The following is a 72,089-nucleotide window of genomic DNA, read 5'->3' on the forward strand; positions in this document are numbered from 1 at the left end:
TGCCACCTGTCGCAATAAGCTTACATGATACTAGTAATATCGATAAGTCGAAATGTAAGCATAATGGATAAGGCACTTGCCCCGCAATCGGGAGGTCGAAGGTTCGAACCCTGTCAGAGGCGGGTCTTGATACTTGTTAGAGAGACCGGTTTGTGAGCCACCAGCTAGTTAAATAATGGTTACCGATTGCCTATCTGCCTGGTGCCTGGCATTAAAAATTAGGGATCGGGAAGTAATGCTGTTCAATGTATGTAGGTTTCTCATAAACCAAAGTGGCTGGCCCTTTCAGTAGGGGTGACACTATAATAAACAAACACCTTACTTTACTTTACTTAAAACAGCAACTTCAGTAACAAAGAGCCGTGTCCCCTAAGGATTCATAACAGATGTCATTCAAATCGGAGAAAAATATATACAACAGCTATTTGAAGTTTGAAAAAAAAAACTTCTTTTACAGATAAAATGAAAGAAAATATGACATTTTTAAATTTAAGGAACAAGTTTTATATTTGTAAATTTGTGTGGAAAAAGGCTTGGGAATGCTTGTTTTTTTTCGGACGAAAATAAGAATGAAGCCGGCTTCCCAGGTAAAATATGATTAATAACATACCTATTTTTAATCAAAGCATTCAGTATAATAAATTGTTCGATTAAAATCATCTTTATTGTGGCAAAACAATTCGTAATATAATGATGATTTTATGTAGGTTTTCTTATTATTGAGCGTTCTTTTGTCACACGTAAAAAGCGCATGCGTATTAAAATCAAAACATCCGGTAAAACATCAGGGCAACCAATAGCATCGTAAAAAGGTCTATTCTATTCTACTCTATTCTATTCGCATATCTTGAAAAATCGAACATAATGGTATTGTATTTGCATGTGTTAACGATAATGAGTTATATTCATGGAATTATTCAGTAGTGATGCTTGTTGCTGTTTTTTGTTTTAAATTGAGTCTTCCAGCACCCTTGTCTTCTACCAAGACAAATTACGAATTTATAAAACTTCGAAATATTGCGTGTCTTAAGGTAGATTTCTGAAAGTACTGTGGAACGGCCTTTTACTTTGATAACTGCAAAAGCACTTTTCTTCTTGTTTCGTTGTTTGATGAATTATTATAAATTATGTTATCCTTGATACAAGGTACACATATCATTTCATCGAAGTTAATGAAAACTATATATAAAATAGGAATGAATCTTCATTTCATTTGCAAATATATTTGGTTTATATAATTATTATTAGCACATTTAATACTTTAAATACGACTGTCCATTTCATTGTGGAGCATCTTCCTATTCAATGAACGAGTGTTTGTGAATGCATCACAACAAGGAAGAAAAAAACACATTGCGAAACATCTTTATTTTGGGGGATTATATGGTTTTCCCCTTCTTTTGCTAGAAACGTATAAGGTGAGTCACCGCTTTTAAACAAGAAGTATTTTGCTGTACATACACTTCCTGTTCTATTTTATAGAAAATAGTTGCAGATATTTATTTCTCTTATCAATTGCATTAATCGTTTAAATAAAAGAGATGCACAAAAATGCGTTCTACGGATATTCTGTGTTTGGTACGACCTATCTTACACAGTGAGCATTTTATACCTCGGCAAACTTTTATAAATATGTGAATAATGCGCGTTTTAGAGTAATGCCTATACTTATAACAGTAAACTCTATATTGTTAATGTGAAAAAGAATATGTTAACATGATATGAAAAAAACATATTCTCATATAAATAATATAACGTAAAGAGTCTCTCTCCCTCTCTCTCTCTCACTCTCTTTCATTTTCCTTCTAGAGCAACACTGAAATGTGGTTTTGAACATGGCTTGTACCAGGCAGAGACTGACAATTAAGAAATTTGTCTAGCAAGAAAGTAAATAGCTACCTTGCTAGTGAGAAATTTACTCGTCGGATATTTTGTAAAAAAAGGTCATCCAATACTCTTCGGACAGTTACTCGCCCGCTGTCCAAAAACTAATTTTACATTGCAATTGTCCGACACATTAGACCGCATACATACTTATAGGTCATCTCTACAACCGGTAAGGTTGAATACTTGTGTTCCTGAGTATAATATAAAGTTTAATATAAAGCTGACTTAGAATTTGCTGTCACGCTTGACCTCTGACAGCCCAGGCTCCTGAATATTCCTTTCGATGGTCCAACGCCGCATACACACTTCTTCTCAACTTGAATCATTCAAATTAAAAGTAATAAACGGTCGTCTCTCTGCAATTTGCATTACATTATCTTTTAATAACTTTTCTAAAGAAAATATGAGATGCATGATACAGCCTATCTGTAACAAATCTGAGATAAATTACTTCAAATACACCAAAACCTAATGTCCTAAACAATATCGTTTATTCAGGTAAGATTTTTATAATGATAGTTACATGAATGGAGCAGTCGCCCGATATATTCATATGCTTCTTCTCAATCTCTCGAAGTCCATTGCTCAATAGTACAACAACAATATATTGACAAAAATCTCTCTTCCGATGGTTGTAGTAAACGTGATTTTTGTCAGTGTAAAATTATTGCATAGCAAATAAACAAGTTTGACCAATAAGGATTTAAACCACTTATATCTCAACCTATTTAAACTGCGTGTATCACAGGAACACTATATTTACCGTCCTGGTAACCGTAGATGACACTGAGTATAAAGTAACCTTTTTAAACAAGATTTAGTGTTCATATTAAGAAATATTTGCTATGTATAACAATTCAAGCATAGACGACGGCGACAAAGCCGCAGAGATGAAAAGTGGATATGACCTGCCGGTGTATGGACTTGCTAATGGAACATTTTATTATATTCATATTCCAGCGCTAATTTGTATTTTCAGCAGTCTTTGTTGTGTTATTATTGTTCTGACATTGTCATTTCGACACAGGAGCTACAGGACATTTTTTTCCTGGACGAAGAGCGAGCGTTTCATTGTATATCTTGCAATCTGTGACGGTGGGTTTAATATATTTCACAGCGTTGATCATCTCCATTACGTCATAGTCAAGGACCATGTACACCCAAAGGAACTTTGTGAGTTTTACGGATTCACTCTCGCTGAATTTATAACGGCACAAAATTTGATCGTGAATATAGTTGCTATCAACGCTTTTATGTTGATGTATTTCCATAAAAATCTTAACTTTGGCAAACGAGATTGGAAATTGTTGACCTGGACTTTCGGTGTACCGTTTGTAGGGGCAACAGCAGCCGCAATCAGTGGGCAGTTTGGACCGGGTGGATCTTTGTAAGTGACTTTGATTTTAATAGAAATTCAATCAATTGCTTGATAGTTTTATGTTTTCAGTAATGATTCCTTCAGGCAACATGTCTTTTTAAATTTGACACGACAATGTGATTAATAACTGACTAACAGAAAATTGTTTAATTCAGAGAAAAAAAAAAGAACGATGACATGTAAGCTCATAAAGGATAACGTTAAATATAATTTCACTGCTTTGCGTTCTCAGCATGCCTAACCGGGCAATGTAAAGGCTTACTGATTTGATTTGCAGATCAATCAAATGAGAGTCTCATTGATTTGTTTTTCAAATAAATCAAATGTATAACCCTATCATAGGTAGTAGTATACAAGAGATAATATGAATCGCCGGATTAATACCTTTATGATTTTGCTGTCATTGCATATCATGTCTATTGAAATATTTAAGTATTTATTTATGTTGATTCTGCTTTTCAGTCAGAACGTTGGCTTTCATTTGTTTCAAATCAGTATGTAAACATAAGACATTTTTCCCATTTCAGTTGTTACTTTGACGGCGTGAAAGGGGGGACGGCATACATATTTTTCACAACGGTACCTCTGCTCATTATCATTGTTATGAATAGCGTTATGTACGTTCTCACTTGGAGACGTATCAGACAAGAGACTTCAAGTCTATGTGAGACGTACAAAAACGTCCACATGGTCAACAAATCAAAACGAGCAGCAAAGACAATGACGATGTTTGTCGTAGCCTTCTTTATTCAGTGGTTTTCACTAGCAGTGTTTGGAGTGTGGGTTCTGATCGATCCGAACGTTCCACAACCTATGATTCATATCATTACAATATTTTCCAACATTGGTGGATGTTTGAATCTCTGTGTCTACATCATCATGAGGCGAAGGTCCAGGGCTGACAAACATGAAGATAGCAAGGAGAAAATAATCGATTCAAATGAGCTGAAAAGCAAATCTGACTCGGGGCATGTGACAAAGTCATCAGAATTAAGTCAAAGTAACGTATAACGGTACACAGCTACCATTTTATCATAAAACACGCTGTTAACACACCTTTATCTATGCGAATTCCCTTGCAAAGCGTATTACGTCCCCATAAGCATAATTCGAAACAGAAGACAACAACGTGATCAAACAACGCTGACATTCTCGGGTTTAGCATGAACATTTATTGACGTTGTTGGATAACAAATTATTATTTTCCTTTTTTTACTGTCATTTGACTAAATGTCTGGGTTGTTATTGTTTGTCTAACATATGTGCATATTTATTTTGTGTTAACATCAGCGGGATTCATCGGGATACATTAACACCCACCAATTTCTTGCTATTCTGCAGACGTTACAACTTAAAAGCATGCGTTATCTCAACAGACTTGTCTAATTGCGATATTGACGAAAGAGGCTAGACATAATTACTATTTTTATTTTTGTTTTCTGTTTTGTAGCTGTTGATTTTATAAATCCATTTGACAATTTTAAAAATTGTATTAACTATCACAACAGCAGTCTTTAGGTGCCGTGTGACGGCGGTAAAACGTCTCCAAATAAAAATATATTTGCATTCAGTACAATTGTTATAATTTTTACCCTCCGGAATTGTGGAATCCATTTAACATCTGAGGCAAGTTGGTGCTAGGGAGCGTAATAACCTCTCAACAACAGCATGAATTAAACCGAGTCTTTTATTTTGCATAAATGTTTAAAAATAATCTTCTTATAAATTTTATTTCAAATTAAATTTGTGGACTATGAACTTTGAAGATTCATCTTTGCATTATATTCCTTAAATTTGAGAATGTTGTTCCGGTCAATCGCTAAATACCATCTTTGCCACATTATCTCCAGATATTTTTTGTGAGAGTTGAAAATGAAAGAATTCGCTGAATTATATTTAATGCAGTTGTTCGTTTTTCATGGACTGTCGAATATTCCAATGTTCTTAGAAATGACATGGCAATTAATTTCGATGATGGAATTGTATTGGGAAGGGAAGACGCAATCATAGGTCATACGGTGGTTTTCGAGCTTTGATGGTAGAGGCGCTTCCGAGTATTATTTCATCACGGGCGGACACCTGGGTAGCACCATCGTCCTTCCATAAACCAGCTGAATGGCGTCGTCAAATGAAAAAATCAACGACCCGAGTGAGTTTCGAACCCACATCGGTGAAGGGCAAGTGATTCGAAATCAGCGACTGTAGCCACTCGGCCATGGAGGCCCTGAAACTTTGTTATTAAAATTGTACAATGCACTGAGTGTTATTTCAGCTACGATCTGACTTAAAATAATATTGTGAGTATTCAGCTTTTGATAGGAATGTAAATATTCAATAACAAGGTCCATTGTTTGAAATAAACTTTAAAATGATTAAAGAATTTAAATAAACATATTTTGATAAAAGTGCTGAGCTGTAACATAACGGAAGACTTTTATACCAGTTTGTACATGGTGTTATTTAATCATTCCCGTGTGAAAGGTATTAATGAAAGTAAAACTATTACAGAAGCTTAATCAGATGACAAAACCATTGTGCTGACGAATTGTATCAATAAGGATTTGACTCATTCATTCTCGGAAACTACCAATTCACTTTATATAATAACTAAAGGAAGTGCATTATTGTTGATAAAGTGTCAATGAACTTTCAACGGTTAAATTCAGCTGTTGAAGAGAAACAGAAAGAAACATATTCCCAGGAAACCGCACATACAATAAATTCAACCTTTCAAAGCAGACCACAACACAAACAATCTATACTGTTGAAAGCTTGAACGTAGAATACCTCCATTTCATAATGATTAAGACAAAATATACCTGAACAATTTTGGTATTCGGTCATTCTGTGCTCAGCTTTCAGTCAGTCAGGAGCGAATGCTCCATAGGCATTGCTAAAGCAAAAACTATATACACGGCATGGTATAACCAGCTGGTTCAAAAACTGCAAAATGGGGAAAATGTCATTTAAGGTGCCAATGTGGAACATGCCAAACATACATGTTGCAATACTTAAACCAGTAAAGGAATTTATTCATAAAAATAATAATATAACTACTCGTTGAATCTGAATATTCTAGTGGCAAACGAATATATTTTACAAACATTAATCAAAGAAGCCCGTCAAGTGTTTATGTGCGTAACTGTGATTTCTAGTGAATGGCATCATGTTGACATATTTTTACACAACCTTGGATGTCTCCTATTCAAATCATTTTTTTTTCAGTTTTATATACCGATTTCAGGACGCCAATTTTTAAAATATTTCTCCCGTTTTTCGCACTTCCTTAAACGTTATATGAAATAATTAATATTAGCCTCCATCCTCTTGACGATCACATTTCAGGACGCCAATGTTTTCGAAAACTTCTCCAGGTAGTAAATATAAATGCATTTACTTATAAATAACATAAGGCTTGATTCATGTCTTTATCGAAGAAATGTGTACATATCTGTTTTGTATTTAATAAAACAATACAATTGACATCAAGAAATGCGCGTACAAATTTTCCCGTCAGAATAAACTCTGTGAGCATATCAAGTTATTGTCCATAAGTATTAACCTGGAACTCATTAATCTTCGCCAATTTTATCTGGCGTTTTCGTTAGTTTACGTGATATCAGTATCCTGAAAATATATATATTACTAAAATAACCTATATACTAAAGTTAAAACTTAAAGCGGATCCAAATAATTACAGACCTATATACTTTATACTATTTCAAAGGTATTTGAGAGACATGTCACTACACACTTATTCGCGTATCTCAACAATATTACTTGATACACACATCGCAATCAGGACTTCTGGTCAAACTGCGCATACCCTAGTTAAACTCGTAGATAATTGCCTAACAAATATGAATAATGGAGCGATTATTGGCGCTATGATATTTGATTTAAGAAAGGCATTTGATCTAGTTGATCGAGAAATCAAAGTACTAACATATAAGTCATAATTCATTCTTATTTTTTCAAATTATATTCAAATGAACTGGTTTAGCGTATAATTGCTAATGATGAAATGTCAAACGAAGGTTTAGTTCTAGCAGGTATTGCTCAATTACCTATACGTTTCTTACTTAATATAAATGACTTCTTACCGCTTTTTCCGAATAACTATGATAAAGATAATCTGCTAATGACGCAACGACACAAACCCTTAATAAAGACCACACTGTACTGTTGTCGAAACAAATCTACAAAATAATACATACGGATTCAATAAATGATGCAGTGAAAATAATATGGTATGGTGGTTAAAATTCAGCGGTTATAAAAGATACTGTACAGAAAACGTCGCTAAAACACAAACGTTTGATAAATAATGATGAAATACTACCACATCTAAAAATGAACACGAATATTGATAACTACTGTATATGGTGATAAAATTCTACCACATCTAAAAAAGGAACACAAAAATTATATAGTTATAATTATAACCAATGACACAGTGGCGTTATAGTAAAGTCACTCACACGTTACTATGGATTCGAGTTCACTTCAGGCCATGTAACGTAATTTTATAGAAATTGCTTTTATTCAACATATTGCTTGTTTTTAATTATTTTCTCATGGAGCATTAGTTTATGATTTCCTAATTTCGTCTACTTGCGGCAAATGCTTGAATTGTCAGGCGAATTAAAGGACACTTGACCGGTCCTGGATTAAGTACAGCTCGTAATTTGTCTTTTGATCTACGATGTTTTAGAGATTTCTATTTGACATTTTCTACAATGATTAATTTGAATACATATACTTAAATGCTGAAATATTTTTCTTGTTATTAGTGCTCAACGTAACATAAGATGACTGTATTTTCTTTCACCTGAAAGTTTACTTATATAGATAATTCAGGTGTTGTTTGAGTTTACAGCAGGTAAAAATGATTAAAATATAAAACTTTCTTGCCAGCCATTACTATTTAATAGTATACTAAGTGGTTTGGATATGATAATATATATATTAATCGATAGAGATACAAGCACTTGTGCTTTTAGTGCGTATAAACTGGTATAAATCATACTGGGACTTCTTGTAAATCATTTCAGAATCGCTAGCTTGATTCATTAATTTGCAAAATGTGATTTGAGCCGCGCCATGAGAAAACCAACATAGTGCATTTGCGACCAGCATGGATCCAGACCAGCCTGCGCATCAACGCAGTCTGGTCAGGATCCATGCTGTTCGCTTTCAAACCCTATTGCAATTAGAGAAACCGTTAGCGAACAGCATGGATCCTGACCAGACTGCGCGAATGCGCAGGCTGGTCTGGATCCATGCTGGTCGCAAATGCACTATGTTGGATTTCTCATGGTGCGGCTCAAATGTGATTTATATCCGTCTTAAAGATGTAACCAATTTGGTATCAAGGCAATACCTCATATTAAATGAAGCCACCAGTCACTTTGTCCTCATTGCTAATGCTTTCACTTTGAGGATGCTTTTAGTGTATCTTCCGAGGGCATGACACAGGTCCCCTTCACAGCCCATTTTAACACATTTTGAATATTTTGACGAGAAAGTCTCAATAGCAACCATAAAAACGTTGTCTGCAAATACTAGGGTATTGCTCTAGTAGTATCAAAATGTCCGCAGCAGCTGCATCATGGACCCATGAATTGTTCTAAAACGTAGAATTAATAGTATGCTGTTATTCAAGCGAGATTTCGGAGTACGTTTTAAACGTTGCAACTGCTTGTACGCATATGCCTGGTCAGGAACTTTGTTCATTGTAATTGACTAATATTACAGTCATAGACTATATGATCTTTCAAACTTGTAAAAATGGTAAGAGGTCATTGATGCAATCGTATGCAGTTTAAATACATAAAAAGTGATACAAGTATTTCAAATCACATATGTAAAAATGTTTGTGCAAATTGTCTTAACCAGGAAATCGTTTAGGTTGATGGTTTAACAACTATTAAACTGACGTAACTGAGTTAATTTTTGTATACAACAAGATACCAGTTTGTTACTGGCATAGTCTAATGAATTAAGACTACTTCTAAAGCCGCTTGTCGATATGTAAGTCAAATAGGGTCTTGCAGAAGTATATTTAACTGCATTTGACGGAAGCAATGATTGTCTTATTAGAATGTCAATAAAATAAACATATTTGATACATTAACGTAAAGCTACAATACTTATAAACCACATTTAATTTTAAATCGTGACTTAAGCAGTTTCGTTTCAAATTTGCAATGTCTTACAAAATAATGAAACCACTTTCTAAGTTATGAAAAAAAATATTGATATGAGTCCTGTAAGTTGGTTTTTCTTTGATAATAGTTTAAACTATGTATAGCCTGACAACATTTTTACTTCAGTTGCTACTTCGACGGTGTCAAAGGCGTGACGGCAAACATCTGTTTCACAACCGTACCATTGCTCATTATTATCGTTATGAACAGCATCATGTATGTTCTGACGTGGACGCGTATCAAAGAGCAGACGAGAAACATTAGAGGTTCATTGAGGGAAAACAGAGCACCATCTACTGTCAGTAGCAGCTCCCAGCGGGCAGCCAAGACAATGTCAATGTTTGTCGTCGCGTTCTTCATTCAATGGTGGTCCCTGGCGTTATTTGGCGTCTGGGCGCTCGTGGATTCTGACGTTCCCCAGGTGATTCACCATTTCGTTACGACTTTCACGAACATTGGTGGTTGCTTGAATCTCGGGATTTACTTGATCATGAGACACAGATTTCAACAATCAGAGACGAGTTCGACTCAGAGACAAACAAATGTGTCTGCATCTGAACCAAATAACCAGGCGGAGAATAGTCTGTAACTTATCTGTTTTATATACTTGATATTGATAAAGTGTTGTAATAAAGTTTTAATGGGTACTAATTCATTGATACGGATAATAATATTTGACTTGAAGGAACAGACTATTAATAATGGACAGTTTACTTATCTCTATTTGATTAATACATTCCGTATATTCCTGTGATATTTTCTTTTTTTTTGCATTCTCATTACATAACTATTCTTATATTAATTTCTCACTAACGTCTAAAATATACATATATTTCACACCTTACGTACTGCAAATAACCATTCACATTTAAATTGTAGTTTATATTCCTCAAGTACTGTACAATTATGGGACACAGAACACTCTTAAGATCTCTAAAATGGTGATCGAAATTTTTTGTCTGTTGAACAATCTACAACTCTATTTTTCCTGTTATTAGTTGTAATGTGTGAAACTCTTGAATATATTATCTTGATTAGAATATTTTTATTGATGTAAAACGTCATTTAGTCCTAAAAATTAACGCTCTGAAGCAAAATAGACTATTCAGATACGGTGACAAATAATGCTACTTTTCGTCAAGAAAGTCCGGTTTAAAATTTGCAATACAGTCGCCGTTGGATGGTGGTTTGTTTGTTTATGCCTACGATCTCAAAGACTGTTACAGGCATAATTCAACTTTTTGTGTTTAATTCAATATTTTTCTCATGTTAATTCATTATATCTTTATACATGTTTTATAACCCTTAGACAATATCCCTGTTTACTAACACACGATAATTGTATTAACTTCCGACAAATGTGTTATTTATTTATTTATTCATTTGGGTTTTACGGCGCACCAACACAGTATAGGTTATATGGCGCCAAACAGGACTACAAATTTTGGTTCCACATCTCATTTACATTGAAATAAGAACATGAGGTATGGAATCAAAATTTGCATACCTGCTGGAATCACAGAGTTACTGCAAAACCAAGTGTTAAGACCCTATTAGTCGCCTCTTACAAATGTGTGGTTGTGATCTTGGACTCCTACTGAAACATTAATTATTTCTTTTATAATAACAATGTTCATGTCGATGCCAATGCGCTAATACGACGGTGCATACAACTTGGCATTTTGCATAACCACGTTCATTACTCTCGTTAATTAAATAATGTACAGTCATATTTATCAATACATGTTGCTTTAATGGTTTATCCTAGGTCGTGATATCATGCTTAGTTTTCTTTTAATTATTATTAATTTAAGGTTTCTTAGCGCGTTTTTATCATTATCTTTTAGCACATCTTTTATCGTATATTTTACATGTAATCTACAAATAATGATCTTTTCCCTAAATGGTGTTTAATTATAGTATTTAAGGCATATAGGCGTGAGTGTGGTCTCGAGGCGCTTTAGTAATATGGCATAGCTGTTTTTCGCATTGATATTCGTTAAGAATCAGTAGACAATATGATCTGATAGTGAGACTGTGTTTGTTGTATTTATCTAAATAATTTAATTGATGAATGCTAAATAAGCAATAACAGTACAACATCTTCCTGTTCGTGTTCATTGTATGTAAGGATCATGAGTTTGTGAGTGTATCAAAACAAGGAAGAGAAAACATAGTTTTAATCAGTGAAACGTCTACTTCTTGTCTACGTCTTGACAATTAGGGGATTTGATAGGCTTCCCTTTTTATGCATTAGACGTGCATAAAAGCATCAGCATAAACATCTTGTTCTACTTTCAGAAAATGGTTGAAATATTTTAGTCGATATATATGTGATTATATGAACTGGGTTCCTGTTTAATATCCAGTTTCGGAAAAGGCTTACAGCTAGGATTGACCCCATATGCCAAAAGTTTTACTGTTTTTATACATTATTCTAGGCTTGTGGGAACTGGATTGCAGAGTTTGAAAAATGACTTATTTTAAATTTAGAACTAGTTTGTTTGGTTTAAGAGGTAAGACCAGAAATGTTGTGACACGGTCGGTTGTTTCAAACATAGAATACTGTATAAAATGCACTAAACGTTTTGGGTGCAGGATGCTTGACCAGACAATTTTGATAATAACAGATACATTAAGCTTAAGAAGAAACGGTTTGACATACTCGTATGTGTCACCTCACACCTACGTACAAATATAACAATGATATACTTGATAGAAATATCCTGTTCCCTTCTCGTTGTTTTTATGAACGTGATTTTTATCAGCGTAAACATTTTGGGGAGAATAGTAAATAAAGAAGTTAAAAATAAGCAATTATCCGAGTTACATCTGAAACAATTTAATGTATACGCATCACAGGTAAAGGTAAAAGGTAATTTATATTTACCGTCGCTTTGCGAGACAATGAACATAAGCTCTGTAGAGCTTTTTAGCGACCCTTATTTTAGAAAAACAGTTAAAACCAATTTAACCTTACCCCAGCAATTTGCTGGTACCAATTTACAGCTGAGTCGACTGATGCAATCGTGATAAAGTGCCTTGCCCAAGGACACACCGCAATGGGAGTAGCCAGGAATCGAACCCAGGGTCTTCACCTTCAGTAGGAAAGCGTCTTAACCTTCTCGACCAATTCATCACAGACAAAGTAATAATCATTCTGCGGGTAACCGTAAATAATTTAGAATAAAAGACATTGCTACAAGACTTGGCGTTCATATGAAATATAATTATGCAATATGTAACAACCCCAGCATAAACAACGGTATCACTAAAGATTATACAAACGTATTTGATATGTATTCAGAAGTTAGAGCTTAGAACATATTCAGATTATTGGATGAAAACAATGGAGATAATGTCCCTTGAACTTATTTTCAGAATATTTAAAGTTATTACTCAACAACGATATTTACTCTGATATTAGTTTAGATGTAATTTCATTTATATGTTATTTGTACATGACCCGCGGGTGCTCTCACAAGAAAGCACTGTGCGCATGCGCAAAGAAAGAGAAATCCACCAGACATTTTGACAGCGATTTTGTAAACAAAAATTCCAAGTCATTGTAAATACATTAATTGCTTGCCGATTTTTACAAGGTTTTCGGAAGTTGTAGAATTTGAATGTTTCTAACCGATTGAGAACTTGATTTTAAGGGATAAATTGTTTTATTGATTTTAATACGAAACGGCGAGGTTGTCTATGCGGTGATTTTATCTCGCCAACTCATACTTAAAAATGTATTTCTTATTAACTATGACTTTAGATATTCATGTTTAGAGTAAAACATATATATCTAAGACTTAAGACGATAAACATTTTTTTCTGAGGTAAGATGGATAAGGCCGTTTGAGTCCAAACAATGTAATCAGCCGAGTCCCGGCCGACTGTCAATATCAGACACCAACTGCACAAAATTTGCCATCTTTTATCCTCGTAATGTGAGGAAAAAACATATATTTTACGTCTAAATTATTTAAACTAAAACGATGTATGCCTCAAAGTTACAGGTTCAAGGTATGTTCTTAAAAGTGCTGAAAGTACCAAAATTCAGACAGATGAATGTGGAAGCTCTTTCATACTAGTATATTACTTATACAGTTATAGATATAAGAGGATAAATGAAGTGAAGGTGTTGTTTAATCTGTTTTTTAGTTGTTCGTGTTGCACGGATTGCACTGAAGGACCACCAACATGGTGCCGGCGCTGGAAACCGACTGAATCATCAACAGAAATATAGTCCTTACCTCCCGATAATGAACTGACATTCGAACTATGAAATATGTCAAATTTCCGGCATTGGAAAAGTGACACTCGTACCCACATTCCGTCGAACGGATTACAAATTGCAAAGATAAAACTAAAATGGAATCATTCAAACCTCTTGCACATCTGGATATAGTTTCAGGAAACATATTTGAAAACTTTAAAGGGCAAGGAATGCCTGACATTATGTTAATTTTATATGTAAGCAATCCCCAAGCCTATCATAATGCTAAAAGATTTTTTAATTTTTAAAATCGGACCACTATTGAAAAAGTTTGAAATTTAAGAAAATGACTGATGTTTGTTTATGACGTTATTTACACACTGCCAAATTTTTTATTTAAAAAGTGACATTTAAATAGATTTATTTCATATGTTTTTGAGTGTGACATGTAAAACATTATAACTGAAAAAAGTAGAGATATTTTTTACAGAAAAAATTACCAGTTTGTTTTCTTTTTGTTGCCATGAAAACAAAATGGTCGTCAGTTTTACGTAAGAACAATATTGCCTTTCCCATTAAAAAATTTAAGCGCCAGATGAAAATCTACCTGTTGGCAAGTGGTACCTCTGAGAAAGACCAGAAAATAAAGACAAGCGTTATTTTACACTATGCAGGTCCAGATATTATAAAGATATATGACCAATTCTCATTGGACAATTTTGACAAAAACCTTTATCACAAACACCAAAGAGATTAAAGGACATAATCATCAGATTGTTTCGCCATGATATTTAATTTCAGTTTGTAAAGGTCTGACTTAGTTGTAGCGGGCACTTTAAGTACATGTAGACCTAAAATCGAAGAAACTAAAAGACCTAACATAATGAATGTGAATCAACTTTGAAGTTTCCCAGATAAAAGAATTGAAGAAATTCAGAATGCAACACATAAGGATACACAGAAAACTAAGGGAAGTGATACTAAATGGTTGGCCAGAAATAGACAAAATTGAAGTTGAACTGAGAAAATACTTTCCGCTGCGAAATACATTATCAATTGAAAATGGTGTAATTTTAAAAGGGGAAGCTCTACTCATTCCTTAACCACCTCAAGCGTTTACACTCGGCTCATGTGGAATTAAAAGTATGCTTAGGAGGGCAAAAAACAACATATTTTGGTTCGACAGAAAATTAAACAGTGAAGCATGTGAGGAGCTTAAGTGAAGAAATCAAAGGCAACCTCTAAAGCAGCACTCTGACGGAAAAGGTCCTTGGGATAAAGTTGCCGAAGATCTGTTTAAAATTGGAAAGAAATCATACTTTAATAGTGGTCATTGATTATTTTACAAATTACATCGAAATAGATCAACTAAGCACAACAACATCAAAACAAGTCATTGAAAAACTTAAAAACAGTTCAGTCGATTTTTAATACCCTGGAAAATCACGGCGACTGCGATTACTGTGAAAATAGCCAAACAAATGCTTAGTGAATGTGTCAAATCTGACACAGATTCATACGAAGCTCAACCTGAACTCATTGCAACAAAAATGTTTTACACAGAATTGGCCAGTGGCTAAAGCTTTCCTTTCATAAGTTAAATCCCACTGCTATCACTGTTTTTCTATTCCAACTTGGTTTTCTTTATTACTGTAAAATTTTTATTTTAAATCTGCTTCATGCAAAAATTATTAAAAGAGAATATTTTTGTAGAATAATGAGAATAATGAACATGTGTAACACAGACCAGGAAGTAATCAAAGCGGATTGAAAGGAATTTTTTGTTCAAAAACTTTATTCTATGATTTTCTAGAAGCATATCGATACGTCTGATAGTGGGTATATAACCCGTCCAAAGTGGTAAACCCGTCCAAAGCTGAATAAATAATATTTAAAAGAAAACCGTCCTTGACCCTGTATTTATTATTTCTCGATTTTCGAAACTAAAGTGTGTCGATGAGGATGGGTTCTGTTTGGAATTTGGCTTGCTGAAAATATTTCTTATTTTCGGAATCCGTGTACGCGCTTTGCATACATATGAGGTTTAAAATGTTCAAAAATAGTGCCATTGATGGATGTTATACATTTCGTCGTTTTACATGTCGTTTGTGTAGTAATTTACATACTTATACTTATTGACTTCCTAGCCTATTTAACGCTTGTTTACTCCAACTTAAAGAAAAAAAAAAGATATCTTTCTTAAAAATGATGCCCTCGTAAGATTGTAAGTATCAAATAACATGAATAATATAATACAGGTTTTAAAAACCTGTGTCTGGTGTATATAAAGAATCATGAATGTAGGACAAAATTCAAAATTTCCTGATAAAAAAAAAACAACAAGATATAAAAACACTCACAAGAGAGAATGTTTTTAAAGTAATTTTCTATGACTATTGGTATAATTGACAATACTACAACGTAAAGAAAAAAAAAAGATATCTTTCTTAAAAATGATGCCCTCGTAAGATTGTAAGTATCAAATAACATGAATAATATAATACAGGTTTGAATAACCTGTGTCTGGTGTATATAAAGAATCATGAATCTAGGACAAAATTCAAAATTTCCTGATAAAAAAAACAACAAAATATAAAAATTGTATTAAATAAAAAATATAAAATGTAATAATTACCCTTTAAAAATCAAACTTACGGTTGTATTTTGTCCGCCTTGGTTGAATTCGCTGGTGGCTATTGTCCGAGGGAATTCGCCCGTATTCCAAAAACATATATACATATAATAATGTAAATAAGGGAAAATGACAGAAACGTTTTGTGCTGTGGAAACCTGTTCAGATGTAAAAATTGAGCTGACAAAAATACATATTACGTTCCTAGAGGTGGCTTTATTAGAAAGTCCAGGAATTGCCGCATTTAATTTCTGCTGGTGTCAACTGGTGCTTCTGTGTGTCGTGAGATGGTCTATGGTCAGTTGCGCAGTCTAGCCAGATTAAGGGTACTGGTGCTGTAGAAGACACTGGAACTATTATCATAGTGTTTGTCAGACCATTTAAATGTATAGGTCCTACTTAATTTACCTAATATTTGACATTTGTTATTGTTTAGACAATATACTATGATTCATATACCATGTTGTTGACCTATGATTGGATATAAAATTCTATTATATTCTATTTTATTCTATTCTATTCTATTCATACATAAGAGCACGAACATAATGCGATTGTATTTGCACGTCTCAACGATAATGATCAATATTCGTGCATTAATTCAGAAGTGATACTTTTAAAAAAAAGAGAGTATTCCAGCACCCTTGTCTTCTACCAAGACAAATTACGAATTGATAAAACTCCGAAATTCTGCGTGTCTTAAGGTAGTTTTCTGAGGATACTGTGGAGACAACTACAAAAGCAATTTTCTTCTTGTTTCATTGTTTAATAAATTATGGTATTCGAAAAGGAAGATACGAATATCATTTCATCGAAGATAATGAAGAAATATATTAAATGGGAATGTATACCTTTATTTAATTTACTAATAAATTTGGTATATATTATTATTAATCACATTTAATACTTTTAAAGAATCATAATACGACTGTCCATTGCATTGTGGAGCATCATCGTATTTAATGAACGAGGGTTACAACAAGGAAGAAAAACCACATTTATGTAGAGAGAAACATCATTAAAGGTTTTTCCCCATCTTTTGCCAGAAGCGTGTGGAAGGTGAGGCACCGCTTTTATACAAGAAGTATTTTGCTCTACATACACTTCCTGTTCTATTTATAGAAAATGGCTGCAGGTATTTAAACGTATATCTATATATTTATGGATTATATTAATATTTTAAATAAAAATTGGTGTACAGAAATGCGTTCTACGGTGTGTTTTGTATGACCTATCTCACACAGTGAGCAAATTCGTGTGAACATTTTATACTTTGGCAAACTTTAATATATACGTGAATAATGTTAAGAACGCATTTTAGAGTAATACATGTAGTTATAACAGTAAACTCTTTATTGTTAATATGAAAAGGACATGTTAACATGATAAAAAGAAACATATTCGCATAGAAATCATATAATGGAAAGAGATACTCTCTCTCTCTCTCTCCCCCCCTCTCTCTCTCTTTTCCTTTAGCATAGTATCAAATTTAAGAAACTCGCCGATTTATGGCGAACTTGTCAGCATCGAGCAACCTCGCTAGAGCAATATTGAAATGTGGTTTAGAACATGACTTGTACCAGGCAAAGACTGACAATTCAGAAATTTGTCTAGTAAGAAAGTAAATAGCTACCTTGCTGGTGAGGTGTTTACTCGTTAGATATTTTGTAACGAAAGGTCATCCAATACTCCTCGGACAGCTACTCGACCGCTGTCCAAAAACAAATTTTACATTTCAATTGTCCGATATTTTAAGACCGCGTACATAACTATATGCCGACAGCGAAGGTCATCTCTAAAACCGGTATGGTGATTCATCCACTTGTGTTTCTTTTGCAAACTTTCTGTATATCTTCACTGACTTCTTAAGTATAATATAAAATTGAATATAAAGTTGATTAAGAATTTGCTGTTACACTTGACATCTGACAACCCAGGCTCAAAAATAGTCGTTTCGACTTTCTCTCAACTTAAATCATTCAAGTTAAAAGTAATAAACGGTCGTCTTTCGGCAATTTAGATTACATTATCTTTTAAAAACTTTCGAAGAAACTATGAGATAGTTGATAAAACTTATCTGTATCAAATCTGAGATAGATTACTATAAATACACAAAACCAATGCCCTAAAAATATCGTTTTATTAGGTAAAATAGTGATTATGATAGTTACATGAATGGAGCAGTCGCCCGAGATATTCATATGCTTCACCTCAGTATCTTGAAGCCCGTTGCTAACAAGTATAACAACAATTTATTTACAAAAATCTCTCTCCCGATGGCTGTTATGAACGTGATTTTTGCCAGTAACATTTTTACATAGCAAATAAACATGTTTGACCAATAAGGATTTAACCCACTTATATCCCAACCTATTTAAACTGAGCGTATCACAGGAAAACTATATTTACCGACCTGGTAACCGTGGATGACATTGAACATAAAGTAAAAAAAAAAAATAAACAAGGTTAAGTGCTCATATTAAGAAATATTTGTAATGTATAATAATTCAAGCGTAGACGATGGCGACAAAAGCGCCGAGATGAAAAGTGGATATGACCTTCCGGTGTACGGACTTGCTAATGGAATATTTTATTATATCCATATTCCAGCGCTAATTTGCATTTTCAGCAGTCTTTGTTGTGTTATTATTGTTCTGACATTGTCATTTCGACACAGGAGCTACAGGACATTTTTTTCCTGGACGAAGAGCGAGCGTTTTATTGTATATCTGGCAATCTGTGACGGTGGGTTTAATATATTTCACAGCGTTGATCATCTCCATTACGTCATAGTCAAGGACCATGTACACCCAAAGGAACTTTGTGAATTTTACGCCTTCACTCTCACTGAATTTATAACGGCACAAAATTTGATGGTGAATATAGTTGCTATCAACGCTTTCATGTTGATGTATTTCCATAAAAATCTTAACTTTGGCAAACGAGATTGGAAATTATTGACCTGGACTTTCGGTGTACCGTTTGTAGGGGCAACAGCCGCCGCAATCAGTGGACAGTTTGGACCGAGTGGATCTTTGTAAGTTACTTTGATTTTAATTGAACTGCAATAAATCGCTTGATAGTTTTATATTTTCAGTAATGATTCCTTCAGGCAACATGTCTTTTAAATTTGACATGACAGTTTGATTAATAACTGACTAACAGAAAATTGTTTAATTCAGCACTAGAAAGAAGGACGACATTTAAACTCATTTAAGGATGACGCAATTTAAAACATAATTTTACTGCTTTGCGTTCTCGACATCTCATGCCTAACCGGACACTGTATAGGCTTACTGATTTGAATTTGAGATTAATCAAATAAGATTAATCTCATTGATTTGTTTTTCAAATGAGAAACCGTATCATGGGTAGTAGTATTTAAGAGATAATACAAACCGTAGGATTAATACTTTTACCTGTCTCAAAACAAGGACATCAGATGATTTCACGTATGAAAAATTGAGACACATAATGATTTTACAATCATTACATATCATGTCTTTTGAAATCTTTAAGTATTTATTTATGTTGATTCTGCTCTTCAGCCAGAAGGTTGGCTTTCAGGTTAATAAACAACCATTTTCGTCGAAGTACAGTTATACCAGTTTAATTTGCAAACCAGTTCACGTACTCATATATATAAACATAAGACATTTTTTCCATTTCAGTTGCCATTTTGACGTTGTGAAAGGGGGAACGGCATATATATTTTTCACAACGGTACCTTTGCTCATTATCATTGCTATGAATAGCGTCATGTACGTTCTCACTTGGAAACGTATCAGACAAGAGACTTCAAGTCTATGTGAGACGTACAAAAGCGTCCACATGATCAACAAATCAAAACGAGCAGCAAAGACAATGACGATGTTTGTCGTAGCCTTCTTTATTCAGTGGTTTTCGCTGGCAGTGTTTGGAGTGTGGGTTCTGATCGATCCGAATGTTCCACAAGCTATGATTCATACCGTTACCATATTTTCCAACATTGGTGGATGTTTGAATCTCTGTGTCTACATCATCATGAGGCGAAGGTCCAGGGCTGAAAAACACGAAGATAGGAAGGAGAAAATAATCGATTCAAATGAGTTAAAAAGCAAATCTTCTGACTCAGGGCATGTGACAAAGTCAACAGAATTAAGTCAAAGTAACGTATAGCAATACTGCTGTTTGATTATTTTCAGAGGATGAACGTGAATTAATAGAGAGATGCTCGAGCGAACGCGTTGTTAACACACCTTTTTACATATGCGAATTCCCTTGCAAAGAGTAATCGTATTACGTCCCTAAAACGCATAATTCGAAACAGAAGACATCAACGTGATCAAACAACGCTGACATTCTCGGGCTTATCATGAACAGTTATTGACGTTGATGGATAACAAATTATATGAGCCGTGCCATGGGAAAACCAACATAGTGGGTATGCGACCAGCATGGATCCAGACCAGCCTGCGCATCCACGCAGTCTGGTCAGGATCCATGCTGTTCGCTAACAGTTTCTCCAATTCCAATAGGCTTTAAAAGCGAACAGCATGGATCCTGACCAGACTGCGCGGATGCGCAGGCTGGTCTGGATCCATGCTGGTCGCATACCCACTATGTTGGTTTTCTCATGGCACGGCTCATATGTTAGCTTTTATATTGTCTCATTTACATATTTGTTTCGTATTAACATCAGCAGAATTCATCGGGATACATCTGCATCAACCAGTACTTCTGTATTATGGAGACGTTATAGCATGAAAACATGCGTTATCTCTACAGAGCTGTCTAAGTCTAGATGCGATATTGATAGAAGTGACACATTTTGAGAGAATTATTCTTTTTATTTTGTTCTTTCATACGAGGGTTGATCCAAAAGTAATGTCACTGGAGCCATAAAAATGGGTATAGTTAAACGAAAACAACAAAAACTCCTACTTGAGTACCTTGATCTATTTGCATTTTATTTTGAAAACATTATAAAAATTTGCCGCTTAATTATCGAAATATCGACATGCACAGAAAGCATGGTATTGAAGATCGCAGCACGTCAATGGCATTATTGACATCAGAAATTGATATGTTTGTTGACAAGCAATAACGGCTAATTTGTATAATAATACAACGTTGAATAATGCGCAATGGACGAAGTGACATTATTTCTGGATGAACCCTCGTAGCTACGGGTAAATTTGGTTGATTTTACTAATACATTTAAATATTTTATAGATTGTCAATTTATATATTATCCCAACTGCAGTCTTTAAGTGCCGATATTGCATGCAGTATGTCCTTCGGGATCATGGAATCCATTGAACATCTGGGTCAAGCCGGTGTTAGGGAGCGTAGATGTTGCTCCTTTTATAACCTCTCAACAACAGCCTCAATCAAATCGAGTCTTTCATTTTGCATTAATATTTCCAAATTGAATTTGTGGACTGAAATAGTTCATGTTTACGTTATGTAATGATTGTTTCTATAGGAAATCTCTTCTTCGTAAATATTTTAGAATGTTGTTCCAGTCAACAGCTAAACACCATCTTTGCCTCATAATTTCCCAAGAAAGTGTTCCTGTGAGAAAAGAACATGGAAGAGTTCGCTAACTTATGTTTTATTCAGTGGTTCTTTTCATGGAATGTCGAATATTGAAATGAAATGTCCTTCAGAAATGACAAGGCAATTAATTTCGGTGATGAAATTCTTTTTTTTGGGATGAGGAGACACAATTATATGTCATATGGTAACTTTCAGGCTTTGATTGTAGAGGAAGACCCTATGTGCCCTTCCATGTATTATTTCATCACGAGCGGACATCTGGGAAGCACCACCGACCTTCCGTAAATAAGCTGGATGGCTTCCTCACATGAAGAATACAACGCCCCCAGTGAGTTTCTAGGGGCAGGTGATTTGAAGTCGGAGACTTGGCCACGGAGGCCCCGAAATTTTGTTATAGAAATTATGCACTGTTCTGTGTGTTATTTCAATTACTATCTGTCACAGTCCGACTTAAATGAACATAGTGAGTATTCTTACTCATTTTGTTCAATTTTTGATAAATACATAAACATTCAATAACAAGGTCGCTTGGAATAAGATTTCAAATGATTAAATGATTAAAATGAATTTATTTTGATAAAAAAGTACTGACCTCTAACATAAGAGTAAACTTTTATACCAGTTTGTAGATGATGTTATTTTAATCATTCCCGTGAGAAAGGCAGTAATCAAACACATTTTAATTGTAAAACAAGATCGCAGAAACTTAATCAGATATCAAAACCATTGTGTTGATGAATTACGTCAATAAGGATTTGACTCATTCATTCTCGGAAACGGGGGCCTCTGTGGCCGAGTGGTTAAGATCGCTGACTTCAAATCGATGCAGGTTCGAACCTCACTCGGGGCTTTGAATTCTTCATGTGAGAAAGCCATCCAGCTGGCTTACGGAATGTCGGTGATTCTACCCAGGGCCCGCTAGTGATGAAATAATGCACGGAGGGGCACCATCAAAGCTGGAAAGTCGCCATATGACCTATAATTTCGTCGGTGCGACGTTAAACCCAACAAAAAAAATCTTTCTCGGAATCCAATTCATTTCATATGATAAATAAAGAAAGTTCACTATTGTTGAGTTTGTGTCAATGAACTTTCAACGGTTAAATTCGGCTGTTGAATAGAAACAGAAAGACACATACTCTCAGGAAACGTCTCATACAATAAATTCGACCTTTTAAAGCAGAACACATCCCCAACAACCCAACAAACATGGAGCACCCATACCGTTGAAAGCTTGAGCGCAGAAATACCCACATTTCATAATGATTTAGTTTAAATTTCATTCTTTTATACATTTATGTATTCCCGAAGTACAAGTCTTCTTCAATCTCTATGGGTTTTTATACAAACAAAAGGGCTGAACATGATTGTTAATTTTCATACAAATCAAGTTGGTGCTTTTTAGACGGCACTCATGAAGGCAACTGACGGTGGATTGACAGATAAATACCATTACAAAGAAAGAAATTTTACTTAAGTAGTAATGTAACAAGTCCCGATTGTGATTAAAAAACATTTATTTTAGACAAAAAAATACTTGAACATTTTTGGTATTTGGCTATTCTGTGTCCAACCTTCGATAAGTCGGAGACGAATGCTCCATAGGCATTGCTTAAGCAAAAAATTATGAATATTTGTATTACACACTATTGACGGTATGGTAAAAATTAGCTGGTTTAAAGTGGGAACAGTATCATTTAAGGTGCCATTTTGAACATGCAAAACATCCATGTTGCAATACTTGAACCGGAAAAGGAATTTATTTATAATAATAATAATAAAATATACTTTATATATATACTCCTTAGGTCTGAATATTCAAGTGGCAAACGAATATATTTTAGACACACTAATAATAATAATAAAAGTGTTTATGTGCTTAACTATAATTTCAAGTGAATGGCAACAGGTTAGCATATTTTTACATAACCTTGAATGTTATCTATTCAAATCAGTATTTTTTAGTTTTGTATACCGATTTCAGGACGCCAATTTGTAAAAGTTTCTTCCGTTTTTCGCATTTTCTAAAATTTTATATGAAATAATTAACTTTAGCCTCCAACCTCGTGACGATCACATTTCAGGACGCCGATGCTTTCGAAAGCTTCTTCCGGTAGTAAATATAAATGCATTTACTTATAATTTACATAAGGCTTGATTCATGTCTTCATCGAAGAAATGTGTACATGTCTGTTAACAAACTTCGTAAGTTCGTGATGTGGTTTACAAACTCCGTAAGATCTTGGGTCACGGTAATTAAAAGAGGTTACGACCCAACTGTTTTGAGACATAACGCATGTTTAGTGTTCAACCCGTTTACAGTTGGACACTACGCTTCCCTCTTTGATTGCGTCTGACGGAAGAGGGGGAGGACTCTATGATAAGCAGTTTTTAAATCCTACCAGGACTGAACTGTTTTGATATTTGTCTTCTGGCCTGTTTCGTCGGGCCCTTAAGGGTGTTTTTCTTGTTGCTCTGTCTTCTGAAAAGGCATTGAGTACATACGGTTTTGGTTCTTAAGGTTTGTTTTTTATATATTTATACACGAGCATTTTTGTGTTTTACATGCCATGCCTTTTTGTTTCCATTACGTGTGTAAGAGATTCACCTGGAGGGGATTACTTTTATTTACACTGTCCCATGTCCTTGGAACATAGTGGGGGTAAGAGTGAGGCTAGGTGCACCATAAACCGGTTTAAGCTCCCCAGTGGTGTTTTTGCCACTGACCGTTCCAAGGCGGTGCCCTACTGTGTTCCTTTGTTTGTTCGTTTCGTCTTATGTGTTGGCTTTGTGTGCGTGTGTGTTGTTCGTTTTGTCCTTATGTGTTGGCTTTGTGTGTGTGGGGGGGGGGGGGGTGTATGTGTATGTGGTGCGCGCGTCTGCGTGCTGGGGGTTTCGTTTTGAGGAGGCTGCGTTTTTGGTGCGTGGCGTTCCGTGCTTGATATTTTTCTTTGTTTTTTTGTATTTAATAAAACAACATAACTTCCTCCAACAAATGCACGTGTATTTTTCCCCGCCAGAATAAACTCAGGATACTGATATCACGAAAACTAAAAAACACGCCCGATATTATTGGCGAAGATTAATAAGTTCCAGGTTGATACTTATGGACATCATTTTAGACTGATTTTAGTCAAATATGTTAAATAAAGTTAATAATAATGATAATGATAATGATAATAATAATTATTATTATTATCATTATTATTAGGGGATGAAAATCCCCGAGACGGTAACGTCCGTATATAGATATTCGTCTTTGTTGTCTGCATATACTGAGGCAATTTTTTCGATGTTTTCCGGTTCCGGTTTATGTACAAGCCGCAGACTGGTTGTCTGCATGAACATCCGAGCACCCCGAATCAGTCACAGAAATTCGTAAACCGTGCCAACATGATTCTTTTACTTCTTTTTCGTAATGAAAACTGTAAATGCAAATGAAAAACACATTTAAAACAGTAAGGAAGTGTAAAAGCCGTCAAGTTTCTGCGTGGAGTGCAAACAAAATAAAAAACATCCTAAAGCCAGTGCGAGAACGCGGTGAACGACGTCACCGTCACGGCTTCCCGTAAATTTTGCAAAGTATGATATTCGCTGTAAGAGGTATGATGACACTAAATGTAAACTTCACTGTTCAGGTTATAATGCAGTAATTCGGTCCAAAATGTGCTTCCGTGGTGTAGTCGAAAGAAGTTCCTAATAAATAGATCCTAATTTTTCCATTTTCGCGCATTTGCGCGTAAATCGGGGCCAAATGGGCATTATTTCACTCGTGGAATGAATTTTACATAAAATAGGACACGTTTCATGCTATTACTCGCATGTTTTCGAGTTGTTTACTTGAAAACGAAAGTAGGGTGTTTATTCTGCGGACCGCTTTCTGCGGCAATATGAGGGTACCTGACTTCAGTTGACTTGCATTTCACTGCATACTATTCAACACCCCTTTTTCTTTTCGTTTTCTGGAAGCAAATGTATGGATATCTTGTGGAAAATAGGTCTACGACGGAGTGAAAATCTAGAAACTGTAACAAAATTGGTCTGAAGTAGCTGAATTTTATATGAAACAAAGAACAATTTCTTTTATTGGGATATAGCCTTCAGAACGAAGTTTCACTTTCTTTTGAGTGTATATTTCTTCGTAAGTAGAAAGTTAAAAAGATAAATCCCCATGCTAGGCGGTGCCTTAATTCATATTATTATAACACAGTGACTCAGTTACGTAGTGGTAAAGTCTCCCACACGTAACCATGTATTCGAATTCACTTCAGGCCATTTTTTAAATTCAACGTAATGTAATTTTATCGAAACTGCTTTTATTCATACTTATATTTAAAGTAGAATGCGCCACTTACCGATTTTCAACGGACTGTTTTCACAATTTAAAGTTGATGATATTTCCGACAGACTGATATTTTTAGTTCTCTGTTATCCTCCATTTTGCTGCTGTAAATTTTCAAACATGACCACTCACGTCGTTTTTTTTAGCAGAGCGCAAAATGACGTACTTGACAGGATTTATAACTAGCGTTTTCATATACAACAAAACACGACAACAAAACACGGCAAATGTTCTTCATTTCGAATTAATTTGTCAAATTTAATCCCACGTCACATCGGCTTATGAACGTAAATCATGTAAAACTGATGTCGAGTTTCACCAAGAAATTTGCGGTAAAACGCCTGTATATAAGAAACTGCCAGATAGTTATTGGATTCAAAATCACAATAAAATGATAAAATGAAGATGTTATTATATGACCTTCTTCAAACAGATGAATGTTTTCGATAAAAAGTTCTTTAAATGACAAACAATTGTGAAAATTGTGAAAATTTCAAAACTGTCTGTTGAAAATCAGTAGGTGGTACATTCTACCTTAACATATTGCTTGTTTTTAATTGTTTTCTCATGTAGCATTAGTTTATGTTTAGTTTATAACAGGCATATACATATATTTCACATCTTAAATACTGCACTTAATTATTCTCATAATTATGCATGTAAACTTCAAAGAAAAGACTCGCCATACGATAATTAAACAATATTTTCTTTTAACATTGAAGGTGTTAGTATGCTCTCGAGGCTTTATAATATTACGTCATTTCTGTACTAACTATAATGATAAAGATTTACAAAAGATGTTGGATCAGATGTCAATATGGTGTTATGGTGTAAAAATAGTAAAATGATTGTGAATTGTGATAAATCAAAGATTGTACATTTTAGGACAAATAGTATGCTAAAATCAAATCACATTTTCGAGTTTAATGATGATGTCCTAGAATATGTACACAGCTACAGATATTAAGGGGTTGTGATAAATGAATATTTGCACTATTATGAAATTGCAAAATCTGTGGCAATGTCTGCATCAAGAGCTCTAGGATTGGTTATTTCTAAAAGTAAAGCTTTTCTCAACATTTACAAAGCTATTTGATACAATGGTTTGGCCAATCATTAGTTACAGTGCTCCAGTTTGTGTGTGTGGGGGGGGGGGGGGGGGGGGGAAAGCGGGGGATAGGTCTTTACTTGTATCAGTGCTTTACAGAAAAGGGTTATGTGTTATTTTTACGCGTGGGACAATTCACTCCAAACTGTAGTTAGCGGGGAAATGGGATGGAAACCACTGAAAGCTAGACTTTGTGGTTCTGTTTTCAGACAATATATTTTTATTAATTTTTTTTGATGTCTCCTACAAATCTGTATAGCTTAGCTTTGTGTTACATGTACTGTACATATTATATATGTTCATGTATACACTAAGATGAGACTTAAATAAAATGTTTGAATTGAATTGAATTGAACTGTTTTTCACATTGATTATTCGTTAAAAATCAGGTGACATCATGGTAAGATGGCGAGATTGTTTGTTGTATTCATTGATAAATGCTAAATAAGCAATTACAATACAACTTATCATCTTCCTGTGTATTGTATGTAAGGATCGTGACTTTGTGAATGTATCAAAACAAGGGAGAGAAAGCACTGTTTTAAACAGCCAAAACAGTGAAACGTCTACTTCTTGTCTACCTTTTGACAAGAAGGGGATTCAATAGACTTCCTTTTGTATGCACTAGAAGTGCGTAAAAGCATCTGCATAGACATCTTGTTCTACTTTCAAAAAATGCTTAAACGATTTTAGCCGATATATATGTAATTATATGAACTGGGGTCCTGTGTAATATCCAGTTTCGAAAAAGGCTTATACCTAGGGATGATCCCCCTATACCAAATGTTTTACTGTTTTTTATACACTATTCTATGCTTGTGGAAACTGTGTCTCAGAGTTTTTGTAATGATTCCCCCCCCCCCCCCGAAATTTATAACCATTTTATTTTTGGTTTAAGAGGTAAGATCACGGTCGGTTGTCTCAAACAAAATGCACTAAGCGTTTTTGGTGCAGGATGCTTGACCAGGCATCTTTAATAATAACTGTTACATTGAGGAAGAAACCGTCTGACATAATCGTATGCTTCGCCTCACACTTGTTAACACGTATGTTATGTCATTAAACCTAGCACCATAATGTCAACCGTTTTATGCCTTTGTTTGTTCTAAATTAAATTGAAGGAGATCTGGGGTTTAGGTAAAGGTAACAAAAGTCTGAAAGTCATTTTATCATACAGGCTGCTAGCAGTATGGCGAATTATATCAATACCCACCGTACGTTTGTAGATACTAAGAATAATTAAATACTGGTTTAAGATTGTCAACTGTCATACTGTTGTTGTTAGCAAAGTATACTAAGCTTGTTGAGTGGGTGCCAATGAGGCAAAAGAAACTGTGCATCTAAAATAAATCGTTAGGTAATAGTGGATCTCCAAAAGTGTGGATAAATCAGGACATACGGTTTTGTATTATTAAAGGAAAGACTTATTGATAAGTTGGTGCAGTAATGGTTATCAGTTAGTTCAATTTTATTTACTTGTAGCGTCTTTAAAACGTCTTTTGAACTTGAATGCTATTTGGATAGAATTCCATTTAAGTTATGAATACCATTTACGAACTTTAGACTGTCATCTCATCAAGTACGTATTGAAACAGATTCTTGTTGCAATAATATAATTGATCATAACGTGTGTCGGCCACCCTGATAAAGAACTACTGCATACCTTGTGGTATACGCCTTCCAGGCAATGTTAAATGTACATATCTTCATATATGTTTACATGCAATTAAGTAAGAGTCATGACCAGCAGAAAATGGCGCACTTGGTTTTGAGTACAGAAGATAGGAAGTAACCATTCTGTGATGTGAGAATGCAGACACAAGTGCAATTTCTAAAGATTTTAACTTCACATCCACTATTAAAACTTGTGTCAAAATTGTGATAGCACTCTCCAAGAAAAACAAATTATTCAAAAAGTAATAAACTGTATGTTTTACCATTGTTGTTATACTTTCGGGTCCTTTGGGTCATGGTGTCCATTCAATATTTGCATAACAGATGTCCGCTTTTACCGGTGCTAGTGGGCGTTCGTGGATGTTTGTGGACGAATTACTAAGTTAATATATTATTTATATAGTTATAGATATGAGAGGATAAATGAAAGGATGGTGTTGTTAAATCTGTTTCTTAGTTGTTCGTGTTGCATGGATTGTCGAAAATTCTAGGGTCTATAAGAAATGGTAAGGCAATTATTTTTGATCATGTAACTATACTGAAAATGTGCAATATGCTTCTGATATTTCTGTTGCGATCTGAAACAAACGACTTTAATATAATGTAGAGACATACAATAGTATCTCGTTGCTGAGCAGAAGCCTGTTTTGAGGATGCCAGTTTGGTGATTTTGTAATTTTCCCTATGAAAAAATATTAATCACATATTTTTTCATTTGACTCCAAGTTTCATCTGATAACAAACCTATTTCATCAATGGAATAAGATTTTAATCACTTATTCCCGGAAACTACCAATTCACCTACTAAATTTGAAGATCACTTTTATTGATAATGTGTCAATAAACTTTCTTTAACGTTGAATAGAAAAGAAAATAAAGATGATAAAAATCACAGGAAGCGCCACATACATTAAGTCGACCTTCCCAGGTAGACCACAACACCAACTTGACAAACATAGAACATCAAATCGCTAAAAAAAGTAGCACAGAAAAATCCATAGAAAAATTACACTGCATCTGTTTGTCAATTGCATATAGAGGCTGGTCGTAAATGGAGTCTAGTCGAGATTGTGATGGTGGTGGACATGGGCCCTGATAATGTATACAGATGTATTGAATAGTATAACTCCTTTCCCAGTATTCAGGTTTGCGTGACACTGCAGTGGATGTTTGGTAGTTTCTAGGCGTATAGTACAAAACTTTACTTTAATACCTTCCTTATCTGGTGAGCTTACATCTTACATACTGACTTTAAAAGAAGCTAAGCATATATAGATGTAACTTCTGTTATATTGCAAGCACATATTCTGTAGTAAACCACCACCATAACCCAGCCATACTAAAACCATTGTTTCATATAGAAAATAAAATGTATGTATGTCTAGGCTATAGAAAGCTAAGTACTGTAACAATACGTAACAAAACATGGGTATGTTGTTTACAAATTAATGGGTATAAATAAACAATAGCAACAATTAAATATTTTGTTGTACATTTACAAACCGTATTTTATGTGGTTTGGATATTAAAATGTTTGGTTCACTACTTGATATACCTTTGATACACCTATCTGGAAAGGAAATTGTATTTATATACTATTTCTTGTCAGTAAATTATCTCAAATATACATTTGTATCAGTGTTGCCAAGTTATTTTACACTTTTTATGTCTTAGTTCCATTTTTTCACACTTTCTTCGTACACAATTTCATTTAAATATTGATTTCTTTATGACCTGGGAACGTCTGACTTCAAACATGTTTCGTATAAAACAGTTGAAACGTTACAAATGTCTTCATACTAGACTCTATTACTTGAGCTAAAGCGGAAAAGAAAATTGTTTTGTTTTGAGTTTAACGCCGTTTCTCAACAGTATTTCAGTTATGTAACGGCACCCAGTTAACCTAACAAGTGTTGATGGATTATGAAACAGTACAAACCTGTTCACAGCAAGTAACTGCCAACCTCCTCACATGAATCAGAGGAGGACGAATGATTTCAGACACGGTGTCTTTTATCAAATCGTCTAGAAGAACATACGCCTCTCCCTGAGATCGAACTCACGACCCAGCGATCCGCAGGTCTGCGCTCCCTCTGTTGAGCTAAGCGGGCGGGCAAAAATGTAAAAAGGAAACAGTTAAAACACTATGTACCCATATTTCGACAATACTCTCTATCTGAGTTTACGTGAGGAATTATTGTGCCTGTTTCATATCTAATGGTATTAAACATTATTTGAATGGAGAGTTTGAAACACTTCAAAGTTCACTATTCACTTTGTATATAAACAAGTGTACAACATATCCGAAGAGACATTTTCTTGGCTGTGGTCAAATTGTTTTTGTCACCTTAATTATTTTCTTAGAGTGAAAGTTTAGTTGTAAAAATGGGTACTTTACATGTGTTAAGCTGACGAAATTATTCAAAAATGCAAGTCATACAAATGTTGTTTTCTTTAAATAGAAATGGTAAATACTTGATACCTCACGAAAATCATTCTAAAACATGTATTAAAATAGGTTTGAATTAAAAAGACGATAATTGTACGGATTGACTATCATGTGATTCTTGTTGTACAGTATTAGTACGTTATAACCTATGAGTGATGCTGATATGATATTAGTACATTGTGACCTACTGAGTGTGCATACTGGCTGAATAACGTTGGTAAAACGCAGTTATGTTTTGTTGGTCCTGCATAAAGACCCATCATCATGGTACGAGCGCTGGAAACCGACTGAATCATCAACAGCATTACCCGCATTCCGTCGCACGGATTGCAAAGATCAACTAAAATGGAATCATTCAAATCTCTGCTCATCTAGATATTGTTTCAGGAAACATATCTGAATACTTTAAGAAATTTATGGGCCTGATGGAAATCTACCTCTGAGAAGGACCAGAAAATAAATACAAACGTTATTTTACGATGCGCAGGTTAATATATTATAGAGATATATGACCAATTATATGGGAAATCTTTGAAATAAACCTTTATCACAAGCGCTAAATATATTACAGGACACAATCATTAGATTGTAGATCTATGCTATTGAATTTCAGTTCATGAAAGGTTCTGACTTAGTTGCAGCGGGCATTTTAAGTAGATCTGAAATCGAAGTAACTGAAAAACTTCCAGTCGCATACGCATAATGAATGTGAATCAACTTGAAAGTTTCCCAGATAAAAGAATTGAAGAAATTCAGAATGCAACACACAAGGACACTGAGAAAACTAAGGAAAGTGATACTATATGGTTGGCCAGAAAAATACAAAATTAAAGTTGAACTGAGGAAATACTTTCCGCTGCGACATACATTATCAATTGAAAACGATGTAATTCTAAAAGGGAAAGCTCTATGGACAGTTCAAGTTTTTGTCCATAAATTTCATCTAACTTCTCCCTCTTTTGCTATTCTATTCATACTAAGGTCAAGTGCTCACAAGCGGTATCACAAACAAAACGCACGTGGTCTATTGTATAAACTAGGTCAAACAGTTTTTGTTTGACACGATACTATACACATCGTTTTAGAAAATCCTTGAATTTGGCGGTCTTCACTGTGGCCATATTGAATTTCGGATTAATTTAGAAAATTTAAAACAGCAATAACTTTTGATGATGGACTAATTTTTCATTTCTTGAGTGAGAGTTTCCCAGTTGGGAATTTCGTTGTGTAACGTTTATTGAAAAGCGAAAAATTTGTTTGTAGAATTTGTTCATGAAGAAAAGTGAAAGATCTTCCAGAAAGAAGATAGATTATAAGAAGATGGCATCGGGGTTAAGCCCGGTTACTGGAGTAAAAGAGAAGGCGATAAGTAAAACTGCTGAAGTGACAGCTCCCGCCGGAGCCGCCGGAACAGATAAACTTTCACAGCCGAAAGATACATCTACACCGGTAAAACTCACACGTTGAATCCAGGTGAAAGTGGTGATGAAAAAAGTTCGCTTCTAGCCAAGTTAGCAGAGTTAAAAAGAAACAGAAACAACTCCAAAAGAAGAAAGAACTGGAAATATTACGGAAACAGGTCGAGGAACGAGAGGAGGCGGTGCGTGAATTAGAGAAATCCCTCACCGAACCGGTACTCAAAAAGGAAGGTAAATCCAAAGAATCATCTTCAGGCGGTGCCAAGCCGAAAAAACCCAAATCTAGATTAGCAACTAGTTTTCAGGAAGGACAAACACCATCTACCTCAGCAGAATCAGGACAATCAGGTACGGGTTTATTAAATATTGATGCGTTGAGGCAGATGCCCAACCTCAGAGAACAGGTCAGAAAAGGACTGAAAAAACTAGGCCTTGATACTGCGGACTCTTCTAGCAGTAGCACTGACTCTAGCTTAGATTCTGATAGCGCAGAGGACGAAAGTGATGACAAAGTTGTAGAACATGTGGTAAAACGTAAAAAAACATAAAAAAACACAAAACAAAATCTGGCATTACGTCCAAGTCATCCGATTCAGTGAAGAACAAACAAAATTACCCCCATTCAAATCTAAGATGTGATTTTGTAAGCAGGAACATCTCTTTCGAAAAAATTGATTTCAACCTATTTATAGCTGGAGAGTTGGAAATCATTACTTCCACAAAGACGAGAACAGAAGAAAAAGAAGCACGATTAAAACTGTAAAAAAAATTAATGTACCTTAACAGTTCTTATGAATTTTCAGTAGTTAAGTCATTATATGCCGCTATTCTGAGGGAAATCGAATTAGGCCATAGTCAGTGGGGAGATGACTTTCAATATGTCGAATCGACTGTTTTAGCGAGGTACAAAGTACGCTATAGTAGAAACCCAGAGCCCGTTTCACTAAGACCTAAACCGTATTTTGAATTACCCCAGGAAAGCACAAGTACTGGTTCAAATGAAGAACCTAGACTATGGTTCTACAGTTAATACCAAGGAAATAAATGTCCTCAGAAATCTTCACATATTATTACACTGAAAGGGGGTAAAACTCGTTTTGCAAAACACGTTTGTGCTACGTGTTGGCAAACCGGCAAAAAAGAATTAGTCCACCCGGAATGTTCAAGTGCCTGTCCTCATGCCAATCCGTGACTCTTTAATGATATTCAATCAACGTCTTCATACTCAAAGCACGAAAAAAGTTCAAATGATTTAGTCGATATTTTCTTATCAAAATTTTGTAAAAAATCTATGATGCTCCAGATTCAACTAATAATAAATCTCCGTCAACTGATTGCTTATGTAATCACAGAAAAATTTGCAAAGTTTTTTCATCTGTTAAAAAAGAGTTATGTACTACGTCTCAAAGAAAAATTGAGATAAGTGAAATAGTAAAAGCATCTGGTAAATACAATTTTGAAGGATGTAAAATTCCGGTAAATGAAAAGATTGATACTGAATTTCTTCGTAGAATGTTGTATGGTTATACAGACACATTAGTATGTGATCTATTGAAATACGGATTCCCTATTGAAGTAGATCAGGAAGATAAAAAGGTTTTAATTTCCAAGTCAAAAGTGTAAAAAATCATACGGGTGCTCTCGCTTACCCAAATCACATGTTGAATTATTTAAAAACGGAAGCTTCACATGGTGCTATTATTGGTCCGTTTACTACATGTCCTTTTGAAGAAGGTATGGTTATTTCGCCCCTCAACACAGTACCTAAGGCAGATCCTAATAAGCGTAGAGTTATTTTAGATTTAAGTTATCCAAAGGATGGTACTGGAGTCAATGAATTTGTTTCGAAAGAGTTATATCTTGGTGAAAAAGTAGATTTGGTTTTTCCAAAGATTGATGACTTTGTGCCTTTAATTAAGACTAAAGGTCAAGGTTGCCTGATGTTAAAACTTGATCTTCAACGGGATTACAGACAAATTAGTATTTGCCCTTCCAGTTATAACTTGGTAGGATTTACTTGGACACACCATATATTTTTTGACACGGTTCTGGCCATGGGTTTAAGGTCGTCTGCTCATATTTGTCAGAGAGTAACTAATGCCTTTGCCTTTATGATGTATAAATTTGGATTTTGTGTCTGCAACTATTTGGATGATTTCTGTGGAGTTGAAAGAAAAAAGGAAGCTATATTTGCCTTTTCTTTGATAAGAGAACTGTTTTTTTAGGTGTGGTATCGAGGAAGCCTTAGATAAAGCTTGTCCCCCTTCAGAAATAATGTTTTTTCTGTGTGTTCTTTTTAATAGTCGTACTATGACACTGGAGGTCACGGAGGAGAGACTTGAGGAGATCAAACAACTGGTTTCAGCTTGGTTAAACAAAGAAACTGCCTCTTTAAAAGATATCCAAAAATTACTGGGAAAACTAAATTTTGTAGGTGTATGTGTCAGGTCAAGTAGGATTTTCGTGAATAGAATTTTGAACTGGTTACGCGAATGTTACACTGATACAAAAAGTGCGTTTGTAATTCCAATTGAAGGTAAAAAAGATTTGGTATGGTGGCACATTTTTTGACTTTATTTGAGGGGAAAGCACTCATTGATTATGGAGAATGGTTACATGTAGATTCGGTTTTCAGTTCTAATAGTTGCATGACAGGCTGTGGGAGTGTTTGTGGAAACAAAATTTTTCATAGTACTTTCCCTGAATTTGTTCTCACTCAAAATCTGAGTATCACTTGTTTAGAAATGTTGACAGTTAATGTTTCTTTGAAGTTGTGGAGTGATGATTTACGTGAAAAAAGGGTGGTTATCTTTTGATAATCAAGTAGTATGTATAGTTATCAACTCGGGTAAAGCCAAAAGTATCTTTTTACAGAAGGGTTTATGTGAAATCTGTTTCATTGCTTCAGTACACGAGTTTCAACTCAGGGCAGTACATCTCAGTTCTAGTGAAAATCGTTTGTCAGACTGGTTATCCAGGTGGGATTTAGATCCTATATACAGGAAACAATTTTATGATCAGATCCCTCATGTGTCTCCTCTGATAGATGCCACAGTATCGGATGATCTTTTCATATTGAACGATGATTGGTGATTATTTGTTGTGTTTCAGAGTCACAGATTGGAATCTTGAGACAGGACCTGAAAAAATCCCTTAAATCAGCCTTTGTTGAAGGAACGCATGAAAATTTGCGTATACAGTGGGAAAGTTTGTTTTATTTTGTTTATATTTTTAACTTTGTTTTTTACCTGCATCAACTGCTACATTACAGTTATATGCTCAATGTTTGAGCAGGATCCTTTTAATCAGTTCAAAGCGTGAAAAATTATATAAGCGGGGTCAAAACATTACATTTATGCCTAGGTTACAATATTGATCATATTAATACATACTTATTAAACTTATACTTTAAAGGAATAGCTAGATTGAATCCTTGGTCTGTTAAACGTGCTGAGCCTGTAACATTGGAAATTTTGATAAAAATATTTTCAATTATGGATTTTTCTCATGTAGACAATATTGTTTATTGGTGTCTATTTCTATTTGCCTTTTTTCTGTGTGCAAGAAAGTCTAATTTGGTTCCCACATCTTTAGATGACATTGATAAAGGAAAATTTTTAAGCACTGATTGCGTTCGTATGTTTGACAATTACATTTTAGTACATTTTAATTGGTCAAAAATCATTCAGTTTGGTTAAAGGGAGGTAATTAACCCATTATTAAGATTAAAGGATAAAAGTTATGTCCCGTAGCTGCATACGAACGTACACTTGCCTTAAAAATTCCTTATCATAGAAAGGTATTATTTACTTTACCCACTGGATCAATAATTACCTATTATTTATTTCAAAAGAAGTTAAGGGAATGTATAAAAAATATAGAATTCATTCGTTTAGAAGAGGTTTTACTACTCTAGCTCATCGTCTAGACATTCCACATTCACATATACAAATTCTTGGCGATTGGAAATCTGATGATTATAAAGCATACTTAGAACTCAATTGGTCTGATACAGTTACAATTCTTTCTAAAATGTTCAACATTGAAAAGTAGTCAGGGTTGGTCTCAAGTCCATTTATGTCATTACAGGTGTGATGGTTCATATTATTTCGGATTTAATTGCCAAGGATGTTGCTGGAATTTGGCATACTAAAGTGATAGCCTTTCCTGGAATTGGTATCACTCGTCTATCAGTAAGGATTCAAAGTTCACCTTATTTAGTGTCTAAACCCTTCACAATTATACATGTGGGTACAAATGACATAAACCCTAGAAATCCCAACGAAGAATATTCTGCGGACGATATTATTAGTTTTTATAATAATATGATTACATTGATCAGAAATGTTAACCCACATACTCATATTGTTTTATCATCCATTTTGCCCCGTCCGTGTGATTATGAACACACTAAGGATAAGGTCAAGCAGGTTAATCAGCTGTTAGAAGTTAAGTGCAAAGAGAGATACTGCCAATTTATTCACTCATTTAGACCATTTTTCAAATACGGCAAACCAGTACGTGCTCTTTTTGCTGTTAGAGATAAAGGCCTCTATCTTAACCTGGAAGGTACTCGTCAGTTACGCAAGTTTTTCATTAACTCAGTATCTCACTTACTTAAAGGTAAACTTGCAATGTAATTATTAAAAGATATTAAGGATATCACCAACACAAAGCACAAACAGATATATCCTTATCATTAAATATCAAATAAAAGTTTTGGTTCATTGGATGAGGACATAAATTAAAATGTGGTCACAATATATTATTTGATTATTAGAATACGATTGTCATTATCCATTTGATCGTACTGGAAGTTTTGATCGTTTGTGTGTGTTGTGATTTCAAAATTCTTGGGACTTGATTGTTTGACTTACAGGGTCTTGAAAGAAGTAATTTATTCCTTTAGACCTTTACACTTGTAATGACAGTATCTTTATGTCATTCTAGTGAATTTCCCCTTCTATAGAAGGTACTTTTACTTCTTTGAAGGCTTAAGACATGTGGTAATGGTAGCTTTCACGTTACTCATGTCTCACTAGGACTCCTTTGGTGTTGAGATCATAACATTCACAATCGACCAGGGCTTATATATCTTGTATGTGTTTTATTCAATATTGTAATTTATAAACAAAATGTATATAATGTCATTAGTAACGTCTTGTTATTATTTATTACTTTACAGTTGTAACAGTATTGCAGTCATGTAAGTGATGTTCAAGTTACATGATTATGTAATCTTTATGCTTCATTGCCTTGCTTCATTTTATTTGCCATGTTTTATATACTTTGCTTTATTTGCTTCATTTCATTTGCTATATTTTCTTTATTTTGCCTTTTTTGTTTTTGTTTGGCGGGTTTTGGCGGAATTTGCTCAGTATAAGCTCTTTGGCTTATTCTTGTTTATTGTTAACATGTGATTTACATTGAATTTCATATGGTATTTATTATTTAGTAATAATTGATTGAATATTACTAATTCATATAAAATAGTTTGACCTTTGATATCGTGTCATGCATTAAGATCTAATAAAATTCATTTTGATCATTTAATCTATTCTTTGTTTTGAGTACTGGTTATCAGATAATTTCAAGCATTTTATGCAATAAAATCTTTTAATTAACAAATATAACAGCGATAAGATATTTTATGGTTTTTGGTTCTATTCTATTCTATTTGGATAGACATATTGGATACATAATTAGGTAAACAAGATTTCTTCCCCTTTAATACTCTTTATAATGAAGGTCAAATAAATATTAAAATTTACACATGATTACCTTTGTATTCATCCGCCGATAGTTTAAATCAGCTGTTTTGATGGAACTACTTTACAGTTTTTGTTTGACACGATACTATACACATCGTTTTAGAAAATATTTTCCACATCCGCCCACCCAATTTTTGTTTAATTTTGTTGTTTATAGTTTTTGTCTTTGTGTATTGTATTTGTCTTGCTTGTATTCCTTATAAATAAGGACCCGTATGAAGTTGAGCAGTAGTGTTCTCGTGTTTCATAATAATTAGATAGCGGGATTTGTTCAGTATAAGCTCTTTGGCTTATTCTTGTTTATTGTTAACATATGATTTACATTGAATTTCATATGGTATTTATTATTTAGTAATAATTGATTGAATATTACTAATTCATATAAAATAGTTTGACCTTTGATATCGTGTCATGCATTAAGATGTAATAAAATTCATTTTGATCGTTTAATCTATTCTTTGTTTTGAGTACTGGTTATGAGATAATTGACAGTTTTGGATCCGTCCATTCATTCTTCAATATTTAAGAAATGACATTCTCAAGCAAGTATGCTTAGGAGGACAAGAATTAAAGTAAGCAGTTAAGCAAGTTCATGTGAATCATATGGAGAGCTAAAGCCAAGAAAACAGAGACAACCTCTTAAGCAGCACTCTGACTGAAAAGGTCCTTGGGATAAAATTGCCACTGTTCTGTCTGAAACTGAAAAGAAGTCATATTTAGTGGCCATTGATTATTTTACAAATTACATCGAAATAGACCAACTAAGCACAACAACATCAAAACAAGTCATTGAAAAATTTAAGAAACAGTTCAGTCGATTTTGAATACCCAGAAAAATCATCAGCGATGGAAGTCCACAGTACATTTCTAAAGAGTTCAAAGACTTTTGTGAAAACTGGAAAATCGAACATCACATTACATCACCGAACCACCCATATTCAAATGGAAAAGCCGAAGCTACTGTGAAAATAGCCAAACAAATGCTTAGTAAATGTGTCAAATCTGAAACAGATCCACACGAAGCACTACTTGAACTCAGAAACACACCGCGTGCAGATACTGGCCAAAATGTTACGAAAAAACTAAAGTTACTGCTTAGCTAAGTCTGTTATTTCAAATGCTTGATTTTGCCCATTATGCGTCTTCAACGTTGCCTTTTTCTCTATATCAGAACCATATATGACTATTTCATAGGTCAAAACACAACAATTATGAATTTTACAGATTGACAATACACCATATATTGTCATAAGAGAGAGAGAGAGAGAGAGAGAGAACAGAGTTACAGCTATGGAAACTCCTGTTTATAGCTAAGGTTATTTAGGCTTTCTGATATAAAATCAATGTGTCAGATGGTTGGCCTTTCAACAGAATAATCCACCAGCTATTGTATACGACCATCTTTAAGCGAATCGATTTAACCTTTATTGTTACAATATTAACCGCACCCAAATTTACCTTACAAAAAATACATAAATTTGAAAGGATGTTTTAACCAAAAGTTGAAAAAGACGCACTGGGTCGTGACTTACACAAAAATCAAAGTACTGGAAGTACAGAAAGGCTGGCTACCACAAAACACTGTGCGGGAAAGATGTTTGCAAAATCTTAGATATTATGTGTTTTCCATATTAAACTAAGGCGAGCATAGGGTATTGTTGTGATCTTGATTAACTTGTGCATCCAAGTTAAAGTTCAATCATGAAACCTGGTTTATCGGACGTAAACATGGGTCCAAGAGAGTAAACTATAGTTAAAGCCCATTATACTGTGTGTTCGCTCGAAAATATATGTTAGTATTCGATAATCATAGTTTTTCGACAAAGAATGGATAATTTGATTGCCGAGAACCATTGTATATGGACGTGAACCTATGTTTACGACCATGAACTTGGGTTTACGAGCGTGAACCATAGTTTATGAACGTGAACGTAGGTTTAAGTTCGAAAAACTTGGTTTCTCGAACAAAACTATGGTTTTTGGTCATTATCCTATGTTCACCAGCGTTAACCTATTTTTACGGTTGTAAACCCATGTTCACGGTCGTAAACCTAAGTTCTCGATCGTTAACATAAGTTCACGTTCGTAAGCTATGGTTTACACCCGAGAACCCTGGTTTACTTCCGTAAACATAGGTTCACGCTCGTGAACTTAAAATAACGGCCGAAATTCAAAGTTCAATTGAAAAACCTAGTTGAAACCTGGGTTCACGGGCGTGTTTTCGCCCGAAAATATGGGTATTAGAAAAACCTGGTTTTACGCTCGAAAACCCTTGTTTATCTGTAATTATTAATTCTGCTTTTTTACCGTAAATTTGGGTTAACGTTGTTATTGGACAATTGGCGTGCCATAACCGTTTATATATGTTTCTTACGAAGCGATAATAAACATTGAGGGACATAAGGTCAGATAAAATATAAAGGTAACAAACATAACATCTATATTTCGATATGCAATCCCCCACCCAACACACATTTTATGTGTGAATGTATGAATATTGATCAAATGGGGCGATTTTCTTGTCGGTATGAGGGAAATTTTGGGCTCGAACCTCGCTATAAACCGGACTGTTAATGATTATTGTCTAGTCATGTTGCTTCCTTAATACGATGGTTAGGAAAATTGACGTACCCGTAATAATGTATTTTTTTTGAAGAGTAATTAATTCCCACCATGAGATAACTTTAAGGTATAGGTCCATGTTTCGGAGAAAAAAATTCGAACGTCATCAAATCATAGAAAGAAAGCATTGTTTTACATGAAAATTTAACAACATATAAAACATTTATATTATTATATAAAACCATTGTCAATTTACTGATATATGTATTGAATTCCGGAAAGGGACTGCATGAAGAGGCCACACTTCTGGACAGTTCAGCGCCTTTAAAAACTCACCATTTTTTAAAAGCTGTTACATGTCTTCGTTTTGATGCATTTGCAACATCGTGCGAGTGTTTAAACTTTACATATCTAGGTAAAACATCGTTTTTGACAATTGTTTACATTTATTTCTGTATAAATGGCATTCTTATTTAAAGGGGGACAATTCATTTAGAATATTTTAAGTATCAAACTCTGCGGGACAGAACAGTAAAACATGTATTGGACAGGTAAGTTGTGTGTCAAGATGCTATTCATTTACTAAACAAATCTGTTGTTTTGTGCTTAACTAATTTTTCAGGAGGGCGTAGATTCAAACCCCACTAGGACCAAACGTTGTTCATTATTTTTCTTTTTTCGAGTAGGATAAACTGTTGTTTTTTTTAAGACATATAGTCATTGATCTGCCGTACAAAAGCGGAAATGTTTTATTTGATTAGCCATTTCTTAGTCATTTCTTGCTGTTTCAAATGAATTTGACCTGAAGGGTGAATGTTTAGACATCTTTGAAAAATACTTAATTACATTTGTAAAAGTTTTTGATTTTGCATTTATTTTTACAAAGTTTTAAATAAATGTAGGTAGGTAGGTTTTACTTCTGCCCTATGGTTCTTTATGAATGCATAGGGCAAGGCCATAATTTTCAAAAGTTGGAGCTTCATTTCTTTCCGATTAAATCCTTTTACTCGAGGCTCCCCAGAAAAAAATTGTTATCGCCAATTTTATTTTGTTTTATAATTGTTACGCAATATTTTGAGGTTTCATTTAGAAAAATATTTGGTAAAATGAATTCTCTGTGATCGTTTTGCACAATGGCTATCACTTTGAAATTTGTCTCTGTTTCAGCTGGAGGAAAAAAAGACATAACTTATACAAAATTAACAAATAAAAACAAACAAACAAACAACAACGACACGGTAAAAGTCATTTAAAGATGAACCACAGTGCGAAATATGTTAACTTCAGAACTGTATCAAAATAGTGCAATTGGTAAATATAACCAATACGGGTCCACTATCTTAATATAACCTGAAAAAAGTTGAAAACGTGTGTTTAAACAAAACTCGCTACACTACACCCCCACCCTTAAAGCAAATTGGTGACAAAGCGCATTTTACATTATATCTTTCAGTATCCGTCAGAATGTTTAAAACGAATTTTGTATAAAAATAGCCTAAAAACAGGTATAATGTGGTCATTTGTTTCTTATCACGTTACTGTGGCAATCACGCAGCGATTACGTCCCTTAGTATCTATAGCAAATGATCTGAAAGAATAGTTTCTTAAAACTTAAGCCCTAAATATAAGACCTGACATAACTCATATCACTATGAGTTCATTTTAATTGATATTTCATATTTCTTATTTTCCACGTTATCTCAGGTCGTCGAATAATACGCAGTATAATTCATATCGACGATTGTTTCTCGGAACCAGCGTTTGTTTACTTAGCTCCTTATAGACCGAGGTCATAATCCATAACGAAGCGGTCAACATTGAGTTAGTTCCATTCATACGGACATTTCATTCATGGAGGCGAATTAATTTACCATCATTATGTAATATTTTCCAATGTTATCTTTCAAGTATTTACCGTTAGAAAAATAAAACATTATTATAACATGTTTGCGCAAGTAGATCAATTGAAACAGGTAAGTTTAACAATCTTTATACAACTCTATGGCAAAACTGTTTAACGTGGCGGACTATTAACCAGGTTTTCAACGAAAACCTGAGTTATTAGATTGGGGTAGATGTCGGTCGGGCGGGCGGCAGGCGGCGGCGGCGTCAAACTGGTGTTTCCGGTCAATAACTTTTGTTTCGGTAAAGATATTTGAAAAAACTTGGTATGTATGTAGCTTATATCAAGACAAAGGCTGGGATTGATTTTGGGGTTTCTGGGGTCAAGGTCAAGGTCACTGTTACTTAAAATAGAAAAAGGGTTTCCGGTCAATAACTTTTGTTTCGGTAAAGATATTTAAATAAAACTTGGTATGTATGTAGCTTATATCAAGACAAAGGCTGGGATTGATTTTGGGGTTTCTGGGATCAAGGTCAAGGTCACTGTTACTTAAAATAGAAAAAAGGTTTCCGGTCAATAACTTAACTTAGGAATGAGCTATCATGATGAAACTTGGTGTATAGAAAACTTATATAAAGTTGTAGCTTGGGATTGATTTTGGGATTTCTGGAATCAAGGTCAAGGTTATTGTTACTAAAAATAGGGTTAGGGTTAGGTTAGGGTTAGGGTTAGCATATCTTCTACATGCATGGAGGGATTTTGATGAAAGTTGGCACAATTGTTCACCATCATGAGACGGAGTGTCATGTGCAAGAACCAGGTCCCTAGGTCTAAGGTCAAGGTCACACTTAGAGGTCAAAGGATACAAGAATGAAAACTTTGTCCGGAGCATATCTTCTTCATGCATAGAGAGATTTTGATGTAACTTGGCACAATTATACACCATCATGAGACGAAGTGTCTTGCGCAGTTTCCCTCTTTAGAATTACTTCCCTTTGTTGTTACTGTAAATAGCATGTTACATCCAATTTTGAGGTGTATTTTGACCAATCTCTACCTGGTAAGGATTTCTGTGTGGACTTAAACTTTTTTTTTTTTGTATTTTTAGCTCACCTGTCACAAAGTGACAAGGTGAGCTTTTGTGATCGCGCGGTGTCCGTCGTGCGTCCGTGCGTGCGTCCGTGCGTGCGTGCGTCCGTAAACTTTTGCTTGTGACCACTCTAGAGGTCACATTTTTTATGGGATCTTTATGAAAGATGGTCAGAATGTTCATCTTGATGATATCTAGGTCAAGTTCGAAACTGGGTCACGTGCCTTCAAAAACTAAGTCAGTAGGTATAAAAATAGAAAAACCTTGTGACCTCTCTAGAGGCCATATATTTCACAAGATCTTCATGAAAATTGGTCAGAATGTTTACCTTGATGATATCTAGGTCAAGTTTGAAACTGGATCACGTGCCATCGAAAACTAGGTCAGTAGGTCTAAAAATAGAAAAACATTGTGACCTCTCTAGAGGCCATATATTTCACAAGATCTTCATGAAAATTGGTCAGAACATTCATCATGATGATATCTAGGTCAAGTTTGAAACTGGATTACGTGCCAACAAAAACTAGATCAGTAGGTCAAATAATAGAAAAACCTTTTGACCTCTCTAAAGGCCACATTTTTCATGGGATCTATTTGAAAGTTGGTCTGAATGTTTATCTTGATGATATCAAGGTTAAATTTGAAACTGGGTCACGTGCGATGTAAAACTAGGTCAGTAGGTCTAAAAATAGAAAAACCTTGTGACCTCTCTAGAGGCCATATATTTCATAAAATCTTCATGAAAATTGGTCCAAACGTTTACCTTGTTGATATCTAAGTCAAGTTCGAAAGTGGGTCACGTGCCATCAAAAACTAGGTCAGTAGGTCAAATAATAGAAAAACCTTGTGACCTCTCTAGAGGCCATATTTTTCATGGAATCTGTATGAATTTTGGTCTGAATGTTAATCTTGATGATATCTAGGTCAAGTTTGGAACTGGGTCACGTGCCGTCAAAAACTAGGTCAGTAGGTCAAATAATAGAAAAACCTTGTGATCTCTCTAAAGGCCATATTTTTCATAGGATCTGTATGAAAGTTGGTCTGAATGTTCATCTTGATGATATCTAGGTCAAGTTTGAAACAGGCTCATGTGTTGTCAAAAACTAGGTCAGTAGGTTTAAAAATAGAAAAACCTTGTGACCTCTCTAGAGGCCATACTTGTGAATGGATCTCCATAAAAATTGGTCAGAATGTTCACCTTGATGATATCTAGGTCAAGTTTGAAACTGGGTCACGTGCCTTAAAAAACTAGGTCAGTAGGTCAAATAATAGAAAAACCTTGTGACCTCTCTAGAGGCCATACTTTTCATAGGATCTGTATAAAAGTTGGTCTGAATGTTCATCTTGATGATATCTAGGTCAAGTTTGAAACTGGGTCAACTGTGGTCAAGAACTAGGTCAGTAGAGCTAAAATTATTAAAATCTTTTGACCTCTCTAGAGGCCATATTTTTCAATGGATCTTCATGAAAATTGATCTGAATGTTCACCTTGATAATATCTAGGTCAGTTTTGAAACTGGGTCACGTGCGGTCAAAAACTAGGCCAGTAGGTATAAAAATAGAAAAACCTTGTGACCTCTCTAGAGGCCATATTTTTCATGAGATCTTCATGAAAATTAGTGAGAATGTTCACCTTGATGATATCTAGGTAGAATTCAAAACAGGGTTACGTACCTTCGAAAACTAGGCCAATAGGTCAAATAATAGAAAACCTTGTTTCCTCTCTAGAGACCATATTTTTCAATGGATCTTCTTGAAAATTGGTCCGAATTTTTATCTTGATAATATCTAGGTCAAATTCAAAACTGGGTCACATGAGCTCAAACACTAGGTCACTATGTCAAATAATAGAAAAAACGACGTCATACTCAAAACTGGATCATGTGGGAAGAGGTGAGCGATTCAGGACCATCATGGTCCTCTTGTTTTTTTTAAGATTAACTTACCTTAGTTGTTACTATAAATAACTTATATTGTAACTTTTTTATAATTGACCGTAGGGAAAAACCAAGACCACTTTTCTGTGGTACAAGTAGTAAAGGGGGGCGATATGGGGACCTCCCAGGGGGGGCGATATGGGGACCTCCCAGGGGGGGCGATATGGGGACCTCTATTAGAAACTTATAGTCCATTTTCAGCAGTGAGTAGTATATAAGAACGTTTTCACTAGCGAAAATCATCATTCTTACTTTCAGAATTCTAAACGATTAACATGGAAAATAGCTTCGGTAGTATATGAGTTGAAACCCTTATAATATTCCTACGACAGTCAAATTATTGTGATAGTTGAAGGACAAGAACGACTAGATTAGTGTGGGACTTCAATGAACGTGGCTTGATAACATCTCGTAAGCGTTTGTTTCCTAGATGTATGACTAGTGTTGCTGTGATTGGTTGTCTTCGTGTTACGGAGAGGGACAAGTGTTTTCAGTAATAATTTTATTATATAGGAGTGTACAGTCCAAACATAGATTAAGTGCAGAAGTGTTATAGCCATTTTCAGGCAGTGAGTAGTATATAAGACGCTTTTCACTAGCGAAAAAAATCATCATTCTTACTTCGAATTCTCACGATTAACATCGGAAAATAGCTCCGGAGTATTTGAGAACTGACGAAGGCCATCATGCTGAACTAAGGATAGTGCCGCGACCCATCACAAAGTATGGGAGTAGGCGCACATTAAGTAAAGACATCTGGCTTTTCGTCAGACACTTTTGAAGAATTATTCAAAGACTATGTAAAGAATCGAGAGGCAAGATGTAAAAAGTAGACTTCTCCATCGTGCACTAGGGTGATTCGCTATATAGATCTGTGGAGAATTTGCCAGAGAAATTTTGGTAGATATGAAAAGTTGCAATTTTGATTTTCTGCAAAAAACGAACTTTCTCTGCGTCAGATACAAGGACATATCAAAAGTAAGGACAGAGTTGGATATGAGTTTCTCTCCATGGATGTACATGATCCGAAAAATAATGAGTAAATATTTCCTGAGTTGAACTCGAAGTGGTGGGAACACACTTGGCAACCCACGATTCGTTTTGTGAAGGGACATTAGGACGGAACCCAAAGAAGGATGAAGATGTTGAAAAGTCTACATGGACATTATGACTTAGTTGTGTGATCACAATGCAGATCGACAATGGTAAATAGGAGTCGAACAAACGACGAAGCCTCATTCGTATTCATGATTCGCAGAACCTTGGTAGACAATAATTAACAGTAACATGTATTTTGACATGAAAAAATGAAATTTTATGTTATATATTAGAACAAATAAAAATATTTTAACAATCTGTCTTATTATGTATATTGTTTGACAATACGGAAGGCTTATTCTTTCTAAGATATTGGGTGTCCTAAAACGGACCTTTTTTTGTTTTTTCTGTTTTTTATTGTTTTTTTGTGTTTTTTAATATTTCTTTTTGCAAAAACAACAACACCACAGGGACTGTTAGTGGTACCATCTGTTTGCGGTGGGGATGTGGACGGTTTGCTGCATTTCAACTTGACCTTATGTTGGCTGGCATTGGCTTTGCTGCAATGATGACCAATGCCTAGTTCGGTTGCAGTTGATTTGTCGCAGATGTATTCTTCTTTGCCTGTCCCTTTCGGCATTTTGCCTGACCTCTCTTCTACACCTTCTCTGTACTCCCCGGGCAGTTGCAGTATTGTCATTCGATGACAGTACCCTCCGTTCTGTATGGAACCTCTGTACTTCTGTCTCTATCTGAGCAGAGACATCAGTATAGATCTGTAACCATCTCGTCGCAAGATATGTATTTCCTAGCTTCTCTTCACATTTTGCATGTTTTCGATTTTGAGTGTGCCATTTTGATAAATGATAAAGATAGGTGGTGGAATGACGGTATTTATAGGAATATGGATGACATACTTAAAACTTTTAAGGAACAACGGATTGACCTAATTGGAAAAATGACAAAAAATCTACCCAATCATGACAAAGAAGACAATGGATTATGAGCCAATCACAGATATGAGTTATAAGAGCCTTTTTCGGAATGGAAAAATATGTAGCGATCACATTGCTAATATTACATAGTAATAAATCAAAGTTTAAGTTTATAAGTGGTGGTTATATATAATGTTAATAAGGTGTCGAATGTTTTTATTTAACTAAACATAAAAAAAGATATAGCCTCCCTATGTATATTTGTTGTTTGACAAATACTGAGAGCACTTTTTTCCTAAGAGATTTGGTGGTCTGAAAAGACCGTTGGTTTATGTCTTTTTTGCATTTTATTCTGAAGTTTTTTAGGCTTTTCCCATGAGAACCAAGACACAAATATCTGACATGCCGTTTTTCTGAAGCGTTATTATGTTGCGAATTATTAATTTTTTATACTTTCTCCGATCATATTTGAATTGCACCGGCCACAACAGGTTTTCAGGTTGAATTACGCGATGTGTTTCTGAGCAGTGGACGAAATGCATTCTCAAGAGGACAATATTGAATTCAGCTTGCGTTAATTCTTGTACCAAAAATCAAGAATATCTTCGAAATATCAGCCCGTGGTTGATGTGTGGTGTTCTTGTTGATGCGGGGGCTGCGGTGTTGCTGCTGACTGCTGCTGCTGTGCGTTGCAATTGGAAATGCCCCTGATGGTGTTTGTCCTTGTTGATGGTAAAGACTTTTTGGTCTGGATTTGCTGCTGTATTTGGCCCCGGTGAGTAAATGTAGTTTGGGTAAGGAACATAATTGAGTACCATTTCCTGTATTTGCTCGGGCATCAATGACACCAGGTAATTGTACTGAATTGTCGCTGCCGCCAGTAAATCCTCATAGTTTCCATGATGAATGGTAGAAGGAAATGAATAAGTAGGTCATGATTATTCTTTTTGATATCACGAAATAGGATTGACCTACTTCAAAATGTAAACAATGAAAACTTGCACCGAACACGACAAAAGAAAGAAGACAATGACGTCTCGCACAATCAGCCGCAAAGCTTTGTAAACAACGTTCGGTGACAAATCAAAAATGTGAAAGTAGGTCAATCCGGTTTTATGTTATCAAGACAGCTTCGTTTTTTCAGGTCATTCATTGCCTTGATATTCATTATCAAAACAGACAACGTCAACATGGCATCAATTGAAACGACAGCTATACAGGATTGTCACAGTCCATGCAGACTGGAAAAATGATTTGACAATTTATTGAGAGACAGATGAAGCGGCGGAGAGAGAGAGACAGTGGCGTGGAGGAAGAGCTGGAGGGGGATGATGGACTGGCAGGGGTCTGTGCCAGCCATGCCATTGTGGTGGCGGGGAGTGCCACTATTTCTGACAGCAACAGGGGGACTGGAACGACGATGATGAAGCGCAGTTTCAGTTACGACAGAGGGTACAGGGTGAAAAAATCTAGGGATTATTGCCCTGTATGCAGAGGCAGGCATGTGGGCCTCCGCCTAGTTGCCCGTCAGTAGACAGAAGAATGCATGATATATGCACCCAACGCCCTTTAAGGGCAACACAAATATTTCGAAAGGAATATTGTCTCAGATATTGCTCATTATTTTTTATTATTTATGATTTTAATTTGTTTTTTAAAAACAAGATTGATTCATATAAAATAATTGTTATGGTTGTTGAAAAAAAAAAGAAGCTTGATATGGATGGTTTTGAAATTGAATATAGGTCAATCGTTTTCTTAAAAATGTTAAAGTAGGTCAATCCGATATTTTGCTTAAATAGAAGCGTTATTCTACCATTCAACATTTCCATTTATCATGGGGCCTACGAAAGGTACTGAGTTTCAGTACGGAGACTATTCCAAAGGATCGAACCCCTGACGCGGGTTTATGAAGAAATAGAGAAGAGGCAGCGGCAGGCAGGCCTGAAAGCCTTTTTCGCAAGACGTGGGGTGGAGTGGCCTAGTCCGCGTACAGAGTTAAATTAATCACCTGTACCCGGACTTGTCTGAGTTCAAGCCTGGCCTGCGCCAGTCAAACACAATAATTTATACCCAGACTGGTCTGGGTTTATTGAGTTTTGACTTAATAAGGTCCTTTTAAAGGACCAACCATCATTTTGAGCTTAGAAGAAAATACTTTCATCATATATGTCAGTAACAAACAAACCAATTCTATAGTTTTACATTGCATTTTCGTAACATATTCAATTTATGAATAAAGATGCAAATTTTGTGAAAGAAAAAACATTAAAAAAAGAAGTAATTAAAATTATCAACATGAAATCGATGTAACAAATGTCATTTTTTCATAGTATTTTTATAACTGTTTTTTTATTTTTTGAAAGTTTCCTACACTTCGCATAGAAAGTCCCGCTTAGGTTAATTAAAATTAGCAACATGAAAACGAGGTGTAACAATGCTAATTTTCATAGTATTTTATAACTGTTTTTTATTTTTTGAAAGTTTCCTACGCTTCGCAGGAGAATGGTCCCTCTTCTTGCGGTCTGGATTATCCGCCAGGTTTACGTTTATTTCCTGACATTGACCCTGTCGGTAGTATCGGAAGTGTTAACTGTTGTAGGTGCTGAATGAAGTCCAACCGGGAATCCTGATTTCTACAGATTTCCGGAGAGGTGTACGGTATGATCAGATCAAATGTCTTATATGCTCAGGTGATTTTTTAGTTTTTTTACTGCCATTGTATACCAGATCTGCCTGATTACTTCAGCTGTATCTGCAATCGTAGGTACCAGTGAAAGCACTTTTTTTTGTGGCGGTACATTCTTGTGCGAAGGGGGGGGGGGGGGGGGCCCTGATGAATAGTGAACACCCGTTATAAAAAAAGTCGCTGGTGTATGTCACTGGTGGCAAGATAGGTAAACTCTTTTTGTGGCGGTACATTCTGTTGTGGGACATTCTGGTAGTTTTTCATAATGAATAAAGTTACAGCACCTTGTGTGGTTAGGACGGGGAACGGTAGAGCCAAAGCAAAGCTGCAAGCTTATTGGAATTTCCTTTATTTATCTGGCTGGTGGGCTTGGAATAATGACTTAGCGCTTCTCCTGGCCATCGCATAAGTCAAAACCCATGTTTTATCACTATTCGACGCACGGTATGATGTAGTGAATTGTCTATACTTTATACGCCTGAAGTAGCCGGTGATTCGCTCTCTTTATTACTGCCTACTGACTGAGAGTCGGACACTTGTTTGCGTAATGTCCCTTTTTTTAACATTGAAGCAAATCATTTTGTAGAGATCCGTTTTACCGCTTGACGTTGAGGGCAGTTACTGGCATAATTGTAATGGCTGGTGACATTTATTAGCATGCATTACTGTCGTAATTTGAAATAAATTTCAATTAACTGCATAAGTGCGTTTTTATCTTCTAATCAGAACATCCTTGGTGTTGTGATAGAAATACTGGCTGAATCCCAGTAACTTTTCTACTACTAGGATCTGCCTGGTGTAGATAGGTGGTTTTCCATGTTTGAAGTTTCAGACTGGGAACTGATGAAATATACCGGGTAAGTTTCTTTATAGGCCCTGGAGGTTTGTGGGCGGTTATTTTAAATTTTCGTGGGTTATTAAAAGAGTGAGACATCGTATTATTAAAATAAAATGTTGGACGCGAACTTACTTAAATGTGTGATATATAATTTATCACTATATAGTATAAATATGTCCGGAAACTTGTGCCTTATTTCAGATTCGTATTCTATGCTTGAATCTAGTTCAGAAGCAGACGATGATGAAAGTATAATTTAAAAAAACACAGCTATCACTTAGTAAAAAGAAAATAATCTGACGGGTAGTAGAAAAAAGAGACGGCCAAAAATTAAAAGAGAAACAACTGGATCTAGCAAATGAAGCACAATGAAAAACGTGAAGACTTGCAGGTAAATATTTTATAATATCAAAGAAAGAAACGGATGTGGAAAGGAAATCAAGCAAAAATTTAAAAACTCAAAGTAAAGTTGTATGATGTGACTTTCAGAAAGCTATTGGATAAACTTTTGAATTAGCATGATGTATAATAGAATGGGCGTGCATGAAATTGAAAGACCGTTCAATGTATGGCCTCGGGACAAAGGTTCGAATTTCTATAACCAACATCAGAAATAAATTGAGGTATACACGTCCGTTTGATATGTTAGTTAATGTGACAGGGAAACACTTGTAAATTGAAATGAACGAGTTGTACAGAGTAAGAGGAATTTAAAATCATGATGGACAAAATGCAAGCTGAAACATTACACCTATCAATGCAGAAGGATCCAGCACAGTCTCGAACGAAATATGACACTACGGTTCGAAGTCAGTATTGAAAATATGACCAAACTAAAGCGGAAAAGGTATCAGACAGGTAAGGTTTGTTTTCTCAATGAAAAAATATTCTTAAAAAGATGTTACCTGCTTAATATTCTTTATAAGACTCTTGTATCTGACAAATAATTTTCCTATTTCAGATCGATAATTCTGTGACAGTATGTGTTTGAGCACGTGCCATAGTTGTAGGAAGGAATGTGTTACGCACAAAAACAGGACAGTAAGAATGAAAAAAACGATGGAATGCGATACGTAAATCCAAATTTAAAGTACAAGAGAGGAAGCGCAAACATTACTTGGACAGTGTTGGGATTAAATACAACCAGGCCTGTGGTATAGAGGAGTATTCAGAAGATACAGGGGACACTGTATCCTGAGTATATTATTAAAATTCACGCTCAGCATGCGAAAAGTGACTTGTTAGTTACTGCACCCATGACAAAAACAAAGTTACAAGTAGTTCATGTTTATTGTCACAGCGGACTTTTGACACCAGTTATTTCATAAAAGGATTTTTAGGGGTTATAGTTATTATGTGAATACTGTGGTGGTGGATATAAAGTAAAAGCGCAGCATAAAAGTAATCATATTTGTGATTGTTATTCAAGCAAATATGTGAAAAAGGAGTGAGGTCAATGTACAGAATGTTACCGTTGGTTTTTTTAGTTGCCACGGAAGTTTTCAGAAACACAAAGGACATTGCAAGGCAAAAGTTAAAAAAGAATATTTGTAAATCTGTTGGGTTGTAAAACAGCGGTAGATTGTAGTAGGCACAAGGAAGGACAAAATCATCTTTGTGGCAGGTGTTTTTAAAAAATTGTAAATATGTAAAAAGATTGTTGAGCGCAAAAAGTCATGATTGTTATATACCACAATATACACCCCTGGAAAAAGAGGATACTCCCCAGATGTCCTTTTATTTTTTATGACTTTGAGTCGATTTGACACTGGCAGACATATCCCAACATCTTCTGTGGTGCACAGCGGGCATGCGGGGAGTGTATTAGAAAACCGCTCAGTGACTGTTTGATGCGGTGACGATTGAAGCCCAGGGGGGAGGAAGTTATTTTTCGTGTTGATCATACGTATTCTAGCTTTTGTACATGGTTATTTAACCCCAACATAAAGGTGCGACGGGTTTGCCCATAACGCCAGGGGTTATGATGCAAATTTATGAAGGTATCTCGTTTTCACACACGGTACAGTTAAACCAAAACGTATAAGGAATGGAAGTAAGATTATTAATGATGGAAGCTCATGGAGTTCCGTTAATCGATTCTATGAGCTGTCTTAGTATGCACTAGCCATCATTACCTAACACATTGGACTTACTGAAATGGCAAAAGGATGAGTTTCCTTTTTGGGCTAACAACCCACGATTTCAGGAATACGTAGGTCCATACTAACCTTAGGTAGAGTATTATAAACCTGGAAAGTATGAAACCAGAATCACGAAAAATACTTTTTAAAATGGTATATGAGAAGATAAAAAATGGCAGAGATATGACTTTCAAAAAAGAAAAAATGGAGAAAGAAATATTGTAGATAGATGTAGGGACATTTTAAGACCGTGGTGCGGTGAGTTTAGTCTTCCCCGATAACCAGTTAAGCGAGCTAGTGACTCAAAATAGACCCCTTCCTTGAGGCAGTACCTTAGCACAAGCCGTAACAAAGCCTGGCGAAAAATTTCTATGCCAGAAACAAAGCTGTATATATCAGATGCAGGGTATCCCAACAAAACACACGCTACTCATCAAAGCTCTACGGTGGATACAAGGTATAGCGTTAAAATGATACAAAAATCCAGCAAGCTTTGAATGGTGTGATCAACAAAATAGGTCCATACCTTTGTGACGGGTTATTGACAAGGAAGGAAAAACAGGGTATGATTCTTAGGCTGTGGGACGATGGATGTAAAGAATGTCCTATCCCAAAAGAGAAACAAAAAACTACGTATTTAATGAACCACAATGGAGACATGTACAAAAAAATACATTTGAAAAGATTTGATGTTTTACAGCAACCCCCAAGGATACAATATTAGATATATTTGGAATGCCAGTTTAATAATTCATCAAAAATGATCTTAGTATAAATATTGATTGACCAGTTTTACCCACATTTAGAAAACCCATTGAACCGAGAGGCTCTATTCGGTGGAAGAACTATGCAGTACATTGTATCATGAAAGTAGGACGAAACTACAACAGGAGATTAAAATATGGCTGACAATTTGTTCGCTCTATCAATACGTTGGTAAATATAGAGATATCGTTAGGACACCCCATCATATAAGTCAGAGCAATCGTTTTGACAATATAACAAATATGAAAAGGATCTTCATTCAAGTTGCAAGTTACTACCCTCAAATGAAGGATGCTGTTTTATTTGCATTGTAACAAGAAATGGTATTTACACTGTGTCGGAATTGCGCTGAAAAGAATGTACGTTTTGCAATCATAGTGTTGATGATCGAGCCTTGGTTGCGTACATGGGACTTTCGATAGAATTAGAAAAGCTTTGAAAAGGTTCCCAGGTGCTAGGAATATAACATATTTGCACGGTGGATCACTGGAGTCGTCAGGGTTTATCAAAGTACATAAACAATAGCTAAAAATGAAGCAGAAGCAAAGTGGGTATCCTGCTGGGTAAAAACTAAGGAAGATCAGGAGAATTTAAACAAGACTATTTGGTAGCTGAAGGTATACACTTAGATCAAATTGAAAGTAATCCGGTAAACGTGCATTTGCTAAAACTATGCTCAATTGCCTATGGGACAAGACTGCTCAAAACAATTTTACCCAAGACAGAATATGTAAACACACTTTCAAGGTATTATGATATAGTCACAGACACAAACATCAACTCAATTATGTATTTTTTGCCATGATGCGTTCTTATAATGAATTTTTTCAGACAGGTCAGGATCAAGTAGAAACCACATCTTCAGCTATGTTGTGGTTGCATCATTTGTTACGGCCTATGCCAGACTTGAGCGATATTCTGTGTTAGCAACTTTAGGTCAGAGTGGCTTTATTTTGATCAGACAGTGCATGTATATCTATGATCCAGATCAATATAATATCCTATAGTGAAATAGCCGTCTAGGAAAATGGGAATGAGGAGGTTGCCTGAAGGTAAACTTGTTAATACGTGCTTTTAGGACCTAAAAATTAGTACGAGTATATAGTAGGTGGGGAAAGACATACAAAATGTACAGTGAAATTGAAATCACTTGAGATTACGAGTACAACGCACAAAGGTCAATTTCAACACAATGGTAGAATGTATGGAAAGGAAGCAGAAAACTTTTCCACTGTGATAGATTATCAGTCAAGGATTCGAAGACACAGGGACCGAAGTAATAGTGAAGCACGACAAAAACTTCGATCTGTCTATACCAAACGGTTAGTAGCTGACTTATAAGACTGTGCCATATGGATACCTCATTCCTAAGCATGACATCAAAGGAGACGGGTGTGGTGTCTCCAGATATATGCCAACGGATTATCAGATTGGTAGAAATTACCCGGATTTCTCTATATCTATTCGAGATGTTGAACTGATATGCGTGGTTTTATTTCACATTACATAAAACAAAAACGGTTGAGATCAAAGCGTCAGATACGGCCATGGTTGGTTCAAATGAACCTGACCACCTCTTTCAGCGTTTTAAAGCTTTGATAACAAAGCAGTAGAAGGAGGAGAACTAACATAAACCTTGGAAGCTGTAAAACAGGACGGTTGGACAATTTCGTACTTATAGTGAAAGAGTGCTTTTACATATAAAAGACTGGAAAAGGGGCGGTAATGTTTCCACATGAAAAAACGTTGGGCACTTTTTAAAGAACCAGAATGTTTGTATGATAAAGATTGCATTTATAATGAATGAAAATGGTCATTAACAAGAACAGAAGAAGTTGTTATTACTTAAGACAAAAGGATATAAGAAAACATTAGAGTTACAGAGGACATGATATTCTTTTATGGAAGAGAACTCCTTTCCCGAACATGTACAACATCAAGTTTTAATGACAACAGTTGCGGTTGATGTATGTAGTGAGCATATTTCAATTTACAAAAAATGATTGCAATGTCAAGGAAAAGGATCGTGCTATGTGTTATCATGAACACGGCAAGTCCTCTACGAGATGAAAAGTTTGGGAATATGAAATCCAGAGAACTTTAATGTGAAACAATGGGATCAACAATCTACAGAAGTGCTTTCCAAAGCAAATTGGGAAGTCACAAAGAATGAAAATTAACAAAATCTTCTTCTAGCCACGGGATCTAAAAATCGTGCAGGCAACCAACGAAGCTAATAAGTGGGTATCGGAATGGATTCATGTGTGGAATTCAAATGCAATCAATCCTAACCAAGTGGATGGAAGAACAGAAACAGATTTGGATCCATCTAAGGATTAGGAAGTTGGCTCCAACAGTCTAAATATTCTGACTCAACATTCGAACCATCAAAATAGAAATGATTTGAAGTTTTAACAACGATGGGCTTGCACAAGAGATGTGGGTTAATTTACACCAGAAATAGGTGCTATGATTTATAAGTATCTTGTCACAAATGTCTCTGACAAAAAGGTGTGGAATTTCAACGAGGAATTATTCACGTAGGGTGATGAACAGTTTACAAAGGATTTTCTTGGCAGATATATGAGATAGTGAAAAGGCTTGGAAATAATGCTAGATTGTTGGCAAGACATTAAAAAGTAGAGATGATATTGGTTTGGTGTACAGGAACTCTGTTCGGAAAATTGAACTCATGTTATATAGACTGATAAATATGATTTCAAACGATGGGTTTTTTCCCTATGTGATTTACTCCAGATGAAATTAAACAAAAATCACTGAATAACAGGAATGGTTGGAGTCGCAAATTAAATTTTGTTAATTCAGTACACGACGATCGAGGTATTCATTTGGATATTCTTCCCTTCTGGGTACACGTTTCCATTTCCTTGGAGGGTTGTATATTTTTTGTAAAACCTGATAGGGATTCATGGTCAAACAAAAATCGTCGGTGACGGTTTGTATGGCATTTAAATCGCGCCAAACTATAAATTGAAACAAAAAGGTATCTTCGCAGTCCGGGTCGGCCATCTTTCGATAGGAAAGAAGAAAAGTTTGGATTCAATGCGTGCAGAAGAAAGGAGAATCTGCCACAGGCCCGTCATAGACGAGAGAAAATTAAACTGTTTGTGGCTTTATTTTAATATTTGGACTAAAGTTATTTATAAAGAAACGTGTATAATATTATGAGATGTGCACATCTTGAAAGTACAGAGCAGATTTGTCATGTGGTTAAGTTGAGGGACAGTACATTTCAGAAGGTCAAAGATTCGCTGCAAACACTTAAAGACTGGTATGAAGTGAAAATCAACATGAATCAATTAACAAAGCAAGAGGACTGGATAAGATATGTACAATATAATGGTAGGTGTATGGTATTACAACATAAAGAGTGGGATCGACGTTTAAATCATTGACTTGTAATCTGAGATGAGCAGCCAGACGTATTTGAGACACTCCTATTTACAGAAAAGCGTTTAAAATTTAAGCTTTTCAAATGGGTAACACCAAGCATGTGCAAACAATAAACAACATCCGTCATTATTAAAAGGCCAGGTGCTGGAGATGAGAGTTTCTTGAATTTAAAGAAGCGCTGAGACTCTGGTGTCAGTTTCATCAGAATACAGACCATCAAAACACGGACACTGGACCTTTCTACAATGGAAAGATGAAGTGTTGGAAAATTATATGTTATAGCTTTTTGTCCGCTCATTGTAAACCAAATATTGCAAACGGGGAATGTTTTCCAGTGATGCGAACCCATATTTGACCTTAAACCACCCTTGTTCAAATATGTAACAAAACGTCATGAAAGTCGATGGAATGTAACATGACCGCATGTTTTTAAGAATTGGTTGGTTGTGTTTTTTACCGTATATATAAAAAAAAAAAAAAAATTCATATCCTAATATTTATTGTCATTTTCATTTAGCGATCATGGAAACAGTTTCTTTTTCAAATCCTTGTAATATTTTTATTTCGGGGACAAGTGGTTCAGGCAAAACACAGTTTGTTAAAAAAATGATAGAATACAAAGAAAATAGAATTCCAAATGATACAACAACAAATCGTGTGGTGTTACAAGGACGTGGCAATCCACAAGCTATGTTACAAGAAAGGAAGGTGTTTAGTTTAAATTTATTAACTTGGGATTCCTGATGATGACGATGATATGTTATGTACTACAAGTCGACATTTAGTCATCTTACGCAGGTAGGAGATGTAAAGATGAAGAAAAAATCAAAACTATGGTGTACACGAAAAGGGCATCCCCGTAATGCTAGTGGTATATATATTACTCCAAAACATTGTTTCAACGTCCCAAGCCAGCAGAACGAAATATAAGTCTTAATGCCACTATATGATTTCTTCAAATACAAGAGATAAGGCAGATTACAAAGCTTGCTAACCAATTCAGGTACACATTACTTGCATCTTACCAACCGCACCCCTACGACAACCTTCTATCCCACATGGATATTTATGATGATTTTCATCCAAAAATCCGGAAACAATCAGAGTACGTTACAGACATTTATTTAAAAGGGGTTACAGGACAGGATCGAGTCCCATGTGTACTCTCGATATAAATATCAAGTGATACCAGGAACGGATTCATTCTAAAATTGTTAGCCATGGATTATACACCAAGAGTTGTGATAAAGCTTTGGAATTCACTAGTCAGGAACACAAAATCCAAAGAGAAGAGATCATATACTGACAGCAGGGTTAACCGAAATGGTCAAATGGTTTACATTAGACAGCAAAAAAATTATTGTGCAGTAAAAAAATTAATATTATCCCAAAACAAACGTTAAATTTATGGATAGGAACAAACAAGTAATAGAAGCAGTTAGCAGATTCAAAGATTGGGATGCCCGAGTCCAAACCCCAACCGCCCCGGATCCAAAATATATGAAACCTGGAGAGGACAGGAGTGGGTTCTTAGTGAGTTATAATACGAAGTTTATTGCGATGGGTGGTGAAACAAAAAACCAAAACGAAAATTTGGATCCCCAAAAAAGGCAAAAAACACATCAAAGCCGCGTCAAAGAAGGAACACTAAATCTAAGAAAAAATCCCCCATAAGAAAAGATTCTCTAGAAAAAAAAAACTCACCACTGAAATTTAATAAAAAAACAACAGACGAAAAAAACAGAAGAAAACTTCCAGCTCCTTTTAAAAAAACGATGATCGGCTTTGTAACAAGCGTAAAACGTCAAGGAATATTTCTCACGCTCCAGTTACTAAGAAGTTCCACTCCTTTGTCACAATTAGTATTGTCTGATGTTTTGGACAAAATTCACCTGCAGGTAACCACTTACACCTGAACAATCAGGATTTACCACAGACCATTCTTTTTCTCCTTTATCAAGAAGAGGGTCATCTTCTCAAGGAGTTTTCTTTATCTAATATGTCGTCTTTCCTTGATACACCTAAATCAAGGAATCAGAAAGACCCAGAAAAGTAACCAGGATTTACACCCAAGATTTCCTTCGCCCCCTTATCGAAAAGCTCTTCAACAAGATCTTCACTTTTATCGAAATGTCCTCAACTATAGGAATCTCCCTGCAAGGAATCAGAAAGATCCAGAAAATCAACAGGGCTTCACACCAAGATCTTCCTTCTCCCCTTATCGACGAGGGTCTTCACCAAGATTCTTCACTTTATCTAGTAGTCTTCAACTATAGCATCTCTGCAAGGTATGGATCTCCGTAGTTTGCTGTGCTAGATTTTCCCTTTATAACCATAGAGCTGTGTATTTTTTTCATTCTATAAATAAAAGGGTGTAAACAAAACAACTAACGCTTTAGATTAGTTTTAAACTTGAAGAATATGGCAAAGAAAACAAAACGTGCGAAAAAACACAGGTTCCCTTGTACGTAAACAGTGGAAACAGGATATTGCTCTTGGTCAAACAAAACACCAAAATTTAGAAGAAAGAAACTGATTCAACATGCTCCAAAAAGAAGTCATCATTGTGTGTTGAGTGTGGATTCGTCTATGTAACAAGTTTTAAAAGGAAATTATCCTCTATCAGAGGTCACAAAAGCGATTAAGTTACACCCGAACACCCGTCAATACTCTTAGGATCTTCGCACACAAATAAGGACACAATTCAGAAGAACAAAAACCACACATTTGACTAACTCTAGAAATGGTGGTTTTGTGTACACTTATTTAGCTTTTGCATATATGACCTGTGAATCTGACAACAGAACAATATTACAGATATTAACCCCGTACCCAATAATCACATTACAATAAGAATACTCACGAACGGAAGTATTTGGCTTACTCCTGCATCCCCCTTTCAACCCCAATGCTGCCTGCCCGATTGGATACCATGATGTCGCTGGACCAACGCTCAGAGACCACGACATCCCGCAACACGTCCACACCCACAATCCCACCCAGACCACACCCCTATCCAAGTATCCCACACAAAACATCTGAACTATAAGAAACGCACAGAATTCCCGCACATTAACACCGCTCAATATGTCTGAAAAGCTCGCAAACAAAGCCAGTTGATGGACAAACGACAAAATTTCACTGGCTCATAAAAAAGCGCCCTGCAACCATCATCATTATCATCATAATAATCATCATCAGAAGTCATCAACCTGAACACGACAAAAACGAAAAAAAGCCATTGACTTTACCGTGATCGTCTTATTGATAGTGTTTCCAGGTAACTATGCGTCGTAAAGCCAAAATTACTTCTTTCAATGTTGGAGACCACCGCGCATGAGTTGAATGCATCAGGGAAATTTAGAAGTCAAAGGAAAAACCAATGCCGGGTATAATTGATTGATTTGTCAATGATGTCCTCCGAAAACGCAAAGGAGCCAACCAAGAGGATGGCAAGAATTTATCGAGGTCTGAGGAGAATCTGAATGAGAGAATCTAATGTCCCTCAGATATGTGGACCACAGACCGCGTTGGTTATGGATGAATAGAGGACGGTTCCGGGGATGAAGATTGAGTGGATGAATCAATTTTGAAACCAGTTCCTACTTACACCAACACCACAAAAAAGGTGATAAAACAAGAACCTCACCTCTGGGTCTCAAACTGAGGTTAGCATATTAACATGGATGGTAAAATTGAATAAAATACTCTCTAAAATTTATTACGATCCTAAACACCCTGCCGGTTTTGTTTCCAGGAGTCCAACAAATTTACTTGGCGGTACAAAAACATTCAACCCTCTATATCGTTAAAGAAAGTCAGAACTTGGCTTCAAAAAACAAAAAAAACATACACTTTCACAAAAACCTATTCGACGAAAAAATTTCGAAGGCGCCCAAACTCGTGTGAGGGGGGTTATTGATATACAAGTGGCAGGATGATTAGCTGATTACAAAAGGTAATGAAGGACAAACGACCAATATCGATATTTACTCTGTTGTGATAGATTGTGTTTTCGAAATTAAGCTTGGGTTGGTCCCCAATTATAATAAAACGAGGTCAGACTTTGATTCAGCGTTTGAGTCCATACTTAAAACGTTCGGCTCGCTCTCCAAGTCCTTGCAAACTGACAAAGGGTCTGAATTCAAAATAAAGATTTCAAAAGTTCGCTAAAGTCAACCATCATATTATCTTGACCAACAGAAAACCCTGAAACTAAGCGAGCAGTGTTGAAAGGTTTCAAGAGAAGTTGAAAAGTCGCATGGGAAATATTTCACACATGGAAAAAAACGCGACGCTACATTGATATTTAGATGATTTGCTCATGCTTATATCATAGTTTCCATCGGAGCATTTCAAAGAACTCCAGCATCCGTCACTGTTGATACAGAGCCTGAGGTTTGCCACAACATCTATTGGTACAAGACAAGTCCCAAACCTCTTCCTGTTAAAGTAGGCGACTTAGTCCGTATTAATAAAAAAAGCGACGTTTGATAAAGGTTATCTACCACATTGGGACTAAAGAACTTTCAAAGTCATTATTTACGCCATTCTCACCACCAACATGGTTCAGTAGAAGATTTAAGTGGTGACAAAATCGACCAGGTTCATTTACTTGCCTGAAATTCGACTATAAAGATAATTCAAATCTATGATGAAATTGATTTCAGGTCTTGCTCGTCGCACAAGGAACGTAGGGGAAAAAAAAATTAAACAGCACAAAGAAATTAAAGTCCATGGGAAGGATATCCAAAAAATTTGACAGTGGATTCCAGAAAGTCATCTCGTATAAAAGCAAAATACTTCACAATCATGTCCCAGTTAGATTCACTCAGGGAGGTCATGCACATCCACGCTCTTCCAAAACACCGACGAAGCTCAAAAACCGACTTACGTACAATGTCCAGTTCTTGGCCATTTATTTGGGTTGGTGGTTTTCTATCATTCAACTTTGCTAAAATCACAAGACCGGATTTGTTATTTTCTCAGCTAGCACACTTGGTTAATTTTACCAACCCCAGGTTTAAAAATTCATAAAAAACCATTTCAACATCAACACGACAACCTGATCCCAACCTCAAACAAGACAATGAATTCTTTTACATTACCATTTAGTGACAGTCTATGGAAAATATTCCCCAAATAATACCAACGTATATTTAAAACACAAATTACCTAAACCTATTCACGTCAAATAAAGAGGAAGGGGAAATGGCGGTTGGTTGAGCTCCATTATTCCTCTCAGATCGTAAATGTTACAGAAGAGGAATCTCAATTTAAGGATTGTACAACCAATCTCAAACTTGGAAAGAAAATTTGATTACATAAAACTGTCACCCAAAGTAAAAAAAAATCAATGATAAATAACTTTTTCATTGTTGTATTAAACCAGGGTCTCTTCTACTTTTTTTTTTTTCCCCCCCCCCCACCGACAGGGGGGAAGCATCTCATTCACTGAAATTGACCATGCATTCTAAGAAAATATACAAGACGCTTACATGATATCATGGTGTTTCATATAGGTTATTCAACAACATTGAAACGAAATCAATTCAAGTCTAATACATCGCATATAGGTCTACATTCCATCCTAGTTTAGTATTAAAGTCGGAGGGAAGGGTGAACATTGGGAGATTGTTATCCTTACAGAATGAGCATCCTTTTCCTTACGTGTGGATTTGATGTTGGCCGTAAATCATTTATTCATTTATGTGATGTGGCTTGATTTAACTTTTCTGGGAGATATTGAGGCCCCCATCCTTCGTGGGGACCCATTTCATCCAGGCAAGAAAGATTCAAATCATATTCATGAGAACTTTCTAAATTTACATTACATCCCAATTTCCAAATCAACTTTGATGAAATAAGTTTAAATATAAGGGGCGACACTGGAGAAAAAGTTCATTTTGTTGGAGGAAAGTCTATGGTTTAAGTTGCATTTTAGGAAAGAGAAAACACGACTTAATTATAATAAAAAGCATCCGTGTAGCGAAGAGTTCCTCGTCAATATGGTCATGGACTAGGATCTTATTAAAATCTGCTATCAAACAAACAGTTCTTTTGTAACACCCTTGGTTAAATCAAGCAACAAGGCGTACAAACGGGAAGGTTAAACAGGTATGCTTTGCAGTCAAGGATCTTATTTTGGGGAAAAAGTGATAAAAACCAATGTTAAAGTCCCTTGGAAAAGGGGCGGTTAAAGTCTGTTGGACAAAAGCTGCAGCTTTATCAAGGGAAAATCTTTGATAAAAAGTAGAAAAGGTTCCAGTCGTAAAACGTATAAGTTTCAGTCGTGAACGAGTCGTTATCCTCTTCAGACGTCGTGGAAGAAGAAGGGCAGTGACAGTGAACAAGTGACGTGGAAAACCACTTCCAAAGAAAAGAAGAAAACGTTAAACATAAAAAAACTAAAAAGCAGTTAAGAAAAACATTCCGAAATCTAGGTTCTCTTGATATTTTCGATAAATATTGATGCAAACACGGTTCTTGTGGTGTAGCCAAATCTGAACTTGATGTTAATTCAGTACCTCCAACCATGGACAGAGAGCAAGATGGACAATGGAAAGAACATTAACCAATCCTCTGATGAATAATTCAGCTCCTATTGAATGCATTATTCCTCCACAGAACGGAAATGGACGATTTAAATCAGCGTCTTTAATATCTCAAATTAAAGTGCAAAAAAGCTGATGGACCAATCTGGCGGGGTGACACAGCAGAAACGTAGGTGCGTCAATAATTTTCACAGTCTGGTTTAGTAGTATTGATTCTGTAACGAACATTAAACTGATTTCCAGCAATGCCAGACCAATACCCTTACACAAAGCATACTATTGAAAACCTCCGTCTTACAACAAGGATGGTAAAGAAAGCACACATTGCACGCTATTTGAACTTGGACGAAAGCCAGTTACCTCTAGGCAGGATAAAACACAATAGCTGGATCTAAATGAGGGATGGACAAACTAGAAAAACCCGTATTAGTGAAGCAAAACATTGTGAAATCTTGGACACGATTACATCTGGATAGGGCTCTTTACGAACAGGAGAAAATTCTCCACAATGGAATGAAAATACGTCTCAAACTAAACAGGCGCCCTAACACCTTTGCTCATAGGTACTGCGACGAAAAGTTGATATTCAACCAGCGGGCATTGCATACGTATTTTATCCAGAGGCACAGTGGGGATGACTTACTTCCGTGTGAGGGCAAATGATTAAATAAAAACATTGCAAAGATAACATGAAGATCCCAATAGTTCGCGCAGTAGTGAAAAATCCCCAACAATTCCTGACGATGAGATCCAAAATGATGACACACTTGTTTCTGGGTCAATGCCAAAACAACGAATACATGATAGGCATGGTAAAAAATCAGATATGAATGGTGATGAGAGAACCAACCCATTTGACTTCCGACATGTTCTAAACCGGTCTAATAGAAGTCAGCATCGACGGGAAAACCATTCCAACAAACCATACCACCAGATTTTGAGAATGGAGAATATCTACGATCCTACATGTCTCTTCTACCAAGCTACAGGAGCGTGGGGAGTGAATCGTTCCATTGACCTTTCATGGGAGATACAGAGCATACAAACAAGGATACACACTTGGGTTGACCTAACGGCTAGGGACCAAGGTAGTGAAGAAGGACAGCCACCCTATAAAAAAGGAACCATGGATGACATTCAGTTTGGAGAATAGAGCACTTCCTGACAGTTCATCAACGTTATAGTATATGCAGAATTTGACATCAAATGAAATCAACCCGCTCAGAGAATTATTACAGTTCTTAATATGGAGAGGAGAAGCACTTAAGGTATACTTAACGCCCCATGTTGTGGATGAACATACAACCACTAATCATAATGAAATGAAGAAAATTGTCTAGGATTGTTCTGGTAACCATCCTACTCAAAAGCCAGAACATGTGTTTATACACACCAAGGACGAATGGGTAGAACTGATATTGATACGGCACTTGATCAAATTGCCTGCAAAAGTGAACACGACGGTCTATGACGAGATAAAAATGTACCATCTTACATGACAAAAATGAGGAGCTCCTAAACTGCGACAATATAAAGAGCAAGCAGAACTGAATTGCATCAGCTCCCATGATGACCGTCGTGTCCCCGTACGCCCGAGCACCTGGATGGCCCATACAAGTGTTATCATACACCTGAACCATGGGACCACTTGAACTACAATATATAAAGAGACCCAAATCCACGTTCTATTGCGTGTATGTCACCTCACCATGGTACAGTACTGTCCCACATTTATAGGAACTCATCGTGTGTAAACCAGAACATGACAATTTTGACAAGTGCTTCTATCCCTCATTGAACCAACACAAGCCCGTTTATTGTTAACACAATGATTTTTTTTCAAGCCACTCACACACCCAGCGCGCAGCACACATGGGCTGCCCGCCCCTACCTAGTTTTAAAGAAAAATAACTGCCACCTTCCATCTTTGGTATTCGTCCGAATCGGCATCTACAACCTTTGGTAGGAACACCAATAAAAACCTGTTGTGAGACTAAAGATAGAAACTGGAACACCTGATACGTCAGGACACTTCAAGTGGACAATGATAGTGTGATCTAGGTGTGGTGTTTACTTGCATATTGCCTTAGACGTTCTAAGCAGACGCGTTTGACCTAATCAATTTTAACTATTAAATTCAGAGCAGAAAACCTAAATCTTATCATCAGACTGACAAAGCTCGTAGGTTGAATGGTTAACAATTATATGGACAATCTATACACACAAGCTAGAATAATTACCTAAATATGAACACTGTCAAATGTTGTACAGGCTGTCAATGTTAATACACATGCTTTGCATATGTTTAAATTGTATGTTTTAAATCATGATTACTTGTACCCTTAATTTGTATTTACTGTTCATTGTTACTTGTTAGTTCTGTTAAAACAATAAAAAACGTGTACACACATATTGCTGTTCTTTATCTTTTCCCCAGTAAGGGGTAGTAGTATGCCATTAAATAAAACCAGTGGTCCTGGTTTTCTTATCAAGGTGATATTGGTTCATTCAAGTAGATCTGAGATTTTATACAGTAGTAGTAGTAGTGAAGTAGAAAAGTAGTAATATGATATAAAACCTTAGACATATATGAATCAACCTTATCACCTACTGAAAAATGGACTATAAGTTTCTAATAGAGGTCCCCATATCGCCCCCCCTGGGAGGTCCCCATATCGCCCCCCTTTACTACTGGTACAACATAGTTGTTACTTTCTAATTTTAGGTGTATTTTAAGGTATCTCTACCTGGTAAGGAGTTTTTTTGTGGACTTAGAAAAACAAAAGAATTACAATGATTACTAAACAACCACAAAATTAAAATTACATCTGCAAATACAGGTGCTAGAGTAAAGAAATTTGCTGTGACGCGCGTATATTGTGACATTCTGGCACTCTTGTTTATTCTTATGAAAAGTGTTGAAAACCTGGTTTCGTGGCATTGCCGCGTTTCTTGTTTGAATTGCGCATAGAATTATATTTTGTGTTGTCAGTCTCAGCACCTGTTGAACGTTACAGAAACTCGATATATGGTTATAATAGTCTGGCGAATATCGCCAGCCTAACTAGGTTTTATTTTTAATATCGCATATCGAAGTGATTAAAGACACTAATTCACTATCTCCTGCATATGCAGCAGATCTGTGTTTGTTAGATTTGCTTAGTTCAGGTGTACATCACATTAACATACTTTAATGTCATATGGTGACGTCAAGCTTTTAATGGTTTAGGAAGACATTAGATACCCATCCGGACACTATCTCAGACACATGGAAGTACCTGGATAGAAACACCAACCTTTCGAAAGAATTGCGAGGTTTCTACCCACATCAGTGAGGGGTTAGTGACCACTCCGCTACGCAGATTCTTAATAGATGTGTTTGATAATTTAATTATCAAGGTCTGCTTTATTCACATTTATATTACATTGATAACAATTAATGTTTGCACCCATGATAACTCCTGAATAACATGAGTTCATATTTGGAAGATCTAGTGTGATTTTCGTTTCAATCAACTACTATTTACCAGAGTTATCTCCCCGTTTTGACTTAAAATTCAGCCGTTCTCTTGAAAGGATAAATGGGTTGATTTTTTTGTACATTTAAGATTAGGATGAATGTGTTAATTTCATTTTGGTAAACAGGTACATGAGCCGCACCATGAGAAAATCAGCATATTGGCTTTGCGACCAGCATGGTTCCAGACCAGCCTGCGCATCCGCGCAGTCTGGTTAGGATCCATGCTGTTCGCTTTCAAAGCCTATTGCAATTAGAGAAACCGTTAGCGAACAGCATGGATCCTGGCCAGACAGCGCGGATGCGCAGGCTGGTCTGGATCCATGCTGGTCGCAAAACCACTATGTTGGTTTTCTCATTGCGCGGCTCACATAATTATACAATGCAGGCTTAGTTCGAATTTAATCCATCAATTTTATTGGCAGAGTTATGTTTCCTGTTCGACTTAAAATGCAGCAAAATGTTGATGTCTGCTCGATATATTTTGAAAAGAAAAAACGATTGAATTCATTTTAATTCACAGGTTTAGGATTTAGGCTTCCCGCCGCCTCCCGTTACACACCAGACGTGCAAAATGCAGATAATAAAAAGATTATTTATTACACTCCTAATGCGTTTATTCTTATATTCATGCATTGTATATGCTAAAGTCCTATTTCTTGTACTTGTGTTTTACCCTATGAATAATACATCGACGTAATGGAAAAGCGCTTAACATTTTAGATATAATAATTATACAATAATGGGTTTGTTGCATGCAGCAGAAGTCTCGTGACCAGCAGATTTTAAAGCATATAGCTGTCTTGTTGTTTGTCTGTTTGATATAACGTTTGAGCTAATCAAGTTATCAACAAATTGGCATTGCACTAATGCTCGTTCTTCAATCTAGATAAAATTGATATACCAACATCACATTTCTTTATTTTTCCATATTGACGTCTGAATATCATATCTGTTGACGTATCGTTAATTTTATTTACGTCAGATTTGTCAAATTTATTCAGCATATTGAACAAATTTATAAATATTATATAATATTTATATGTATAGATACGTGTGTTGTAAAGAGATTATTACATTTGCATACAGAAATATCCACTGGTTCTGTAGCGGACTTCGAAAGTCGCGCAATATTTTGGCTGCAGAACTCATGCATATTTCTCAATCCAAAGATAATAACCTATAAATATCAAGACAACTTATATATTCATTTTGTTTCAAGGCAGACACGTTAGAATTTATTCCCTGGAGCGAGTAAATTTAAGTTTAGATTTAGAATGCACGCAGCATACTTGACTTAAGTTTTATTTTTCGTTTAGATAATTTTTAATGCAAAATTTAAATATATGTTGAAAGGAAAAGCTAAAAACATTTTTTATTTCATGAAATACTGACATGTTACTCTAGATACTTTTGAAAACAATTTAAAATTGCATAAATATTTTCAATATACCCTGAAATCCCGAAAATAAGCCGGTTTTGAAAATAAGCCGGTCTCGAAAATAAGCCACCATTTAACTACAGGCAAAAAGGGCTCATAAATAAGCCGCACTCAAAAATAAGCCGTCAAGTTTAATTCCCCACGTGTAATCCCGTTATGAATAAATGGTTATCCCGTTACGAATAAACGGTCAAGAAGGCACATGTGTTTACTTCAATACACTCGATGACACGCTTCTGTGAATGACATAATCTGACCTATTTTTAACCTTGTAATGATGTTTGAATATCTATAAATAGTTTCCTCAATTAGAACAATGTCAATGTGTTGCCCTCATATTTGCATGACTATATGTAATGTTTTTTTGTGAAATCTTGGATTTATCTCATGTTTTTGTATGTATACAAACTGAGAATTTATTGAATAAACTTGAAACTTGAAGTTTTTTGTATCAGTATTAAATAGTTTCAATGACTTCCCTGTCTCAAACATTTGTTGTCACGTCAGTTCTACTAATTAACATCATCGCCGGTCTTAATAACACAATGCAGTGTTTATCACGTATTGTGTAAGTTATTCATACCTGTTGGCCGATTAAATCAAATTTTTGCATTTGTTTGTTAAACCAGACAAAACTTTTTAATGGGTAATTATCTGTTAGTATCGGATTATTTTCATTACGAAATTGTAACAAATTGTAACAAAACTGGTATGTCAGAAGTATAAGTATTTACCGACGTCGATGTTTTTACTAAAAACATAATATATGACATCCATATCTTCACCATGGCAGTACTCGAAAATACGCCGGTTTTTAAACCGTTACTGAATATATGTACTCAAAAGTTCGCCGGACTCAAAAATAAGCCGGTCTCGATAATAAGCCACCAAATCCTTACGAAAATTTAAAATAAGCCGCGGCTTAATTTCGGGATTTCAGGGTATACAAAACAACTTCTACAAATTTTCCAGTATCTCATTTCTAACAAATTTAATATGAAATCACTGAGGTCGTAAAAAGGTAAAAAATCTTTTGCATATTCTCTACCAATGCTGGTCATTTCACATTTCGAAGGCCGAACGAAAAACTTTCATAACTCACTTTCATCAGAAATGTTTTTTTTTTTTCTTTGCATTATCGGTCTTTAATATCAAATGTCTGTAAAACCACAAAATACTGAGGCAAATAATTGAAAAAGTAACTGATATTATATGAAAACTGTTGTATTTTTTAGTTATATTCAGTTTTCCATTACGACAAAATTATAGAAACTCAATGATATGTACAAGAATTTAGTCAAGTTGTGATGTCCCAGAAATAAAGCTATTATAAAATGAAGAAAGCGTATTGATCTATTTTATTAGCTATTTTTCCGTTGATGAATACCATAACTTTTGCACATTAAATATGACTATTAATTTGTGGTCACCATTTAGACGAAGGATTAATTAACATTGATGAGTCACTTAATTTATTATATTTTCCTTATCAATAAGTTTAAAAAAACCAACAAAAAACAGAGTCAGTAGTTTGTGAGTATTTTGGTAATGTGGATTAAATTTGTAACAAGTCTATCCATTTAAAGACAAAATTGATTATTTTTATGCAATCTGGCCTTAAAATTTCTTTGTTTAAGTTAACCAGACCCTACCAGCAAAAACCCATTACCGACTGTTTAACTTTCACGCATTTGCTGCAAAATTGTCATAAAGCTAGCAAAAATGTGTCTCCTGTGAGATTGCAATGCATAAAGACTGATTAATTTGTCAAGTAGTCTTTTTCTATTATCAAAGTTTTAGGCGACTTTTCTCTGTCTCAAAAGTCAGTTAAATGCGGGTACTGTGAAAGTGACCAAGGGTATAAACTTACTGACATATGGTATTTGCATGAAACCTTAATAAATAGAATGTTATGTTATTTGTCTTACAATGTAAATGTTCTGTATACTATAGGTTTTGATTGGCAAACGTTGCGGTCATTTAACGTTTCACTTTATATGCTTCGAGATTAATTTCGGACATTCTGCATCTATACAATAACTTCCAAACAAATTAAAATTCTGTCCAAAATAATGTCAACATTATTAAGGTCAATGTATTCAATCTGTATTGAGTATTTTGCACTGACTGACCAGTTATTAGTGTAAACATAGAAGTTAAAGCCAAAAGTGAATCGATAAAACATTCTTCTGTTACGAAATTTTCTTACAGTATCAAACATCAAGAATGGTCCGACCAGGTAAACATCATAATTTGTATATCTATGAGTGAAGGGTTGTTTGTGAATAATGACAAGATCATTTATAATTGATTGATTTAGCAGAGAAATTATTGCTACCTGTAATGTCATTGTGTAACAGAAGGCACCATGAATGTATCTGTAGTGTATTGCATTAAACGCATTTGATTGATCTGCTACTGAACTCGATTAACATCAGTTACTACAATATTAATGTTCAATAACCTGATGTAGGGAAAGGTTAAGCATTTTAATTGTTTGTTATATCACGCGTTAGAATATACCTCATCAGTTTACGTCAATATTCGCTGAGGTTACTAGTATTTTGTATTATTTTTGCTTTTTGAGTATTTTGTTAGAACAAATTTAAAGGACCATTACGCAGAGTCAGATACATATTAGAAATGTATATTTCATTATTTTTATGATAATTTGTACATAACCACGTTATAATGAAAATGCTT

At 35.4% G+C, this 72,089-nt stretch overlaps 2 protein-coding genes across 2 annotated transcripts; both read left to right on the forward strand.

Annotated features, from left to right (window-relative positions):
• The first annotated feature begins 2,636 nt into the window (after nt 1-2,636).
• Nucleotides 2,637-4,835, forward strand: LOC123565070 (uncharacterized). Its single transcript, XM_045359078.2, has 2 exons — nt 2,637-3,274; nt 3,793-4,835. The coding sequence occupies exons 1-2, from the start codon at nt 2,733-2,735 to the stop codon at nt 4,274-4,276; spliced, it is 1,026 nt and encodes a 341-aa protein (XP_045215013.1). The 5' UTR covers nt 2,637-2,732; the 3' UTR covers nt 4,277-4,835.
• Nucleotides 4,836-18,717: 13,882 nt separating this feature from the next.
• Nucleotides 18,718-21,530, forward strand: LOC123565067 (uncharacterized). The gene is made up of 2 exons (XM_045359076.2): nt 18,718-19,356; nt 19,991-21,530. The coding sequence occupies exons 1-2, from the start codon at nt 18,815-18,817 to the stop codon at nt 20,475-20,477; spliced, it is 1,029 nt and encodes a 342-aa protein (XP_045215011.2). The 5' UTR covers nt 18,718-18,814; the 3' UTR covers nt 20,478-21,530.
• The last annotated feature ends 50,559 nt before the right edge of the window (nt 21,531-72,089 follow it).

The sequence above is a fragment of the Mercenaria mercenaria genome, chromosome 2 (genome assembly GCF_021730395.1).
Source record: "Mercenaria mercenaria strain notata chromosome 2, MADL_Memer_1, whole genome shotgun sequence".
Taxonomy (NCBI): Eukaryota; Metazoa; Mollusca; class Bivalvia; order Venerida; family Veneridae; genus Mercenaria; species Mercenaria mercenaria.

Excerpts from the sequence above, each read along its gene's own strand:
- LOC123565070 (XM_045359078.2), top strand. The coding sequence starts at position 2,733 with ATGTATAACAATTCAAGCATAGACGACGGCGACAAAGCCGCAGAGATG. Across the intron at positions 3,275-3,792 it reads TTTGGACCGGGTGGATCTTT|TTGTTACTTTGACGGCGTGA; the intron begins GTAAGTGACTTT and ends TTCCCATTTCAG.
- LOC123565067 (XM_045359076.2), top strand. The coding sequence starts at position 18,815 with ATGTATAATAATTCAAGCGTAGACGATGGCGACAAAAGCGCCGAGATG. Across the intron at positions 19,357-19,990 it reads TTTGGACCGAGTGGATCTTT|TTGCCATTTTGACGTTGTGA; the intron begins GTAAGTTACTTT and ends TTTCCATTTCAG.